The 72089-nt window shown below is 39.8% G+C and overlaps 2 protein-coding genes across 2 annotated transcripts in view; both read right to left on the bottom strand.

Moving 5' to 3' along the window:
• Positions 1-9270, bottom strand: part of LOC136715799 (coiled-coil domain-containing protein 63-like) — a 19205-nt gene extending 9935 nt beyond the window's left edge. Inside the window, exons 1-9 of the mRNA XM_066693181.1 lie at positions 9039-9270; positions 8424-8489; positions 6822-6921; positions 5639-5828; positions 3892-3993; positions 2825-2938; positions 2578-2645; positions 2129-2316; positions 775-969 (exon numbers count right to left, since the gene is read on the bottom strand). Coding sequence (XP_066549278.1) covers positions 775-969; positions 2129-2316; positions 2578-2645; positions 2825-2938; positions 3892-3993; positions 5639-5828; positions 6822-6921; positions 8424-8489; positions 9039-9084 — 1069 coding nt within the window. The 5' untranslated portion in view covers positions 9085-9270. The remainder of the gene's footprint in view (positions 1-774; positions 970-2128; positions 2317-2577; positions 2646-2824; positions 2939-3891; positions 3994-5638; positions 5829-6821; positions 6922-8423; positions 8490-9038) is intronic.
• Positions 9271-16467: 7197 nt separating this feature from the next.
• On the bottom strand, positions 16468-46140 carry cfap46 (cilia and flagella associated protein 46). The gene is made up of 52 exons (XM_066693243.1): positions 45946-46140; positions 45775-45847; positions 45579-45688; positions 43983-44114; positions 43547-43611; positions 42810-42974; positions 41997-42120; positions 41507-41601; positions 41186-41344; positions 40633-40732; positions 40167-40265; positions 39701-39891; positions 39380-39608; positions 38900-39020; positions 38476-38602; positions 37995-38119; positions 37499-37647; positions 35714-35847; positions 35286-35498; positions 34934-35159; positions 34591-34731; positions 34014-34121; positions 33500-33681; positions 32567-32698; positions 32249-32414; positions 32027-32105; positions 31786-31933; positions 31493-31676; positions 29881-30034; positions 29463-29558; positions 29106-29329; positions 28816-28935; positions 28512-28682; positions 28187-28335; positions 27895-27993; positions 26927-27002; positions 26569-26721; positions 26185-26385; positions 25965-26071; positions 25419-25601; positions 25197-25332; positions 23173-23370; positions 22833-23021; positions 20282-20407; positions 19651-19830; positions 18982-19152; positions 18754-18851; positions 17945-18021; positions 17693-17856; positions 17363-17439; positions 17093-17184; positions 16468-16894 (listed from the first exon to the last, which is right to left on the bottom strand). The coding sequence occupies exons 2-52, from the start codon at positions 45821-45823 to the stop codon at positions 16698-16700; spliced, it is 7191 nt and encodes a 2396-aa protein (XP_066549340.1). The 5' UTR covers positions 45824-45847; positions 45946-46140; the 3' UTR covers positions 16468-16697.
• Between the last annotated feature and the right edge of the window lie 25949 nt (positions 46141-72089).

The following is a 72089-nucleotide window of genomic DNA, read 5'->3' as shown; positions in this document are numbered from 1 at the left end:
TTGAGTATATTATTGGAGTATGTCAAATGTAATAAAAACACACATTATATAAGTGGCATCCTGTCAAATGCAGATTAGCGTCTTGCCAAGTGTCCGTATTGCTGTATGTTTTGGAGGCGAATTCTCTGCTGGCTGTGATATTGATGGCTTTCATTCGTCTTCCCCCCACTTAGTAAAATAGTGAATACATGATAACATAAATAAATGGTGACTCTATAACATACCGGAGACAGTTTCTGTCTGAGTCTGTCTGAGGAATGTAGAGAGAATGTAGTCTCTTAAAATGATTTAATAGATTTGTTAAGTAATATGTGTTTTCAATTACCAGCATTTAGTTCTTGGTTATATAAATGTTTTATTTAATATGTTGATTGCTTAAACCAACCAGACAGCACTTGACTTTATTGAGGAGGAAAATACTGTGGTTTTATGACACTATGTTTCTTACAGCGGTTCCGAAATGTCAGGGCTTTCAATAACGGCCATTTTGGGTTGAGTAAAGGGTATTGTTTTTCATCTTAATATTATTCATCTCTCCTTTTTCCTGTTATTTAACTCAAACCAGGTTTGGCCAATTTCCGTTTCTAACGTTGATCATGACAATCTACCTATCTGTCCTATTTATCTATTGATCTATCGAACTAGCCATCTATCTATCAGCCTCTCCTTCTCCATCTCTCAATATATCTATCTACAAACATACACCTATAGGGTTTTAATATAATAATTAAACGCCACCAAAGCCCCAGATCTCTATACTTTTTGCCGCAGTACCTGTTTCCCAAAGACGTCTCCTGTCATCCTCCGCGCTCCCTTCATCCCTCTTGTTGTCCACTCTGCCCCTTCTTGGCCGGCTCATCCCTTTCTTCTTATTCTCCTTTTCAATGATTTCATTGATTTTCTCAACGGCATCTTCATATCTGTTGAGTGTCACCTTGTGTTCAATCCTGCGTTCATTCTCCTTGGCCTCTGTTATGAATCGGTACAGGCAAGGGCGTCACGTCGGTCCACAAACAAACACAAGAAAATACAATCAATTAATACATACATTACTAAATCAGGGAGCTTTAAAGGGGGCAAAATGTCTGAGAATGGGAACATTTAAGAACAACAAATCGCCAAATATCAATGACCGCTGCAAAAAAGTCAAGGGGCAGCTGGTGAGAGGGACTATTGTGTTGTTTCAGATGCCTCCCGTCAGTACCAGTGAATGCTTGCTAAATTAAATGCAATAGGCAGGTACCGAATATCAGCTCTGCTTCAATAGAACAAAACAAAACAAAACCAAAAAGGTTTTAAGGTTTTTTTAAGGTTTAAACCCCCAAGGTTTTAAGGAGATCTCCGAGCACGTCTCGCAAGTTTAGTCTGAAATAGCCCACGCTGAAAGCTGATTATCCAGACCTTTCTGAGCCCCAGGACAAAACGTTACTTCAGAGAAAGCTATTTTTTCATATCTGGGGGTAATAATAATGTGTTTCCCTTTAATCTGAGTCGAAATGATTTCTCTTACAGAGGTTAAAACAACAGGTGGGCACTTTATTAAAAAAGAGAAAAGGAGAAGTGACAGGCTAAAGGGCAACAATGTAAATAAATCTGTAAAAGTGTGTGTATTCGGGGAGAGATACAGGGATGTAGGAATACGTACTTAAATGTACTCTTGTGAAGTGGAACATCTAATCTTACAAACCCCAAATAAAAGAAAGATTGCCAGATATTAGGCTACCTTACTGGAATACATCAAATTATTTTAGATGGACATCTTTTCAACCCACCAGAGGTTTTAGGTAGACTCTACGCGACAGCTTACAGCTTTTACAGCTCTAACACACAGCCACTGATCAAGTATATCCCAGTGGGAAGCATTGACAAGAGACCAGACGGACTCCAGCATCGAGATCGCACACAAATCAACACTACCATGAGGGCGAGTATTTGAGTAAGGGCTTTTCAAGTGACTGGGGTGCATGTGTTTTGTTTTGTATCCACTGTAGACTTTCGAGTTGAGTGCATTGTTGACATGCTTCCAACGCCTTTGTGATTGTGTCTGCAAGTATCACTGGACATAAACACTTCAGCAACTGGGATACAGCTTATAACTGAGCAGAAGGAAACGTGTCAGTTCACCTACCGAGTTTCTCCTTGGCGTTGAGAAACTCTTGGTCCGGTTCCCTTTCTTTGCGCTTCTCCTGCAGGAAGCGTTTGACCTTGCGGGCGTGGTTGAGCTCTCTCCGGATCTCCCTCATCTCTGCGTTGTACTGCTCCACATCTTTCTCTTGTTGGTCTCGAACGCGTATGATTTTTGCCTGGGCCTCTTCTCTGTGAAAACAAACAAGGGTTGTAGCTAATTAAAATGCAGACACATTTGGATTAAAATAGGTTATCCAGGTCTCTCTAACTCACCAATCATTGGAAACCTTGAACACGTGGACATTGTGACTAATTAAGCAATTAAAAATCTGGATAAGTCAAAAACCTGTAGGTCCCGTGGACCTGCAGGACCAGGGTTGGACACCTTTGAACTAGAAGATCCAAAGAAGGAGTGATGTTTTTAAGCAGGAGGGAGAAATCCTAAAATACCTTGTGTGGTAGAATTCGTTTGCCTCGTTAAGAACTTCTCCTGATTTTATTCGGTTTTCCTGGACTTTCTGTAGAAGTACAGAGGAATGTCAATGTTAGCAGATTAAATGTGCCTCTATTAGTTTTCATTTCATTTATCAAGTACGAACCGGTAAACACTTGATTTATTATGACATTCTTTAAACTTATTACTCACCTATTGTCAACGAATAACCAAAAATAGAACACAGTGGCTTTGCACACTCACCACATAAAGCTTATTGTACAGCTGCTGAAACTTCCCTTTCTCCCCCCGCATGGTTTGGATTTCTTCACGGAGGCTGGAATTGCTGGATAATAAAGAACCGAACTTACCGTTTGCCTGGAGGATTCAAAACAAGAAGAAAATCAAGAAGGCTTAATAGAACAGAATCAAATATTATACGGCAGGAGGGTACATCCGAAGACACTCATCATCCGTTATTCCTGGTGACAAACAAACAAACAAACAACAAAAACAGCATGGCGAAAATGTAATTGACTTTTACTCATTCTGAGAATCCCCTGTTGTCAGGAGTCACGGTGTTAAAGAGGTGAGAACAATATTCATTTTCTTTCTCTGCCAATAAGTCGTCTTATCAAAAAGAATCAGTTGTGTTGCGAATGATTTCAGGAACCCTGTCGCACGTCTCATCTTCAACAGGGGAAATTGTTGGTAGTATTCATAACACAGAAAATAAGATGCATCCAAAAACAGAGATATAAAGATATAATGTATCAAAAGCGATGCATGTAAAAGCAAGAGACACAGAAGGCAGTCGTGGTTGGGTCTATATTAATAGGCCAGGCCTCGGGGATGACCTTGGTTGACTGTGCAGCCTGTCACATGTTGGGTTAAATCACAGGACACTAATTGCTCAGGAAAATCAAGTGTCATGAAAGACGATGAATTGACCGTGTGAATATTAAATTCTCCCCACATGAACAGCTTTGTCATGCTTTATGGAGAGGGATGAAGCCAATGAATCTCTGTGAAAAGTTGCCAGGTTCATATTCCAGTTTTTCTCAGTTCCTTAAGTGATTCAGGTTGCGGTTCCCTTTTGCCCACATAGGGAATGATGTCCGGAAATAAATAAAAATAATCTTATAATTAAAGTAATAACCCGAAGTTGATTAAACAGAAATCGACCTCTTTCCAATTTGGCGAGATTAACATGAGCGAGTAAAATCAACCGATCAATCAATAAATACAATCACGGGACGCTTAATTCTTCAGGAGGATCTCGACAGCAGAAAATAAAGAAATAAACATAATAAAGAAAAATACGACTCAACCTGTGCTAGCTGGTCTGTTAGCCGACGGACTTTCCTGCTGGGATCTTCTTTCAAGGCATTGGCTTTTCTTTCTTTCTCTAGCTTTCTCTGAACTTCTTTAATCTGTAGTGAAGCAGAGAACATTTTAACGAGCAAAAAACAAGTATCTAAATGTCAATCAATAGTTTAAGTAAATTATTATCAAGATCAACATCTCATCCTGTGCAGCATTACACTCTTGAGAAAGTCATACCCATGCAAAGCAGGGTATTGTAGAAGAGTTCCAGAGAAAGTGCTTTTTATTATTTTTATGTATTATTAACAACTTTGGAGCCATAAAGGTAAAACACATTCCATAAAACATCACAAAACATTCTCTGCGCCTCCATTTAAGTAAATATTGAATTTCCCGTTAACCATAATTTGACTGCAAACATAACCGTGCAGACATAATCAAATAAAATACAGAGAAGGGATGCCAGACTGCGTGGCGACACGGAGCGGTACCTGAAGAAAAAGATCAATACTCTCACTTTTCTTATTTTTCTACCTCCGTTGAATTTGTCTAAAAGGATCAATAAGAAGTGAAGGGGGAAGTTTCCAAAAAAGTGATTTTGTTTTCGCGCTTTTAGCTCGAGAGCATGATTTATTATGAGCTGCTTTTCAATTAGGGTGTGAAATAAATAATGTGGGAGGGTGGGGAGGAGGGGAAAAAGGTTTCCGCCATTTGAGTCTTTAAAGATCAAGAAAATCCTCCTGCTGCCAGCAGTGGAATACTAATATTATTGTTCATGATGGTGGCATGCAAATCTGTTTATAAAGAACATCTTTATGTGCAACTACACACCCCGCCCTTACAGTTATGGATTATTTATTATTCAATATAACACATTGATGTTTTAGCACCAATTATATGGACTTATATGAACACACATTTTCATTACTTCTGTGTGTGTGTATTGATTTTGCTCAGACGCTTTGGATGCATCACCGGTGTAATTAAACAGTCTCAGCAGCCTCTTCCTCTTGTGTCGCATTCACAGCTGCCTTCAAGGGGCAAAAATATCACCTGTCCGAAACTTAGAATAGGCGACGCGGTCTGGGAGTCGGAAAATTTAAATTCATGAATCAAAGAGAACGAAATGTGTTCACGTGCCAGTGGAGAGGAAAACCGCTTGAGAGGGAGGAGGGATATGCTGGGATCAGCTGAGGGTTAAAGTCCGCTGTGGGGGTAGTCAGGTAGAAATAAAACCAAGCACTCATAGAAACACACAAGTGGACATAAGCATTCGATCAGGGCTGGAGCCGGTGCTTGAAAGGGGCTGGTACAAACATTTGGGTACAAACATTATAAACATGTGGGTACCGCCGCTTCTCAGTTTGAGCAGACTTATCAGGCCCTTACAAGCAATTACACCTGCGCACAAGACCTGCCAGGGGGTTTCAGAGCCCGAGCAGGAGCGGACAACCTGAGGCCGTGGGGTCTGGAGCAAGCAGGGGCGACGCAGGCTTTCGTTTCCTGTTACGTGTATTTTTTGCGGTTTTGCAGATTCGATTATTTGTCTGTTAGGAGTGAACTGCACAGACAATGCACTCTGTCACACACTGGGCATCTATACACCACATTTCAAAGTCCATCTGTTCTTGTGAAGCTCAGTGCCTCTTATAGCTACAGGCCCTGTGGCAGACTGGACGTATTTCAATCTCAGGACATAGCTTTTGTCCATGTCATACTTTGGTCTCCCTGCACAGGCAAAGTGACACATACCTCTCTTTCAAGGGTGGAAAGTGTTTTGTTTTCATCTGCAATTTGCTCGTCGATGTCTTCGCTCTTCTCGACCAGAGATTTCAACGCAACTGTCATCTTGTGATCCTGGGACTCCTTGCCACGGCTCCCGGCCCCCTGGAGCCTGATCGAGATCTCGTCCCTTTCGGCGTCAAGCTGCCGAATCAGATCTCTGTAAATTATATGAGAGCATTTAACATTACATGAGAAAAGCACCACGTCCATCTATAATAACCTCAGGTCTGAGATTGCTAACAGTGCTGTTTTTGAGATACACTCAAACAATAATTATCAATCAGAGGGAATGCGCACTTCAAAAGTTATCATTTTACTATTTTAAGTATTTAGGAAGTTGTTTCTGGCTGTAGATAAATGACCTTGTTAGGAAAAAATGCAGTGAGCACAAATGGCTGATATGCAAATGTATTTCTTTACTGTTATCATCCATCAAAGACAGGGCATCATAAAGTGAGTAAACTAAATATGAAATTCAATGGCTAAAAAGTGGCCTATGAATGAATGGATGGGCAGACAGACCGGCCTCAAATTATGCAGGGGAAACACTTGCGTCGTTTGAAGTGAAAGAGAAAACGGCATAAATGTATCTGTCAGAATTATGCTTTAAGTTAGTCACACAGGCAGTCAAGCACCTTGAATCACATAACCCTGTACATGAGGACAAGTTCTATTCTGCCACTGAAAGAAAGTTTGGTTGTGGTTTTCGTGGGCAGGAGGATGTTGGGGTGACACACATCACTTGAAGTTAAGTAATATTTTCTTGGGATTGAATAGGTTGGGGAGGACTATATGACAGGGTTATATAAGGCGTCTAGGCAAGGGGTGAGGGATAGGGGTCCAAGATAATTGATCTGAGGACGAGGGCAGCACCTATGACACCACAGCCCTCTTGGCTGAGATGTGGGTCTGTCTGTGGTCCTCCAGTGACACCTCTTATTAGTTTAATTGGCCGAGGAAAATCAGGGCAGAGCACTGGATCAGAAAACACCCTGTCACCCCCCACTGTCCCGTGACTTACAGCTGTGAAGTGATTATTTTAAATGGGCATGAGAGGGCAGGGAGAAACGTCTACTGGGGGGAACCAACACAAAGCAACAACAAAGCCTGCAGTGATATTGTGAATTAAAAGAGAGAGTTTAAAATATACCTTTGCTTTCGGACCGTGTCCTGAGACTCTTTCTCCTCGGCCTTCCTTTGTCCCTCGAGTTTGTGATAGGTGCGTTGGAGTGAAATTAAATCATTTTCCCCTGAATTTAAGGGAAATTAAAATATTTTCTTAGAGTAATTGACATAGTTATTCATAAGTTATTAAAATACAGGTACTACTTACAATGGAAGCTTACCAAGTCAAGAAACTTAACAGAAAAGGAAAACTGTCATATAACAACAACTATAACATTCGTATTACTACTACTATGAAGAAAAACAGCAACAAAACATAGACATTGAGTTCATTATTCTGTATTAAAACAGTACTAATCAATAAAACATGTTTTATGCAATGGGATATTTTAGCAAAGCTTAATATGGATATCACAAAATGTGTGGCAGTTTAAAAATATTACAATAATTAATATATCATAGGGCATCTATTATGATATTACAACGACATCAGAAGGAGCTCAAAATGTGATGGAGACGGAACAGATAAAGACTTTCATTTCAAAGTATCCTCTCTCCCAAGGGAAGTGCAAGGATGTACAGATAACAAACCTGAATACATTATTGACAAGTTATTTATAGCTGAGGGGTTGTATTGCATCACCTCCAAGATATATGCAGTGTAAATCATGAATGTATTATATATAAAGCATATCAATTACAGATTTCATATTTACTAAATAGGGAACATCTACACTTGGAACAGAGACTTCTGCGAATTTCCTGTCTAGCTAAAGTGTTTTTTAGTTTGGAGAGAGACAAAGGGACAGTCAGTCAGGGCTGCTCTACAAACTGTCAGGGAGTCACACATATGTAGCTTAAAAAGAATAGAAAATTATTGTCTCACATAGCATAGATGTATCCGAATTAACGGCCTGAAAAAAATGAAAAAGATGTCCATACTAGACCATACTGAGATGTGGCAGAGGACTTTATTTCACGATAAGGAAGGGAGTCAACGACCCGCCGCCTGACGAACTTCACACAAACACGCAGATGTCCTGATAGCAAAGGACTTTTTATTTTTCCTCCTCTGAAGTTCCCAGCTCCTCGGGCTTCTATACACTTTTACACATTATTCTCAAGGGTCCGTGCCTTGAATCTGCACACTGGAAGCATATTGATCGAGCTGTTTGTTTGTGGGTTAATTAACTACTTAATTAGTGGTTTCATTTTGTAAACACGGCTTTACAATATTATGTATATTGGCTAAAGAAAAAATGTTGACACAAATGATGTCTATTCTACAACAATAATACTGCTACTTGTACTACTACCACTTTGTTTCTTTTTAAGATATTGTTCATGAGAGGGATATTTATTTCCAGTAAATGCCCTTAAATTCCTTTATTGATGCTAAGGCACAATAATAAGGGATCAATCCAGTAGTTCAGATGGATTTTACTACAGTGGTCTTTTGGTTACCAGTCAATCGGAGGCGACTCAGTCCATTTATAGATCACACGGTGTTGTTCTACTGAGTTAAGTCTTCTTGCGACTCCAACACAATTACTTGCAATTCTTATTCTGATTATTATGACATTTATTTCTGGGAAGAATGAAAAACCAAATAGCCCAACATTTGTACCTTCATTGTCGCTGTCAGCATCATTGTTACTGTATCTGTTTCCAGTTGAAGGTTTTCCAGAAAAGCCTTCAATAAAAAATAAAGAATAACAAAACACACACACACTTATATATTTTGAGACCATTATATAACATGAATTGACTCGCATGCTGTTCACTCAATTAATTCCCCACAATATATACTATGACTCCTGGGCTGATTCTTGCTAAGCCATAAGCCAAGCCTCAGCAGGGAGTTGTTTACCAGTCAGAAAACACTGATTAAAAGTCATCTTTATTTAATATTCTCATTCGTCTCCACATTCACATCCCGAATTCTGACGTTTGTGGTGCTATATAAAGAGATTTTGCAGGATCATTTTAATTTAAAAATCACGCGTGCGTTCTTCTCGCAGTGCTGATATTTGAGATGCTGTTTTAATTTCCTCAGAGAGTTTTTCTGCAGTGCACTTCTGGAGTACAGTAAGCACACCCGAAGACAGAACAGCATACGTGTACGTTGTAATTCTCAATAAACAGACAAGCTCAAATTCCAGGAGATATGCTAACACAAATCATGACACAAATCACTGTACACATCCCCCTCCCGGCAGGACAACGTGTCGGAGAAACCTACCTGCTTCTGTCTTTGATGAAATTGTTTTTTTGTTAGGCTTCACCATTTTCCCTCGATACAAGGTCCAAATTTGGGGATTGCCGAGTATTGACAATCAAATACACATATTTGAAATACACTCTTTTAAATTCCCTATTCTATCTCTTTGTCCAAACTTCTGTCAGAACTAATGACACCAGAGAATCTGCACATAGAGAGCACATAACCCTGAGAGCAGAGAAAGACACATGAATTAAACAAAACTGGTTTCTATGCAATAAAAGAACCATAACTTATCTGCAAAGGTACACAAGCTTCACAACAAATCTGGAATGCTTGGTTACAAGATAACACCCATGAACTGGAGTATGTTTGATCACTATTGTGATACAGTGAACAACACAGCTGAGACATAGTGCTCACAGAAACCGACAAACACACAGGACATAAAGGTCGATGTTAAAGTTTAAGACAGGCAGGCTGTCATAATAAAATACATAAGAAAAGTATAGACATCGATTATGTCCAGTTATCAACACAAGTGAGTGATCGTCTCTATGTACGAGTTGAATAATATGTTGAAAATAATGCCAAAATGGGAATGTCTTGTATAAATGCCTTTTATTTGAAAATTTCCAAACTAAAAATAGCCTAGCTACCTAAGGGTTAAAATACTAGTGTAAAAAATATTGGTGAAAACATGCCCTTGACAGAGGCAATTCTTATCCGCAGATCCTGTCACGAAGCCAACTCTTCGCCCCTGTGTGTCGACTCCACCAAAGCAGGTGAATACATATTAAACAACAACACAAAAAGCCTTGACTACACAGTACAGCGCGGCTTCTCTCGCGCAGGATGACAGTGACAAGTGTCAGGCCGTAATTCGTGATTTATTAACCATGCTCCCCAGAGCCGTTCTCAAATAAAGTCCAAGTCAACATCGTCTTCACTGACTTTGAAGTTCTTCATTAAATTATTTTTGTATTTACTTTATCAGGGTACTATATTATTTGGGAGCAGTTTAGCCCAGGCCTGTTTTCCTTCCCTTGGGTCTGTAGGTCTTGGCAGAGTAAGTTGCTTACAAGTATCAGGGCACAATTACAGGGATTGGTCACATTGGATTCATTTTCCAGAGAGAACAATATATCCATGTTGATGTTTGCAAAGCATTTATCCCTAACATAACCAAGATAATAATAATAACCAAGACTAGATGAAAATGTCCGTTGTGTCCATTTAAAATAGTTTAACTCAATGTGTGCAGCTTTTTATTTAGTTCTTTTTGCAAAATCAGTGTGAAAACATCACACAGTATGGATACCAACCGTAGTTTAATCTGTAAATTGTACATGTGTTTCTTCTGTAATCTCCAGGCTTTTTGGGAATACATTAGTCACAGAAGTTCCACCTGGTGGTACAGTAATTGAATTTGCTCGTTATTGACATTAAAGAAGTAGTGCAGTGTTTCTCAACCCTAGTCCCTGCTGGCCATTATCAATACACAAGTAAAACACTTTACAAACCAATTAATAACAATGTCTTTTCACCTGAGTTAGACTAATGAACACAGACAAAAATTGGAAATTAGGAGAAGTGTATTTATTTTTAAAATGGAAACCAATGGAGATTTTAAATAGTGAACTCAGAGGACACGAGAATTAGAGAGAAGCTTTTGTGGTTCACAGTAATTCAGTAATTATAGACTAATTATGGCCGGTAGATTATTATAATTTAATTACCGGACGTGTTATGAAGTTACTCCAAAACAAGTATTTTCAGTCAAGAACAATGCTATAAAACCCTGTTCCTGATCCAATTTGCCCACAGATGTCCCACAGTCATCCTGGTTCCAGCGCCAACTGGATTAAATAGGTTGTTTGTACAAAATGTTAAAGAATTAAAAAATTAATTTATCAGAGTGCTGGATTAACAACAGAATAGCGCAATGGAATGGTACTGTGTATTAGAGCGACAGATTCGAACAATCTTTAGTTCCATTTGCACCAAATTAGGAAGTCCATGAATAACAGTTGTAAGCTGAAGGTGAAATTGCAATATGGATAGATATTTCTATGCAAGTGGATTTTTAATTAATCTGCGATTTGGCATTTTGTAAGTAGAGTATTTTTTTTCTTTCGTGTCTATATTTTGTATTTTGTCTCATTTGATAAGGCTTTTCAATGCATCAGTATTGCTAGCGGTCTTTAAATTAATCAATTAATAAAAATATCATAGCAAAGCAGCGGTTTTCCCACTGCTATTTAAATGTATTTGCTGCCTGGCTTCACATATGTTACAGCTAACACTTGGATCGAATTCTGTATTTTGTTTTTGGGAGACAGCAAGCTCTAATGGTAATCTAAAGGATTACAGTTGTTTGACAAAAGAAACATATGCATGTCCTCATTCATGTTTAAATTGAATTGAATGCATATCTTTTATCTGTTATTGCATTAGTTCCATGCTATGATATGGTATCTAATTTCTTTCGGTGTAATTGATTTGCTAATTCTACCATTTCTACAACATATTTCTTCAACAAGCCATAATGATTAAATGAAGGTTGACATTAACAAAAGGATCATCTGCTCAGAGTGGTTCAGTTTCTTACATACCCCGATATCTGTGCAGACGTTTTAGATGAGACATATAGAAAGTGTTTGCAGAGGCTGCTCTGAAGTAATTGGTTATTTTTATATGTGAATTATATATTATATATACTCAAAGGCAAGCCAGCAATTTTCGAATGCTGTTTCTGGAAAGCAAATGTCTGAGTTCGGCTGCCAACCAAAGAAGGGATGGAGCCAGAACTGAGCACCATGCAGCCCCACACAGACACCATCCAGGGACAGGGGGAGCTGCTGAGCCGCAAGCCAAGTCCCCCCCAAAAACAAATAACCAAAAGAAAAAAAAAGTACCAAATGTACCTTGATCTACCAGAAAAAAAGTTTAAGTAAATATCCTAAAAATTAGCAAATAAGGGAATTTCCCTAAAGGAGACAAATCACCTCAATTCCAGATAATCGTGTTGCTTCACTGCACGCTTTAACCTTTCCTTGCGTCTCAAAGCCCTGACTGTGTAATTGTTTGGTTTCTAATTCCCAACTCCTCAACTTCACCGGTGAATTAATTTTATGGGTGACACAGATATAGACCGGCAGTTAAAAAACATTAATTGTCATGTGATTGAACCCCAAAATGCTATTTTATCATAAATACTACGTTACTATGTATGTCAATGTGGTTTATACTTTCAATTTCAGGTGTTTAACATCATCATCACATTTTCAATTTTATATTTACATTTATATTTCGGAAGTTTTTTCCTGACTTTGTGACCACGTGTCTTTATGCTGCGTTCCCAAACGGGGTCACGACCCCAGGCTTGGGAACCACTGAACCTAGAAACTAGAACTAGAAACCTAGAAGCTTTTAAAAATGCAACGAGTGAGGGACCCGCGGCCCCTCAATGCGCTGAACCGCCGTGTCCAGTCTTGTGGACAATTCCTAATTAGCATTTTCAGACAGAAGAGCTAAAACAAAGACAACAAAGTGGGTCTTTCCTACACAGAAAATGTGTAAATGTGACATTTGAAGACAGTTAATATGCCTTAAAATAAAAGTCCATTTGAAAATAGTCCAAAGTGACCCATAATGCTAATAAAGTAAACTTGACATTTTAAGAAGACCAAACGGCTGGGAGACATGTTCACGTGCGGCCGGGCAAATTTACGTGTGCTGTAAACTTCAACATTAACTTTACAACCAACTTGTCGTGTATGTTGAGGGCAAAGCCTGACAACAGAGCACATACATGTTCATAAGTGCATGTGAGACGATGGGGTTTATATTTGCATTTAAGTATTTTTCTTAGCAGACACCCTTTTCCAGGGAAAGGAAGCAGAGTAGAAGAAAGTACGTTCAAATGACCACTGTGCTCCCTGTGTGATGCTCAACATGAGCAGCGTTCAGGCAGTGAGACGGGAAAGCCTTCGGACATTTTTACTTATTGATCATGGATACTTAGTGTGATGGAGAACTCCCGACTGATCTTTCAAAAACATGTAACACATGTAACAGAAGTACTGATTTCAAATACATTTCTAATTTAATGATGCGGTTTAGTGTACAATCCATTGCTGGTAGATCACAAACAGATGTGTCACACGGCCCTAAATATCTGAAACGGACCCAAGAAAGTCTTCCCACTGGAGTGAAAACTGCCGCTTGTATGTTTCCACTATGTTTTTCATTTTATCCACTGTTATTACAGAGACAGCAAAGGAGGGATTTACAGATAGCTGGGTTAGCTTTTCTCAAAAACCTAGTAGGTCTCAAGAGGATCAGAAAATATCCCATGGCAGTAAATGCTCATTATATGTGATGGAGTTCAGTATATTGTCAATAATGTACTGGCATGTTTTAGTGCACTGGATTTGACTGACTATGTTTATATTGTGCTAGATAAAATTTAAACTTTTTTTCCCCTCTAACAAGCTGTGACTAATCATTGTTCTTAGAAGTAAATGTTAACCCCTTACTTAAATTGTCTGCACAGGTAAGCTACCCTTTAAAATACAGAAACTTCAAGAGAGAGAGTTTGAAATAACGCCAGGACAAAGATATAGCACAGCCATTTCGCAGTGGGATACGTTTCAGAAAGAGCATAAATCACAAAGAAAAACAGGCTGTCCTGAAACTCATACGATCTGCGCCCGAAACATGTCCCAGAAAATCACATTTATTTAATAATGTAAATTACATTTTGCAATTGCAAATACATCAGGCCCCAAGTGCAATGTGTGCCTTTTTAAACATGCAAAACAGGCTTCAAATTAACATAAAAATCTAAAATAAAATGTAATAGTTTTGTGTTTTAGTTTTATTCACTTATTGACACAAATTTGATTGCTTTCTAGGGCACGAGCTAGGTAACAAACACTCCTCAAAATGCTATCGATCATGAAATATCGTTTCAAATCAGTTTAGAGGCCAAACCAGTGTTTTGTGATTTGAGGTCAGGTTCAAATCGTGCAGCGCCTTGTATGAATAACCTTCTGATGAGGTTTAATAATGACAATAACAACATAATGTAGGCAAGTTATATATACACTGTATATATTTGAGAGAGAAGTTACCACCATTTAAACTCAGACAAGAGCTGGGAGTCCAGGGGCTGTTCCCCTAAAAGACGCCCGTCTCTATGACTGATGAGGAAGCCGCCCGCAACGATGTTAACAAAGCATGGTATCAGGGCAGCATCGTAGATTTCGTTTGACCGGAGGACAGCTGCTATTCAATCCGGTTTACTTGCAAAGCACGCTGTTCCTACCCTTAGAGGTACACAAGAATATAGAGCATACACGGACTTCACCGGATAACCCTGGAGCCTGTAAGGTAAATACACACACAGACAAGAACTTTATCTTCTACTATTAATACTTTAATCACTTACCAACTTCTCCTGCTTCATTGGAAGGGTCTGCAAGGTCTGAATCACTACATGACAGCAACATTGTGTAACAATTTGCTCATCTGCAATTGAAAACTAGGCATTTGGTCATTTTACACCAAGGCCCAGACCAAACCAAAATGTTGACACACCCGCAAATCATTACATTACAGACTCGTACCATACAGGGTAATATGACAATTTGGGCTACAATTTTATTTGGTCTCGGGCTGAAGTTTGTGTTAACTGTACAAAGATTTCTACAGTACTAAAAGACACATTTACTTTGCAACAGTTGAGAAATTATCCAGAATACATAGTTCGTTTTAATGAAAGTACAGTACAGTGAATGTAAACCCAACTTTGTTTCGATTTATAAGTCCAGTTTTAACGATGAAAGAAGAGAGCGGGGACGTCACATGATGTATGGTATTGATTTACATTCTAATATAATCGATAGCTATGATTTAATCTAATTACAAGGTCACAAATGATAAGCGGTCAATGCGATGACAGACAGCTTGTGGCAGTAAACAGAAATATTGCGTGTATCTCGCAGTCACAGATTAATTGCTCAACTCATCACTTTGATGCGTCGACTTTGATCTCCTGTTCCTCCTGCTCCGTTTGTACCTTTGGTCTCCATTTTGCCGTCACTTTCAAGCACAACAAACGCACCTCGACGTTTATACTTTTAATTTAGTGTTTGTATACTGCAGGGCAAGGCAATGACACCGAAACACGTTCGGATCCGGAAATCTATCATATATAAACAGTTTACATACAAGACAGTCTAAGAAAAAAATGAAATTACAAATGATAAAGTTTCAAGGTTACCCTATATTGAGATATAGACTAAGTTGCTCATCTAATATTTACAAACACTGGGAGAGTTGTAAACAACAGGAAAATGCTTTACTCCCTATAGTGTGTATTTAAATACCATGAGCAGTGCACGTGTGTAATTGAATGCTAATATTTTTAGATGCATTATTGTATTTTCAAAGCATGTAGCATGTATAATCAATCCAGCGCATGTTTCATGTAAAGTAAGGCATGGAATAATAAATTGTCCCCTTCTAATATGGCCGTGGCTCTAGATCTTCCTGACAGAATGGTAAACTGGAGATGTCAGAATTATGATAATGCAGGTCTCAGGTGAAGAAAGGGAATCTAATTTTTCCATATAACGCGAGTCTTCGCCCGAAATTTCCTAGACAATTTCAGTTTATTAAATTTAAGCCGTAATAAGTCCACAATGACTCCTGAAATAATCAAATGAACAGTGCTAAATCGATTAATTTCATACCCATTTGCAGTTTAGCAAGATGACTCGATCTTCTAAATAGAGGTAACATTTAAATATATATAAGAGGTTACTACACATGCATATGATCATTATTAGATTGATGTAGGTAGTTGAATGTAGCTTTGAGTAGAAAAGCTGTGATGTGATTGGCTACTTTAAACATAATTAATTCATGAAATGAGTAGTATCCAGCAGATTGCGTTGGATTTAATTAATCAGAATTTATATAAAGTGTCCATTCTCTCTCTCTCTCTCTCTCTATCTCCAGGACCTCCTCAGCTGAACGGGCACCCTGAGGTTTGTCCAGCAGAGGGAGCCATCGGATTTGGATTGAGTGTGTATCGATCCTCAATCTAAGGCCACAACCTCAGCCACCGAACTTTTCCACAACTATGAAGGGCAGGCAAGCATTAAATAATCATACAGACTGAATCCTTACCACACATGGGATATTCATATAAAATTAACTTGAGTGAAAGTTAAGATTTACAGTTATCAGTACAAGAAAACTGTAAAGCTTATTAATAAGGAGTAAAAAGGGCATTTTTACTCTCACTTGAGGGGATTAGTAAATGAGCCATGCTAGGTGCTGTGGCTCTGAAATTCGGACAGGTCAGTCTAGGGCACAGCAACAGGAGCGGTTTTATAATTATAGTCTTGAAAATGAGGCAACACTTAAATGTAAACACTTGTGGCATCAACAAAGCATTTTATTTAGGATCTATTTTGACAGTGCAAGTAAGGGAACAGTTATAATTTGGATACATTCAAATGTGTCTTGTATTCGTATATTTAAGTCTTAAATCCAGAAAAAGGTTAGCGGTTACACATGAAGACTATAGCATTTACCCCTTTCACATCCTCAGTGCGGCACCGACCTGTGGGACAGTGTCGCACCTCAGCGCAGTCAACCAACCTATCATTTTACTCTTCTCAGTGCGCTGTCTTTACCGCCCTCCTCTCTCTGCAGGCGCTTATGCAGAAGCTGCAGAGAGGGATCCCTGGACACCGAACTGACGCCCTCGTCCCGAAGGACCCTCAGTGCCTCCAGAGGAAACTCCATGAGCCACGCGTCCGCCAGCAGGAACACACCCTCCCCCGGGTCAGCGGGCGCACCTGGGTAAACATGACGTGGTGACGGGAGATGATCAGAAGAAATGGTGATTGAATAGTCCTGCCACTTTTCTGATTGGATTTAGGGACTCTAATTGGGACATTTCCTTTCTGTTCCTTAGCCCCCCAAGTGCAGTTATGGTTGTGTGCTTCAGGGCATTGTCCTGCTCAAGAAAAGGAAGGTATTGAATGGAAATGCACCTGGCAAGCCTTTATCTGCTGCCGGTTTCTCCTCCCTGTCCTTGTCTTTGGCCTTCCCTGACTCTGCGATGGAGACGGGTGGAGTGTGAAGCCTGACAGGGACAGATAACATGTTAATACTGACTGTTTACCCGGCGGACACACTGTAACACACGTCACTGCACATCAGACGTGTCACAGATACCAGCGCAGGCCAGCGGCTCGATCAAAGGATGCCAACGTTGGGAAGTGTTGGACGATTTTGCCCACATTGGCCCCACCTGTGCCTACCTGACGCACGAGAAGTCAAACTGGGATATAATGGGGCGTAGGTAGTCATCCAAGCCTGCAACGATGTCCTGGATGTCCTGTTTTGGACACAGAAGAAAATAAAATAAAAAGTCAAGACATCAACATGGCCTCGTCTGTGTGACAGCAGCGGGCATGGAGGAAGGCTGGTGTCCACAGGTCACACCATGCAGAAGATACCGGGAGGAGATTCAAAGAGGAGGCCGCATGAAACTAAAATTGTCCACAAACGCAAGTCTGGGGACGTAGACGTAGAGCGCTGCTGTGGTTCATATAACCCATGTGCACAATGTCACAACTTGGGCGACTCACAGATCGAGCTCCGCCTGGTGCCGCGTTTCTGTGCGGTGCGTCGCCTCCGTCCTCGAGAACAATATCCTCCATCTCTGGTTTGCGGGAGCGAGCGCAGGTGAGGAGTCTGCTGAGTATCTCCGGGTCCACTGCTGCTCTGGCAACTTTAGTACAGACCAGTGAGCCTGTCAAGAGAGACAGAATCCCTAAATTACACAAGATGTCTGCAACAGAGGTCTCCCATCATGAATATGAAGAAAAGTAAGACCGTACCAGTTTGTTGAATCCCCTTTCCCTTCTGCATTTCGGCTGTTTTCGTTTTTTCAATCAATGCTCCGTATAGAACAGACCTGTGGCACAAATACGTTCATTATGATGGTGATGATCACAACAGACAAGAACCGAGCCAGTATTACAGCAGTGTTGCTCGTCTGATCGGTCCCCTGGTGGCACAGATGTGTTCAGCGGGGTCCTGTGTGGAAGTGGAGTTAATACCATGGGTGATGACTAAAGCTTGGAAATCATGAACCACGCAATACATACAGTAACACTCGTCTGATTTTGAGGAGTTTACATTTTTACGCCAGGGCTTTGTGCTTTCAGACACATCAGCAAGAACGCACTTTAACCTTCATACAGACAAAAATGTCCACTATAATTACACTATGGGAGGAATAGAACTAGATGAAGTAACGCATGAGAAAGACCTAGGAGTCTATGTGGACTCCTCACTTTCTCCATCCAAACAATGTGGGGAAGCAATAAAAAAGGCAAACAGAGTGTTAGGGTATATTGTCAAAAGTGTAGAATTGAGAACAAGGGCAGTGATGTTCAGACTGTACAATGCACTAGTTAGAGCTCATCTGGATACTGTGGACAGTTCTGGGCTCCACACTTCAAGAAAGATATCGCTGCTCTAGAGGCAGTTCAGAGGAGAGCAACCAGACTTATTCCAGGTCTGAAGGGAATGTCTTTGGATCACTTAGTTATTAATGGACACCAAACGAGCGCGATGGGGCGAATGGCCTCCTCTGGTTTGGACACTTTCTTATGTTCTTATAGCTGTGAGAAAGGTCAAATACCCGTCTCTTGAATGCTGAAGAATAATGATCTTCATGTTCACAGGAAACTCATGCAAAATGTTCAGGTGCTGAGGGTTAATCTTCGTGTCCACGTATGCCTGCAACAATAAGAAACAAAAGTCATAAAAACGACATTGCTGTTTATGAATGAATCCAGAGATGTTATAGTCGGTGTATCTACTTTAAAAAACAATGAGTTATCTCAATCAAAGCACATTCATGAGATACCTGTGAGATCCCAGTGAGAGTCTCCTCCACCACCCTCATCCGGCTGCTGGGCGCAGCACTCGCGTGTCGCAGGTTGTGCTGCAGGTTGAGCAGCGCGGAGAGCTGGGAGCTGCTGGGGTCGGGGTTGTCGGCTCTTAAGACATCACCCATCGCCAGCGCACAGCGGCAGCTCTGACATATCGAGAAACCAGTTAACACTGAGAATAATCATCATACATATCCTTTCAGCAACTCTCTGAACTGTCCCTCTCGCACCGGTTTATTAGTGCGACACTTATTCTAGAATGCGAATAAATCACTCATTTATTTCACTCTATTGATCAGACATTTTCTTTTAAGTCACTATATATATGTTTCTAAACAGAGACACTTATTTTTTTTCAAGTATAAATACACTTTCTAGTTAGGTCAATATAATAGTTTTAATAAGCTTTTTAAGATGTATTAAAAACAAAAAAGGTTACATTCTATCAAAAGTACATCCCAAAACTTTAGTCTATATATAATAGTCATGTTTCTACTCCAATTACTTATATTTAGTCTATAATTTATGTTTTGACCTATACATCAACAGAAAAGACATCTCAACAAAGACGTATTGATCAGAAACGTTTGGGGAAAGCAGAATGTGTGTGGTCTAGTTTCCTGCCTGAAAATCAGCCATATTACCTGGTACAGGGCCAGGAATTGACCTGCAGAAGCCGGTTCAAACTGTCCGAGACATTTGAGCATAAGGAGGCTGGCCTCTTCCAAGACGGCAGTGAAGTCGTGGTTCAGTGATAAACCGATGGCTTGTGCCAGGGCCTCACTGGCTTGAGCCAAGAACTGCTGCGCCACCATCCGCCTAGCCTGAAAAACAACAGATTCATCCTGTTTAACTCCCAGTGTCATGTATGAAATGTAATCAAATATGACCACATCCAGCAGCCACACAATCTCGCTGTGTTCAAACCCCCTTCGCCCGTATGTCATCTGCCAATGTCATCCTGCGCCTATGGCTGCACTGGCATAACAACGTGCCGCTCATCTCTCTCTCAGTCTCGCCTCTGCCTTGTGTAGGACTGTATTGATTGTGGCACCTGGCCTGTCGGTCCTTTGACACCTGATATTTACACAAACACAGTGTCAGAATCTGTCCTCTCAAATCTCACATGGACCGTCTTTATGAAGTACTGAAAATCTATTGGGTTGTTGTAAATGCCATATGATATTTATTGCAATATTTGCCAATCAGCCAATCAGAGCCAAAACAAACACCTCTGGGCTACACTGCACATGAATGCAAATAAGAAGAAACTACCTGAAGTTTAGCCGCTTTGGTCGAGTATTTCTTCTCCTGATGCGTGTCAAACTGCCGCTGTCTGTGTCGTGGTTGTCCTTCCTCCGTCCCGTCTGAACCCTCTTTCACAGCTGGGTTTGTCTCCTCCTGTCAAAAGGATTCCAGCATTACATCTCTAGAGAAGCAACATGCCGGAAACGAGAAAATGATATTCAGGACCAAAGAATCTCACAATACGATTTGATACGATTTCGATTCTTGGGTTCAGGATTCATTTCATCACGATTCTCGATTCGAATTAGACTCACTTCAATGCAGTAAACCGCTGAATCGATCAAAGCATCCAAAAGTTGTATGCGAGAAAAAAAAAAGCATTATTCAAATTATTCTTATTTATCGTTGTATTTTCTCTTTGCAAAAATAAAAAGGGAACAATTCAAAGCAAGATAAAGCACAGAGGAGAACTAAAGAGTATTTCAAACAGGACAAAAAATATATATATAATCAGAAAACATACACAGGCAACAGAAAATATAAAGAAAGTCCTTAAAGCGTTGGAGCACAGGCGGTGCACAAACTCGATAACACAAACCCGTTTTTTACAGTCAGTTTAACTCACTCATCCGAGGGTAGGAGAGGAGCACTTTTTGTCCCCTTCTCGAATCCTTTCTGCACTCCCATCTCACCCCCACACGTCATCCCGCTCTCTCACTCCTCCCTCACCTCCTTTCATCTGCCAGGTGCACCGAACACAATCAATAACATCACGTTTCAAAACAATGTTTAATGTACTGAGCCAATAAGAAACCCTTATTCGAATTATGATTGACAGGCTCCTCTACATGACCCCCTAGAAAATAAACTGCACTCAAGTCCCTAAAAAAATATAATCAAACATAAAAAGAAACTTAATGAAGAAGGAGAAAAAAAAACGAAATCTAAACACCGCTTGTGACGGGGGAAAGTGAAACCTGGAAGCTTCTTAACAATCGATTGGAATTTGCCATGGATTCATAATCGTAGACAGAATCGCAATTCTTACATTAATCGATTTTTTTCCCACCCCTTAAAGGACACGATGGGATATAGCATTACACATTTCAAATTGCCATCCCGTTTTGTGTGGTTTGAATATATTTCTGTCAGATCCGAAGATCATTACTCTTTTTTTTTTTTAATGAATCATTTTAAAACTTGTAAACTTGTGACCTAATAAATTGTATTTGTTGTCAAGGTAAACATCGATATTTCATAAAAGCTACCAAATACTTAATGCCACTGTAAAATAAAGATACCTGATTGGCATTTTTTTTTTTTTTTAATCTTTATATGACAATCTGCATCTGTTTCACAGCTTATATGAGGAGTTAGGGGAATCATTAAGAATTCATTAGTGATTTCCTGTTATTCTTGAAATATTCTGGAAGGGACTCACACTTGTCATGATAAATTAAATTCTAACTATTTTAACTATATCCAAGTATGTTATTCATGTTTAAATTTCCTTAGGTACTCATTACATCCAACTTACCCGGCATGTACTGTAACTTACCTTATTCAAAACAGACTTCAGTTTGAGCATTTAAGTTTTGAATAAAATATTAAGTAAAAATATGTATGTATGATTTTATAATTTCACAAATATTGTGTAGGTCCCCCTTTTGCTGCCAAAACAGCCCTGACCCGTCGAGGCATGGACTCCACTAGACCTCTAAGGTGTGCTATGGTATCTGGCACCAAGACGTTGGCAGCAGATCCTTTAAGTCCTGTAAGTTGCGAGGTGGGGCCTCCATGGATCGGACTTGTTTGTCCAGCACATCCCACAGATGCTCGATTGGATTGAGATCTGGGGAATTTGGAGGCCAAGTCAACACCTTGAACTCGTGATTCATCAGACCAGGCCCCCTTCTTCCATTGCTCCGTGGTCCAGTTCTGATGCTCACGTGCCCATTGTAGACGCTTTCGGCAGTGGACAGGGGTCAGCATGGGCACCCTGACTGGTCTGCGGCTACGCAGCCCCATACGCAACAAACTGCGACGCGCTGTGTGTTCTGACACCTTTCTATCAGAACCAGCATTCACTTTTTCAGCAATTTGAGCTACAGTAGCTCGTCTGTTGGATCGGACCACACGGGTCAGCCTTCGCTCCCCACGTGCATCAGTGAGCCTTGGCCGCCCATGACCCTGTCGCCGGTTCACCGCTTTTCCTTCCTTGGACCACTTTTGATAGGTAATGACCACTGCAGACCGGGAACAACCCACAAGAGCTGCAGTTTTGGAGATGCTCTGACCCAGTCGTCTAGCCATCACAATGTGGCCCTTGCCAAAGTCGCTCAGATCCTTACGCTGCCCATTTTTCCTGCTTCTAACACATCAACTTTGAGGACAAAATGTTGACTTGCTGCCAAATATATCCCACCCACTGACAGGTGCCATGATAATGAGATTATCAGTGTTATTCACTTCACCTGTCAGTGGACATAATGTTATGGCTGATCGGTGTATAATTTACAGTGTATTATTGTATTATATTATTAAACACATAAATAAAGTCTGAATCAAGAGACATTACCATGCAGTGAGCGTCCCACTGAGCCGAGTGATGAAGGGGGTCCGCCTGAGCAGCCAGCAATCGCAGACACTTCCCCAGCAGACACAAGGTCTTCGCCCTCCTTTCCACAGACACGAAATGCAGGCCATGCACAGTTTCTAGCTGGGTCAGAGCCACTTGTCCTAAGGTCTTGCCAGTAGTGATCCATTCCTGGGGAGAGAGAGAGAAAAAAGGCAATCTGATACAAACGGTCACCTATAGAACAGGGTTTTCTGTGATGGTTAGCATTCTCTTGTCCACACAAACTGAAGCGGAGGTTATAGAGGAATAAGCAGCCCGAAACTCAGTGGAAAAGCACTACCTGCTGCACGGACGCCGGGTCGGGGGTGCCGCGCACAAACTCTTCCTCGGCTTTCTGCAGTGACCCCTTCCTCTCTTCCTCTGAGGCCCGCGTCTTCTCTTCCTCACACACACACTCGAGCAGGTCTAAGGCCAGGTCCACTAGGGCCAGTCTCAGGTCGGCCAGCTTCCTCATCGCTGGCAAGCTCAGCCTTGAGGTCTGAAGAAGAGATTTGGGAGTTATTTCTACGACCAATCAGAGTTCCTTCTTACTATCATGAACATTATCATTCACTCCCTTTATACATGTAAACCCAGCCGTTAAGGATGGGGGAAAAAAACAACAAAGGAAGATATAAACACTAATAATGTCTACAATGGCTCTCTTGTCTTGCTGAAGTTGGTGTTACCGCACAAGCTATACCATGATACACAATCTTGTGGCCACTTGTATGAAACATCTGTGACGGCGGGAACATTACATTACAGAGGCCAACCCAGAGATATTTACCTCCTCTGATATTTACCGCTATTTACACCAAAACTATGAGTTGAGTGAAATGTAACAATTTGTATAATTTAGCTCCATTAAATGTGTGATATATGTACATACCTAAATATTTGAGTGTCTTTAAATGATATAAAATATTTATTTCGGTATTTTCACATTCTCTAATGGAAATTAATAACTAAGTGATCAAGGATCCTATCCAGTCTGTTTTTGAATGTTCCCAAATTGTCTCTTCAGCCACATCGCTGGGGAGTTTGTTCAGATTGTGACGCCTCTCTGTGTGAAGAAGTGTCTCCTGTTTTCTGTCTTGAATGCCTTGAAGCCCAATTTCCATTTGTGTCCCCGGGTGCGTGTGTCCCTGCTGATCTGGAAAAGCTCCTCTGGTTTGATGTGGTCGATGCCTTTCATGATTTTGAAGACTTGGATCAAGTCCCCACGTAGTCTCCTCTGTTCCAGGGTGAAAAGGTTCAGGTCCTCAGTCTCTCAGTAGGACTTTCCCTTCAGACCTGGAATAAGTCTGGTTGCTCTCCTCTGAACTGCCTCTAGAGCAGCGATATCTTTCTTGAAGTGTGGAGCCCAGAACTGTCCACAGTATCCAGATGAGCTCTAACTAGTGCATTGTACAGTCTGAACATCACTGCCCTTGTTCTCAATTCTACACTTTTGACAATATACCCTAGCATTGTGTTTGCCTCTGTAGAGTATATTGATTTATTTAAAACCTGTCAGCATTATATATAAATGAAGGGAGTATATTATACACATTAAATAAAACTGCCTTCCAGTCAATAACGTATCATCAGGTAAAATTAATTAAATAGTAACTAGAGAGCCTTGGCAATGCAGTGTTTATGACCATCAAGACTTAACTTCCATAAGTGGATTTGAAGTAAACAGTTATTTATTTATCTCAATAATACAAAAGGGGACATCTGTGCGTCTCATGTTTTTGGAAACAAATCTTTATGTGATTTGCATATTTATCGACTGAATCATATTAAACTTACTTAGTTCCAAGATTTAAAAAGTTTTAAATGTGATTTGTCGAGTTTCTAATTAATTTAATACTTTCAGTCGGAGGTAGACGATTGATTCATAGGTATCCCTCAGAGAACTGCTCAGTTCGGGTATGGGCATTTGTGCTTTTATTATCTTAATGATATTCTCATAATCCAAGTTTAAACCACATACCAGTAACTTTATAAGCATTGTTACTACAGTACTCAGCCGTGTTTAAGATTCATATTTCCAAATCCGAAGCACCATCAATCCACACAAGTTCCTTTAGACCTGGGCCGAGATTTAATACACACTCGGGGCTGCCACATGAGGGCAGAAAACAAGTGTCTTGAAAGAAAGGACACTAAAAATAGTAATTATATTTGAGCAAAACTCTAATTACAGCCATTTAACTTTTTAAATGTTAATATTTAGCCAATCAGATATATATCACAGGTCCCTACTTCAAGGATTGGTCCAAATTTTAGTGCCTACTTGACATTCAGATCATGAGCGACAGAACAAGAAAAACGTACCTCTTGAGGATGCAGCAGGCCGACCACACCGAAGATGGCTTCCTCCTGCAGGGTGACGGCCCGGAGCATTGAGGAATAGGCTTCTAGCAGATGGTGATGTTTGTCGTCTTCATCGTCTGTGTGTTCTGCAAGCATCCTTCAAAATAAAGAGAGTGAAAATCAAACGCGTGCAAATGAGGTCATAAACATCGCATTCCCGACAGAATAACGGAGAGATTTTACCGTAATGCCTTCGCTTGCTCCACAACTGCATCCACTGCTTGTTCTCCCTGTCCAAGTTGACAAAACTCTTCCTCTGATCGCCTCAATATATCACAGCTCCCCATCAGCCTCTGGACCGCCTCCGGGTCTGTGGTGGTGCCGACATGACCGCGACGCAGCGCCTGGATCTGTAGAGTTGCTCGTCTGAAAAAGGTGATGCGTATTATGCCAAGCAGGCCCATGCAGATCAAAGGTACAGTATTTGTCATGAAGAGCCGAATGCAAAAGTATATTTTAATAGTACTTGAAAGTGCTTGTGGTGTATTCATCCACAAGGTGGTGCCCATGTATAATAAAAACAATAATATACATCTATTCTAGGGAAAATTCACTTAGAAATATCACATAATGCTACAGTAAGCTCATAGGAATCATTGTATACATCACATCCTACCCCACAACTCCCATGCGGAAAAAAGCAGTTAATTCATAGTCCAGCACAGTCCCCATTCTGTATAATTTAAACACAATGATGAATTTCAGTATTTATGCTCAGAAGCAGCGCACCTGGCCTCCAGAGACGCGACCAGGGACTGGAGAACAGGCGCTCGGTTTGGTCTCTCCTCACAGGCCGACCTCAACACGGAGGCTGCTCGTTCTAAAATCATACACGCCTGTTAATGATACAAAGAGAGACGTATGAGAAGATTATACTGTCATTTGTATCGTAGCAAAGCAATTATTTCAATTCAAGGCCAATGCTGCCATTCACGGCGTTTATATTGACCAGCGTTTCTCGATCAGCGCCGCCCCCGCGTAGCGTGGCCTCCACCAGGCCCACGGTGACACAGAACCAGAATCGCTCGTCCCCTCCGATCTCCTGGGCCTTGACAAACAGAGCCGTGGCCTGACTGTGGTTCCTCTCGTAGTTAGCCAGAACCGCCAGGAGATACAGACACCGCGCTTCGGCTGCCTTGTCACAAAGTCCCTGCGTGTGACAGAACAGCACAAACGAGCCGTTAGCAAGCATAAGACAAGAGTCAACTATTCACCTTTGTGAACATGAAGCTTATGGAGTGTAAATTTGGATTCACTGGCGGTGCAACTGCTTTAATGGTTTTCAAAACACAACCTGGTTACTAGTCAACAAAAGTAAGACATTTCCTCTCACCCTGGCAGCCATATGAGCCTCCGACAGTAGGAGTCTGGCCGGCTGGTACAAACCCATATCGAGCAACACCTCTGCCTTGTCAATCCACATCTCATGAACACATAACCCGCTCGTTTTCTTTCTAGAGAGGGAGGCGCCAGCAGCATTGTTCCCCTGAGAGAGACCGAAAAAAAGAAATAGAAAGAAAGTATTGTTTCCAGTGATCTTCGAGATGGTGGCTGGAAAAAAAACCTTTAAACTTCAAGATCGTGCACAACCTGACGCAAACAGAATCTGAATTCAGCTCGCAGGCGCTTTTAGGGGGGAGATATAATTCATACCATTAGAATACAAGAAAAAAATAAGAGCGCAGACTTACTGGTGTTGTACTGTTTGTATCGCGATTCATCTCGGCTCCTTCCTTCTCCTTGCGCAGAACAATAGCTTCTCGACACCTGAAGGTAAATTATACTTGATGTGTTTAAGAAATATTCCCCAACTCGCTAGGCAGCTGCTTTGAAAGTGCCTACAGAAAGAGCCGTGCCTTTTCAAGATAAAGACTCAGCGGCAGTAACTGATGGGATGCCAAGCTCTTCTACTGACTGATGAAGACAGTCTGAGAGGCAGACGAAGCTCAGGAAGTTGATGTTGCTTCGCTTCAATCAGATTTGGAAACTGGGATAATGTATATTCATCTACAGCTTTAGGTAACCCAGACATATTTGTGATGTTATAAAGTATTTAGGAGGTAGTAGGAAAGTAGGAAGAAAGCTGAAGTAAGTCCTTAAATTATGAGATACTGATTAACATTTGAATTCTTTATTCTGTCTTTTGAGAATTGCTCCAGTTATGTGTCAACTGTAAAATACATGTACTACAAATCATATTACTCTTTTAATTGGGTTAAATACAATTTTTAAATGGTACAGTATAATTCACAGATAACACACCCTATTTTCTGTGGAAAACAAAAAAGCATCAGTTGCCAGTAAAAAGGCAACTGACAAAAGACTGGAAAAAAATATATATATTTGCCATCGATTTTTTGGGACACCTTTTGTCAAACAGATTTGGGGGGGGGGAAATCATTCCATCATTATGGAAGAATCACCTGTATTAAATTCTGTTTCAGTGTCTCTAGGGACAGAAGGCTGCATATGTCTTCACACATTATAAAAAAGGAACAGAATTGTCTTAAATGTTTATTTTAAATCCATGTCTTTGTGCGCTCCCTTATTTCTTCATCAAGATTCTAGAACATAAAGATTATAAAGATTCTTAATTTGCTTTCTTTTTGCTTTTACTGTAAAACAACCAAGATATAAAAAAGGCCACAGCTAAACATACTTAATCTGTTCCTCCTCATATACGAACACCGCTCCGACAGCCTTCTCGTGGTACTCTGCAGACACGCTCAGACCGAGCTGGGAAGAGTTTCTTGCAATCCTAAAAGAATGGGGGGGAACAATTGAGCGATTTCACAAGAAGTATTAGCATATTGACCTTCCTCTGTCAGTTAATTAGTTCATTGGCAATGGGGACAAAAGGAAATATTCTTTGGGCTCATAATGCTCCAGAGGTTGCAGCCTTGTCCACTTGATGTCAGAAACAGCACATCTGGAAGAACGTCAGCCCTCACCTCAGGTGGTAGAGGTCAGACAGACTCTTGCAGCCCAGCACCACGTGGGCAATCACTTCGGCGAGTTGTAGAGCCGGCAGAGTCAAGTGAGTTAAGGACAGCGCCTGGAGCTCAGTCACCAATTGATCCAAGAAGAACAAGCTCCGAGTCTATTCAATTGGAAAAAATGAAGATCGATTGGGGTGCTGGAACTATTTAATCGATAGACTCATCATTTTTGCTTCTCGAGGTATCCCTTCTTGCATTGGAGGCTCAGAATACGATATCACAGGCGCATGCCGTTAAAGACTCAACAACAGACACGGCTTGCGTTGCGGTCACTCACCGGATGCGTAATGCTCTGCTCGTTCACTGAGTCAAGGCCGGCATCTTGCCTGAACGCTTGTCGAACCTCTTCGGGGCAGTCGTAGCCGGCCCACTCTTCTGGGCTGCCGGGAAAGCTGTCCGGTGTACCCTTTCGCTTCGGTTTCTCCCGACCAGGCGGAGGAAGAGCTGCCTATTGTTAAAATGTATATATAGATCATATGTATAGTCATAAAAACAAACCACAGCTTCACAATATCTCTATGTAAAACCCTAATGGGCCACTTAACTGTCAGAACAAGACTCCCGTGTGTATCTAGCCATACCTCCTTGGATTTCCTCCCTCTCTCTTTCTTCGGGGTGGGAACCGGCGTCGGAGGAGCAGCAGGCCCAGACGCATTCTTCAGCAGCTCCTTAATGACGGGCCCAGCGGCTGCTAAAGATACCTGTTGGGGATGTAGACCGCCGAAGCTGAAGAGAGCTCATTATGCACACACATACGGTTTACACACGGGCTGTCAATAAATACATACATACATATATAAACACACAGAGAAGCGCCAAACTGAATTATTCCCATTCTGCTCCTCTCACTGTCGGAAAGAGAACTCGTTACCTGCCAGATCCGCAGCACATAATGATACGCCATGAGGCAGTGCTCTTGGCGCTGAGGGGAGGCCCGGTCTGCGATGGCAGCCATCAGCGTGTGGGCTCTGAACAGGGCCTCGAGCTGCTTCACGTTCTTCACATCGGCAAGGGACAGGCTGGGACTCGCAGACGTCACTCCGATCTCCGACTGCTGCTGCACTGGGATTAGGTTGTCCCTCTCAGCTGGCTCTTCTGCAACGAGTTAATAAAACTGTTTTCTGAGCTACTTGGCGTTGAAAATGAGATCAGTGGGGGTGACCTTGACACAGAAAAATGAAAACGCTTTGAGGAGAGAGAGGACAACCAACAGGAAGATCGATAGTACCTGTTTTAGGGGTCTTTGGTTCCTCAACGGTCTCAGACGATACTTTTTCTGGCGATTGTTTGGTCTTCGATCTACTTTTCGGCCTTCCCTTCACATCTAAGAAAGAAAAAGTTAAACTAGATCTGATCATCCCAGTACAGCCAGCATTATTGAAAGTATTTTATTTATTCCAATGCCAGATTTGCATTTTTCTGGAAAGTACTGTAAAACTTTAAAGGTGCAGAAAAATATGCATTTCAACACAATTAGACAGTTGTTCTTTTGCAAGGGGAAAAACAGACATAAAAAGAAATAAGACCATTTCAGACGGCAAACAAACAAACATAAGAATTGCTTGTATACTGACTCAAGAGGAGAGGATTAGCAAAGGAAATCGACAGTTACATATGGCCAAGCTGTAAACCGTTCCCTGTGTTACCATCTGTTTTCTTCTCCTCAAATTTCATGTGCAGCAGAATATCAATCGCCCATTCAATCTGGTGAAGTGCATCTGTGATGGGGAACTGATTACAGTATAGCCACTGCCCAAATTCAAGCAGGCAATCAACCTTCTGCCAGGCGCTTTCTGGCTTCTGGAAAACATAATCAATACAATGTCAGTAAAAAGGGCAAAATAGCAATTATGCCCGTAAACTCTCTGAGCGTCATGAATACCTTGAGGCAGTGAAAGAGATCAAGGGGAAAATATAAAGTACAGGTAACGTACTGTACAGACACACTTGCGTCAGTGGGGAGTCACGCGATGAGACGAGAGACAGTTTGAAGAGGCACACAAGAATACTAATCGCCATGTTGTAAGTCATGATCACATTAATATCTGACTAATCCTTATTCATCTGTATTATTAAGACAATGATTAATTTTACAAATGACTTAAATCGTTACAAAACATTGAGTAGTGTGAGTTACTGGACCTTGAATCATACTGGACTTCTTGAGAGAGAGGGAGAGGGAGAGAGGGGGAGAGGGGGAGAGGGGGAGGGAGAGGCAAATCTCTTAAATGACAGATGACACACTGACAAGACACATTAATCAGTCATACAACAAAACAAAGCTGAGTGAATAATGATTGTTAGTCATGTCAGATTAATTAAATTCATATTGAGTGAAATTCAATCTCCGGGACAAAAAAAAAATCCCCCCCCAAAAACAAATAAATAAAAAATCTGCTCGTGCACATTAGCGTTGTGATCTGACAGATTTTATACTCAGCTGGGAATTAAAATGATTGTAAATAGTTGAGCACAAGCCTGGAGAGAGAGAGGGAGAGAGAGAGAGAGAGAGGAAAAAGATAGCTTATGAATTATGAGTTGCCCGAGACCTGTTTTATTTTCTTTATTTTAAAAACGATCAATAATTCAGATTGGAGAAAACGGATAACAGTCTGGATAATGGTTATTTCCTGATTTTTATTTCAAAGATTTGTATTTCTCTTTACGATCTGAGGGAGGAAACAGAAAACTTGAGAAAACATATGATCGAAGAAGATCTGAAGAACTATCTGCCCATTAGTCTACTCACCATTGCATACAAAATATTTAATATAATAATATAATATAATAATTTAATATATACGACAGTAACACAACCAAGAGAACAACCAGGACTGGTAATAGACACTTACAGGGCCTGTATCTCTTTAAGTGATTCTAACTATACCCATAACATTTATGCGTAACATTACTACATTTTCTGGCCCTATAGGTATTCTACCCACGTCCCGAATATATATTAAGTCAGACCATGCAGTCGCAGTTCTGTGGGGTCTAGTACGACTTCCTCGGGAGGATTAGAAAAGAGAAAAGAGAAGGGGGAAGAAAGTATAGAAGAAAGAAGCCTGCTGTATGCACAGGGAGTGTTGCTGAGCTGCATTTCTTTTCATGTTTTAGTCTTTAAAATGAGCGGCACCACACGAAAGAAACTGTCGAGGATGTGACTGGAGACGCAACACAAAGCAGACCTTGGGGTAGCGATTAAGGGTTGTCCTCCGAAGCCTTTAACGCTGATGAACAAGTTAATGACAGAATTACCTGCAAGGATAGGATGGCGTTCTGGTAGCAGGCGAGCTGCCCGACAGTTTCTTTACAACACAGAGCGACGCGCTTCCACAGGCAGGACACATAGTCCTCGCTTTCATCTCTGAACTTCTGGATGTCCATGAGAAAGCTCTGGCCCAGCCTAGCCTTCACCACCACGCGATGCTTGAAAATTAGGCTAGTGGATAGAATAACAAATATATATATAAGTGCGTTAAGTTTGATTTACTATGCTACGTAGTTTATTCAAAAAGCTAACGAGACACGAAAATGGAAATGAAACTCACAGTCTGTGCTTCGTTCTTGGCATTTCTCCGATCGCTTGATCCAGAACTCGAAGGCCCGATTCCCAGTCTTCTCGATCGGCGTGGATGTGAAATAACAGTCCGTACAGAGCGGCTCTGAGAGTGAGATCCTCCTCTGGATTCCCCACACCTACACGACAACAGCAATGCATTATTCAATGACACCCAACCAAGAAATAGTTCGTAATCAATCATTATTTATGCATTTCTTAAGTTCACATACTTGTAGCCAAAGGTCCACATGAGATTGCAACTGACGAAGTTGCAAATGTGTTGGGTTCGGCAATCGGTTTGTCTCCATCCTAAAGAATGTGACAACAAATATGAATTAATACGATGAAAAGAAAAGGAACACAATAAAAGTATGCAAAATAAAACATTATAAATGATGTCAAGAGATAAACAGGAGGAAGACTTTGCAGTGTAACTCTGTATTTGGCTTTACCGTTTTCTCTTGACAGCTCGTCCGAGCGATGGCGTTCAGTATCTTCTCAACGGCACGTCTCAGCTGCTGCCTCTCAGATGCTGCTGGTAGGAGAGACGAACAGGCGTTCCAGAAGTGACGGGCTGCGCTCATACAGAGTGAATGGTTTCCAGCCTTTTCTGCAAAACTAAACAAGCAGTGAACCATTAATAACTGCACAGTGAAGGCAGACATACAACTAGCATCAAAATGTATTCAGATATTTCAAAATCCTATCAGTATCACATAAACTTTTATTACTCATTTGTGCTAAACATATTGAGATGAAAAGGCACTTACTAGACAGCAAGTTCAAAAGCTTTCAGGGCTTCTTGACGCGTATGCGGCCGCCCTGACGCTCTCTGCATCACACTCTGCCCCTGAATGCAAGCTACACTGCTCAGCATCTCCTGGACTGATTTAGAGGTGTACCTTTAAAAGGAAAGAACATGACTGGATCCTGAGCAAGACACCATCATTTTTGGGGAACAGATGCACATTACATTAAACACGGATCTTTCCAAGTGTAATATTCATAATGAGCAGCAGATGTCGTATTTTTTCTACACTGATTTCCTTCATGATATTAGAATGGAAAAGAGCAACGATGCATCTTGTTTTAAATACGCAGAAGCAGTTCATTTATCACTGTCACTGCTGTACATTGAAATATGACTATACGTATACATAAAAGTAAATAAAATTAAGGAAAGATTTGAAAGACTTCTTGGAATTGGTCTTTGAATACAGTTCTTGTCCTTGTGGAGTAACTGGATTAGAACTCAGGTGCCCAGACTGAAAATCCATGCACTGCTTGTAAGTCACACAGCATCATCACGATTTAAACACCTCTAATTCCTTGTACTAAAGAGTCTAGATCGGGATACTCTACCCTCATAACCCGCCGCCTGAACTATTATCGCAAAAGCATGAATGAGCAATCGCACGGCGAGTTTCTCTAATGTTTTTTTTAGGAAACTGCCAGCAGATTCTTGTTCATCTGATGTTCATGTGTATGAATCACATGCAACTGCACAGTATGACACAACCCACGCCTAATAACCGCACTGCTGACGGGTGAGTACAGGAGCTGCGCTGTTAATGTATAGGTGGTAGGAAAACACAGCAGGTTGTAGCAGTTCAGTAAGTGTTACTCACACCTGAATCCTCCTTTTTAGTTCACGGCAGGATTCTGCAGAACAACTGAAATACGATGCACTTTCTGAAACTTACAGTTCTTGTTTACTAGAAATCACTTTTCTTCCAGCTGCCGTTTCTAGCTGCAATGCCCTCTGGGAGCACGCCATCACTAATTCATGGTCGCCGCTCACACGGGCGAAGTGCGCGAGCTGCAGCCAAGTCTCGAGCTCGACCGCGGCATCTGTCCAGTTGCAGTCAGAGGTCATTTTTGCCAACTGGAAAGTAAAAGAGGAATATCTCGTTCGCTTCTGTGATGTTCTTTGGTGTTACGATGAGGATACAAACACTTTGGCTTTGGGGGGGAAACAGTCGATATGAAATACTTTCTGAATATGGCAAACCTTGCATTTCCTCAACTCAAACAAATCAAAACATCTAATTTCAAGTTCCAATTCCTAATTTGTTACATAACATGTTGTGTGTGTCTAATTTGTTTAATGCTTATGACAGTAAACAATATAATTGTATTCTGAAATCTGCTCCAGAAACCCCCAGATCAAATACATATCATAAAGACACAATCTGTATGATTGTATGAGGCACTCACCACAGAGAGACTGGGAGCGGAGAACTCCATTAATCTTGAGTTATTGCACGAGTGCATCTCCAGTCCGACGAGCACTCTTGTCATTGCGCTCTGGGTATCACTCTTACTCTGCAAGCACATATTAATTGTTAGGGCTCAACCTGGGTTACACATTCTTTTCAGACACCTTTAATCATTAAGACATCATTTAATTTTTCCTGTGTGCCCTACGGAGAAAACAAATAAATAAATATACGGTCGATCTCTAGTTAGCTATTTTAATGTTTGAGAATGCGGCATCTGTTCTTCGTCTTATTATTTTATCTATTAGTGTTGCATATTAGGCAGTGAGTCCATAATGAAGGCCTTCATCATAAAATTTTCATGATTATACTTTTTTGTTCTCTCGGTCTTGATTCATTTCCACTTGTGGGAGAAATGTACGCTTATTAGATCTGGGACTCATGGTCCTTCTTTCAGACCACAAACAGCAATTCTATGTAATTTTAAAACTGATTGAATATAAATGTATACAAACAACAACAGTGATTTATCGATTACAATTGAATAGCTGGCAATTTAAAAGCCAAGCATTCACCTCATCGTCCAGGTCAAGCTTCGGCTGCTGGAGAAGCTGCTTAATCCGGACCCACGTTGCGATGACCTGTTTCCGTACGGCGACAGGCACTGTGTCGGCCGATGCAGAGCCGTTGGTGAGCTGCAGCGCAAACTCACACACCTACAGTCGCACAAGAAAGTCACTGCTGATTCAAGTGCAGAGGGAATGCCAGGGGACCATTTTGGGAACTTAAAGAGCTGAGCGCAGACCTGAAACCCAGCTGACTGGCTCTCACCAGGTCAGGCAGCTGGCCCAGCCTTGATTAGTTAAAGAGGAGGCTGGTCTCTGACCTACCACGGCCCTGTACTACTTCCATCCTCACCTCCAGAGCTCTCTTCACATCTGACATGCCACTGGGATCCACCACAAAGCTCTGCCTGCTGCCCGTCTTCTCCACTCCTCTCCCGGCCCCCTTCCTGCCCCTGTCAGCCGCCGGGGTCTTCTCTCGCTGCAGCTTGTCGTCGTCACTCTTAGCCGAGCCAGGAATCCAGGGGAGGGTCAGGCCTTGAGCCAGGGCATTGCACAGCATTACAAAGAGCACCGTTTCCCTGCCGGTGGAGAGACACACGAACACAAAAGCTCAAAAAGTGCATTGGTCTTGGAAGCCTGCCTGAAGTCTTATCCCTGACATGGACGATGCACAAAAGACCAAAAACCACCTGCTGCCAACTCACCCCGAGTGTCCAGTCTGTTTGAGAAAATCGATTAATTTCTGAAAGGCCTCCACAAGCTCCCTCTGTCCCCCAGCCTTTATGAGGTGGTGGTTGTAGTTCCAGACGTACACGGCTGTGTTACAGACGATCCAGGCTTCGTGTAGCTCAGCGCCCAGCTCCGCCGCACGCAGAAAGTTGTGTGTCGCGTAAACGGACAAGCCCTGTATCCAGTCTCTGAAATGCAATGTTGGGAGGCTGTGAACTGTGCATTTCTCCAGCACACGGGAGGCACAGATTGTAGATTTTACACATTATTCCTTTGCAATACGTATCTAGATTCCAAATCAATCTGATTCACTATTTGATGGGACTCGCTATTCCTGAACATCGATTTAGCACCCACATGGTTTGTATTGATGAACAAAATGCCAAGGCTGTTAAAGGATTACCTGTAGATTAGCCATTCTGGATTCTTTTCTGGATCTTTTGCAACGAAACCTGCAGGACGTTTGCTTCTGTCCTCTCGTGGACTTGGCTTGCCATTAAGCTGTACGCCCTCTGACCTTAACTTGAGTACAGTTGCCTAACAGCCATTGAAATGTAAAAGGAAACATGAAACGAGAGATATAGTCATTCTGCTAATGAGGTTTTACAGAGGCAAGATTATAATGTCTTAACGTGAAAACAATAAGAATGCATCCTTAATTATTATAGAAAAAGCATGACGAATAAGCAGGACTGCGCAGTAATGATGGAACATGCAGTTCTTGTAAATCTTTCTCTATTCCATTTCAAAGTTATCACTTCTGATCTTTGTTATTTTTGAATGCAGTTTCTATTCATGTATAGTGTGTAAGTTGTCGCCCTGGATAAAGGCGTCTGCTAAGAAATAAAGTAAATTGACATTTCCTGAGACTCTAACAGACCACTTTTCGGCCACAGTCCACCCACTTCGAACCCACAGACAGGAAGCTCTTCGAGACTTTTACTTTGGATGTAGGCAGGAGATCTCCTGGGTACGGGCCACTGTGAACACTTTCCTATTGCAGTTCAAGGGAAGCCCCAGGAGACTAAAGGCCACTAGGGGGACTAGTTTCAACACGAGAGTGGGAACCAGCCCTGATGATCGTTTACAAAGGCTGCATAATTTGTACAGACATCTATTGGTCCCATCAGATTGAGCGCAATCAACATGAGACAAAATGGACGCCCGGTGACATGCAAAACAGACTTCAATTATTCAACGTCAATTATTAACCTGTCACTTCTGTTCAAAATATGCAGGATTTTTTAGCATACATTTGTGCTGATCTAAGTAAACCCACGGCCCAGAACTCCTCAACAGAAAGGACACAGCGGAAGTGAGCAGTAATCCTGGAGATTAGACTACACACACATGAAGGCAGAGACGGATACAATATACAGGGAGAACTATATTAGTCTGTCATCCATACAAACCTGTGTTCTTACTATGCCTATATATTGTTAGCACTGTGTTTAACAAGTTGATACATTTCATATGACTGCTTAATAGCCACCTGATTTAACTCTTCTGAAGATCTGACTTGCATAATTGACCCAGTGTATGCGCTCTGGTCCTCAGCGACACATTGCAGTACTACAGTCACTTCAACACATTCTACATTTGTGGTGTGAACCATTACTATCCATTCTAATAGGAGGCTGCGGCTCTTTTAAGGATCATAGAGAGAATAAGTCTGGTCTCTTTGGGGAGGGGGGTACATTCAGGCACAGAAAACCCAACAGTGCAGACTTCTGACAAAAAATATGTTCTCCCTGGGAAGCACTGCAGCTTAAATTCACATTGAGAGAAACACAGAAATACTCATTTTGAAATGTACCTTGCAATATAAGCAATAGCTGTTGATGCTCCTACTTTAGTTTCACATTTTTATGAAAACAGAATTAGACCGTCCTCTAAGACATCTCTCTCTCCCCCGTGCTTACAGTGTTGCTGCATATTAAAAAGACATCTATCGTTATGCATGTTCTTTTACTGCACCTACACATACTACAGAATGATCGATGACACCCTCATTTTAACACCTGAGCGAGAATTTTAGTTTTGAGCCATGGTACACTGACACAGTATTAGAAAATCATTTTTAAAATCCCGTTGACTTTGCACAAAATTAAGCTTTACTGCCAAGTTTGCGGGAGCCGTGCCATAACTCTGCTAATTGTCCCATTCCAGCGAACACACGCGAATGTACCTCTGCGTTTATGAACCGTATTTCCGCCAGCAGTCTCATCAGATCCCTCTCAGGTGTGTGAAATTGCTTTCTTGTTTTTATCGATTCGGTGGCCAGACTTCCATCAGTTTGATTTCCTTCCGCAGTACTTTCTTCATCTTTCAAATCATCTGAAGACATAAACACGTGCGCTTGCGTTAGTGGCCTCAACAAGCAGAGCATATACAGCTGGCTGATACCAGTTGATAGTGTATAAAGGACAGAACATCAACTGGGCCGTTTTATATCATTTAAATTTCATGAAATCTGCTATTTCAATTGTTATTAACTTTAAGCATCTATAGTAAATTTCCGCCATGAATAGCTTCTGAAAGTATATCTGAACAATTTGAAAATTAAGTCTAACTGAAGTACGAACTCTTCAGGGTTTTTTCCACAGCTGTGGCTCAACAAAAAGTAGTTCTACACTGCATTCGACTCTTGGGTACCTCCGTTTCGGACTATTATCAATACTTACTCTCAATTCTTGAAGCTTTCCATCGACCATCATCATACAGGAGACAGAACCGAGACGCTGCCCGACACACATCCCAGATCTCCTGCTTCCTGGCCAGCTTAGCCAAAGCAGCCCAGAGCCGCATCCTACGACAACAACAGCAGTGTCAACTTCCGAGTAACGCATCTTTTCAACGATTGTCAACAGTAAAGGGCATTTACCCCCAAAAAAATTCATTTTTATCCCTGTAATTAAAAATGTATGTTGCCTTTAGCATTTGTTTTTGATGTATCAGTGCATTCTTTAATAAAATATAGGCCTCTTATCCTTCAAGACTCAAAGCCTTAGTAAAGCAAAGACAAACAAAAACGCTGCTGATGAAATTGATCGTAAGAGCGTCACTTCTAGCAAACGTGCTGTGGGTATCTGCTCCACACAAGAAAAAAAAAAATATTTTTTTATTTATCATCTGTTTATTTAGTGTAAACCAACATCTACAAACCTCTCCTTGTCATTTTGATCAGCCAGCCGTTTCAGGTGTCCCTCTGCCTTCTGCACAGAGACGGTATGATGCTGAGCTTTAGCACAAAGTTGGCTGATTTGACCGTTTCTTCCGCTGGCTTTTGCAACTGCAGATCGGAAATTAAAAGACATATAAGCATCTGCCAGAGTTATCTATGAACATGACGAGACCGTGCCAGAGCAGAGGGAGATCCGAGCCCAGGGAGACGAACGCAGCCCTGGCATACCGAGTGGTTCAATCCCACCACTCCCTCGCGTAGACGCCGCAGTCAAAGGCGTCACTCAGATGTCGGTGCCGGAATCGAGTCTGGCACAAATTAAGTACCTTGCTTTAAAAACGTCACAATTAAAGATCCCTGAATTTCTCACAGCGCAGGCGTGGGTTTATAGGCAGTTGTTATTACCCTTGGCTTCGTTGTCTCCGTCGAGGACAACTTGAAACGCGTCCGGTGCTAAAGCGATTCCGGCATTGACCAACAGGGCGCGCTTTTTCCTCACGTCGTCATTCAGGTTCGCTTTCTTTGCCTACAGTTTGGGATGAAGTTAGAAACAAACATTACAATTTCAGATTCGATCTCTGGAGCTCAGACACTACTTGGGATGCTGTATGCGTTTCATTCTGGTAAGGAAAGGTTTTTACAGACTACAGGCAATAAAAGCTCAGGATATTCATTTGTATTACACTGCACCAAATACGATGAATATGTCAGTATTGTATCACTCACATTGTATGACAAAGATACTTAAACATGAAATGGATTTTCTAGGCCACCGGGATGAGAGGGTCATAAAATGAAAAATGAAAATTAAACGGGATTAGAGATTCTCATCAGCTCCGAGAGATTACAGAGCTAGCTTCTCTACTGCGGGGATCTATAGCCAACCTGCTCTATCATGAGAGCCGCTCGGTCCTCCGTCCTTTCAGGGGTCTCGTACAGCGCCGTGCGCAGCTGCAGGAGACGGAGGGCAGTCTGGAGGCGATCCCGGTATATCCCTTTCTCGTCCAGACGTAGTGCTTTGCAGACATGATCCAGAGCCGCCTCTATGTGGTCTCCGTCTTCTTCTATGATGCTGATCTCAGCATGGACTTGACACCGCAGCTGAAACAACAGGCTACAAGACGACACAGGGGTTCATTTCTACTCAGCGACGCTCCGTCACCACTTTTCAGAGCCATGCGGTTAAAACGCCTGGATTTAGGTCACCTGCTTGTCTCTTCCAGGGCATCGGCCACCCGGAGGAGCTGATTTCTGATCTTCTTTCTCAGGTTGTGCTGAAGAAGGGGCAGACACAGACCCCACTGCGAGGCACAGACCACCTGGATGGCTTTCACGTCTCCCTCCCTCATCGCGTTCTGCAGGGTTTGGTCCAACTTCCTGATCATTTTTAGGTGTGCCTGTCAAACAAGACATGAGAAGACGGCAAAACTGCAGACTTGTTTTTGATACCAAGACTCAAAGAGTTTTGACCTCAGATAGACGCAATCAAACTCCAGTAAATCGGCCCGAAATCCCCGGCAAATGACTTGATGGAATGAAATCTTACTCCTAAGTCTGTGTATAGAGACTTATTGAATCCGACTCTGAGAAGTGAAATGTGTGCTAATTAATTACGTGTGCTTAAGATTTCTTGGTCTGTGCCGAGTTGTGATTTTCATGTTCACGCGTTTACCTCCACTGCACTTTTGGAATATTCTTCAATCTTCCCTCCTTGCTTTTTCAGCTCCAGTTCGCAGCTCAGGCACTCTATGGCCGCGAGACTCCCAAAATCCTGAAATAATGAGTGACAACAGTTCAATACCATCTCTCGAACACTGCAGTCAAAGATGTCACCAAGTATTAAATAATAAAATAGGGAGAAAATGTGATCTCCACAATGAATAACAGGACAGGACACAGAGATGTGTTAAATTTGAAAAGTAATGATGCTATGAGTTACCTGTCCCTTAATTGTATGTCTGGAATAATAAAATAATGTTTTGGTTTTATATTTAAAAACAAATCAAAACAGAAGCAAATGGTTGTTGTTATCATGTATTTACACTGATGTTAGATAGACAGGTTAGATAGACAGAGAAATTGATTAAATAGATAAGAAAAACAGATAGTTAGATATGTGTTTACAAGTTGGCCCTTACTGTAACCCCAGCACGCTTTAGTTCTAGCAAACTCTCCGCAGCGACGTGTGGGCTGTCCATCTCCAGTGACAGATGAGCTAATTCTAGTAGCAACGAAACCCTGTCAAAAAACACAACACAAAGGTATCTGTTTACTGCAATTAGCGGTGGAGCAAAACAAACGATGGCAATCCCCATATCACTGATACAATGCACCACAACACATCCAGAATCATAAATCATCTTCAGATGTCATCAACAAACGAAAGATATTGAACCAGTGAAGTGAGTATTCAGACTGGAATAAAGCTATCTTAATTAAAACTTTATTACAGTTAACAAGATTCCCATGTTCGTCCGTCCGTCGCTGGAATACAGATGTTATCATCAAAGAGCTGCAAGACTGACTTTGCTCTGTACTGTAGCTCTGTAGGGCTACAGGGCTACAAGATAAACTCACTGGATAGGAGATACAATATTCTCTGAAGTTGTAATATGTTGTGGTGGGATTTTGCACGAAAGAGCTTGCTATACTGCCGTTTAAATGCCCAGTATTATGTTAATACAGGTTTACCTTTCCATCACAGGAATCTGGGGAGCCCCCTCTGTTGGCCAGGAGGTTGACCCCTGGGTCGGACTGGTTGGGCGGTCCAGATCGGACTGCGTCAGAAGGAGTAAGATGGTTTTGAGCTGTGCGGCGCTGTCTTTAATGGGTTCAGCGGTCTCCAGTTGACTGGAAGGAGAATAAATAAGGATGTTAGTATTTAACGTCACACAGCACAATGATTTAAAGGGCGGACAAAAGTCATATTGAAAGGCAACAGTTCCAGGGATCATACTCCACTGTGATCTGATAGAAGACACACGTGAATAGAAGTATTTTAAAATGACTTACGATTTTAATCTCTGCATCTTAAAAATCACATCTAAAATAAGATTAGTTTTGGCTTTTTTGGCTGCTTTGACCAGTTCCGTTAGTTTGTGGCGCACCTGCAAAAAAAAACACCAAAATATATGACTGATAACTAGTGCACACTGGCATTTGAACTACATCTAATAACAACATCTGTTATTTCTGGGCATTTCAGTTCAGACTCAGGACATGGAGCTTGTTAGTTCTGTGTTTAATTTAAATTCACAAGTTTATATCTTATTCATGCACTACTCCGACTGAAATCAAACTGAATTAGTGCTCATAAGAACCTTAACTTAAGGATGAATGTCAAATACGTATGTCTTTATAGGCAGTAAAGTGTTTCAACTACTTTTCTCGACAATTTCGACCTGTTCATTGAAGTCCAACTGTCGATTTAACTATTTTGCTTCAGATGTGTGTGTTTGTGCGTTTACATATTTAAGGAATAAATGGGTAATGATTTGGTTACCTGCAAAGAAAATATCTTTGGGTAGAGATGAGGAACATTGGACTCAATAAATTCTGATGTGATCTTGGCAAAAGTTGCTGCTTCTTTTGTTTTCCCTGCATCTAAAAGGCATTCTACCAGTTCCCTGCAACAAGAAAACTGGGATTTTCATCTGGTTCAAGAAAATGAGAGCATTTCTTGGCAAAACTATAGTAACCCATTGTATTGCATTGATATGTTTACCCATTTTAAGGCCAAACAACAGCCTGAACCCCAACCCTAGCCAGACTCCTACAAACCTTCAGGCAATTTAAATAAAGCAGCAGAAAAACAACCCTAATCTTTGAAATCTGAAGTTTACCCTAACGCTAGCCCAGACCAAAATATAACCGTCATTTTAACACCTAACTTCATTTAAATGCTAAATTTACTGAAAATAATACTCTGAAAACAACCTAACTTTAACCATAAGACCATTAACACATTCCTCTGTAGCCCTCGTTAAAATCGGTTCATTTCATACAGCTATACCAGTATTCCTTGATTAACGAGCTTCATTTGTATGCACAATATCACAACATTACTCACAGCAATCTTCTCTGAACAACCTGAATGTAACCATGAACCCGCCTACAGCTAAGCAGATTCCAGATGGAAATTTAAGAATGGATGTTCGGGTGATATTTGTCACACGCCAGATCAAATAAAAGCCAAGCAGAAAAGCTGGGGGACACAATCTTGTAGTACCACATTTCTTGTTTACTTGTGTGATTTGCATAACCACAGGATCACATATATAATCAAGCATTAATAATTGAAAGCATGGAAACTCACGACATTAGCTGTGCCCTCCAGCTCAAGTCTGACTCCCCAATTTCCTCCAGAGTGCTGACAACCTGAGTTAAGGAGGGTATTAGAAACTGTCGAGAGCCAGGTCTGAGGAAGGGTCTGATCATTTGCCAGTAAAGCACAGTGGCGTTGAAAATCAAAAAGTGATACCTATACATATATATAAAAAAAGAGATGTCAAAAGAGGTCAGGTCAGTTCTTTCCAGTGTGACAAGTGATTCACAGACTACTATATTATAGAACAAACATATAAAGTAAAAAACAAGAAGGTTTTATCGTCACCCTAAATCGTTAATTTCAACAGACTGGGACCACATGGAAGTTATCGATCAATTAAGCAATTAACTTGTTCAATTAAGGGAATTCTGGTTATTGAGGGCTGAAAAGGGCAGTTTATTTTCTTTATACCAGATCTCTACATAACTTAATAGATATATTTAATTGGTTAATTTCAGTACTTTCTAGGCAGTTAATGCGACTCTTTCTAAATCCCACAGTGTTATTTTGTTTCTGCTTCTCCCCCCCAAAGATCTCAAATACATTTCCTTTCAGATTATATTTAATGATTCCATTCCATTACAGCAGGAAGTAGAACCGTGCACATATCGGATAAATTATTCATAATTTCTGTCAGATCAAAACAACGTAACCATCATTTACTTTCTTGTCGCAAAAGATACGAAATGTGAAACTGAAATTGTATTTTTGCTATGGAAACCTACCTGGGCTGTTCTTTTGAGATTTCAATAGCTTTCAGAAAATACATCACTGCCTTTTCAAGTTCTTCCTGAAATGAGAAACAATTGTGGAAATGTAACAATTAACAATATAAACTAAAATTCCTTGAAAAGCAGAGTTATACATACTGTATATATAGATTCAAGTCAACCACAATAAAAATGCTATTTAATTTAATAGGACATACTCCTTAATTTAAACAAATGGCAAACATTAACCTTAGAGGTAAAAGCTACTGACACCACAGGACATAGGGGTATTCAATTTGAATGTTTATTAATATGTAATCGTTGTAATAAACCCTCTAAATATATCCCAACAAAGATATGAGCAGAACCAACCCATCTTTTTTTAATTACAGCCTAGCAGCTTGAATTGCGCAGAAAGACAAACTGAAAAGACCAAGAATTGAATTCCTACCAAGTTTTCAGCAGTTTGAGGAGCTTTCAGCTGGCCTTGGCACAGATACGCTCTGCCAAGAAATTGATTGGATGGAGGTTTTTCTTTCAAGTACATCGTCAGACAGTCTGTACTGATCTCCCTGTGTCCTGACTGGCAACACACAAACACATGCTTTGAGTAAGACTCCTCACATCAAATGTGCTCTAACAATAGTAATGCAAAATAAAAATAAAAACACTAATCTCTGGAAGCATTTCCTACTACATAATGCCCGGCAAATTAAAGAGGTTTGAGTGGAAATGTGAAGAAACCACTCGATGCTCTCTGCAGTCTCGTACTTTCTCATGTAGTGATTTATTATACCACCCAGTAAGCTGTGGGGTTGTCTGGGTATATGAGAGTAAAGTTAATTTTATGTAAAAGCTGTGTGCAGTGGTCCTTGAGCAGAGACCTGCAGAGTTTTGATCGGCATCATGCAATCGAAATCTGTTGGAAATATACTTCTGTTTTTCTTGTCTCCCTTTTATTTAATTTAGTTGTTTGGCAATCTGCAAGTTAATTAGTCTTAGATTATTATTTGTCATGCCTGCCCTCAAAATAATTAGATAATTAGCCTCCCTGAAGGCATATGCATATATATATATATATATATATATATATATATATAGAAGTAAAAGCAGACGTTTCACTGAGAAGAATGATCTATTCTGGTCCTAGAGGGCACAGACAATGCTCCATATTTAATTTGTGGCAGATATGAAGAGTTTTAAGACTCAATATCACATTAAGCATGGCAAAGGCATATAATGGCTTTCAATCCACAATCCGACATCCATTTGGCACACGGAGTAAAAGTTAATCTTTGACATTGTAGAACTTGTTCACAGCTCTGTTACAGACAGCATCTTGTGCAAGACCCTTTTAGCAGTAATCACATTCAGCATTGACTTTTCTTTGTAGAGATCTCTACCATGGACCACCTGCTGACCCAACATCTGTCTCATTATACACACTAGATGCTGTCTTTTGGCAAGCCCTGTGCCCAGTGTCATCTGTGTGGGAACGGCACAGCTGGGAGTGATCCACCCACTCATCCCAACGGTTGTAAACATGCTGGACTCCTAATCAGAGCCCAGAAGACCCTTTCACCCATGATTAGTTTCCCAAAATGTCAAATACATGATCTTTGTATTTTGTAAACTACACTATACATTGATAAACTTGTTTAACTAAAGCGCGGTACATATGTGGTAGTCATTTAAATTCCAGATCAGGCTTAATTAGCACAGATTTTAATGAGCATGTTGACAGAGTCCCTGACACAGAAACAGGTGCCAGACTCTGATCTCTTTATTTTAAGCATTTGATTAGTCTAAACTTGGCAGCCATCATTATTCCTCCTGAGAATGGGACAGACACATTTAAGAGCCTGATATAAAAGTGTATGTGCATGAACCTTTGTATATTGTTGTCACCTGTTGCATGCATTTCAAATGTATAATCCTGTGCAAGGGTTTGTGAAACAATGCAAGAAAATAAGTCTCCAAAATAAATCACATGACGTCATATTAAATCACACATATTGATAGATATGAATGTATGTGGCACATGTACCTGCAATGCATGTTCTGCACAAATAACATATAACTCGGGACTGAAGCTGGTGCCCCGCCCGGCTCGGCCTGCTTTCATCAGCTCATACGCCGTCTTCAAAGCCTCGGAGTCTGCAAACACACAAGACATGCATATCCGTGTAAAACAAGCAAGCAAGCAAGCAAACAAACAAACAAACAAACATCTAACCGCAAACCTCTCTCGGATCCGGCCTTGCTGAGAAACTGGCGAATGCGCAGGTCCATGTTGTTTAAGACGGGCAGCGCTTTCTGTAACAGTAAAACCAATTAACAGTGATTATTAAAATAATCTGTATACTAGCATAAATAACCGTCTAACGTAAAGTACAAATAAATGCCGTACGTACAACAATGCCCCCACTTAACCGTTTTAATTCACCAGACAGCTTTCATAGCAATCGCCTCGGTCCAGATTCCGGCCACGACCAACTGACTTCACACGGTACAATATGTGTAATAGTTTATTTGCATTTTATTTGCGATTAAGTTGTTGTAAACTTTGTTTTCTCCTCAGCGTGGCTTGTGTTGGCCGCTGTATCTCAGCAACGGGACACTCTAGACACGGGACTACGGGGCGCGAAGTGGGACAAACCTTGCGCGCTGTGTCAACAATGAGAAGCCTTGCCTAGATGTGTCAAGGAGTTGATTTGTAATAAAAGGAAAAGCATATTAATTATTTTTAATTTATGAATGGATTACTTTAAATATATTATTTCCTTTCCATTCACGCAGTTATTGGTTGTTTTCAGTTGCCAAATCTGGTCCTGCAGGAATGCCATCAAAGTGATTTTTACATTACCTGTCTTTTGTGGTCATAATGAAATGCTCCAAAGTTCCTAGACTTCGATGTTCAAAGGGGTTGTCCATCCCATCTAATTATGAAACAAATCCAGTGTTTTGTTTACTAAAATATTATTCTTAGATGTAAGCATGCACTCCCAGACAACCATGGCTTCATTTTGTCCTGCACAGCATCCCACGGGACATATATAAAAGGCCTGAAAATGTTTAGGTCTAAAACTCATGCAGACCCTTGTGTAGTTGTCTTTTCTGCAGACTCACAGATTTTTCCTGTGAAATGAATTCTGCAGAATCATCCTTTTGGCATTCCAACCAGAGCTGAGATGAGTTTTTATTTCAGGTGTACTAATGATTTGTGTATAAGAGTGTGGGTTGATTATAAATATATCATCAGCAGCATCCTTCATCAATCCATTGCTGGTTAAAGGTGTTTCCACTTGCGCAGCATCTCTTTTACAGGCTAAGGGTTTGATTTCAATTATCTATCTTTTATGTGGTCGCCGTCTAGGACTTTTTTCATTTCTTGGGATCCATTCGTCTTCTTTGCAATGTTTCCAATCCATTGCCATTTCAACAGCTCACTCTTTCAATGATGTCACACACTTTTGTTTAGTCTGAGATCCATTTATTTGTTTTCCTATCTCTTCTTGTTACTCTTACTCTTTTCTTGCTTTTTGTGTTGTTTCAAGTGTCTGTATATTTTTTTATGTTTAGTGGCCATAGGGGACCACTGCTGAGATGCACTGATCAAATACTTTTGTTTTTAAACAAATGGGTTAGATTTTCTTCCAATAGCATGCAATTTTTTACAAATGTACTCCATCGCATTGTCACTCTTTTGATTTCATCCATAAGATCTCCATCTGTGTTGATTTGCTGTCCAGGGTAGAGATATATTTTGACTTCTTCAAGTATTGTCAGATCTACTTCAGTTTGCTTGGTTTTCAAGAAACTGTTGAACATGACTCAAATTCATTTTTAGTCTAGTTTCCTACTTGCACCTGAGAGTCTTCAGGTGTTTTTGCAAAGATGACTTCATCTGCAAATTGTAAATTGTTCAGGTAAGCTCCATTTATCTTGATTCCCTTCTTCTCCTAGTCCCAAGTCTTGAACACTTCAGGAGTTGCTCTGAAGATATTTGGAGAAATTGTGTCTTATTGACGTCCTCCTATTCAGATGCTGACATTGTCAGTGTCTTGGTGGAGTCTGATTGTTGATGTGACATTGTTGTAGATGTACTGAATTTGTTTTATGTATTTTTCCTCAATGTTTTGATCTTAGACCCCTGATGACTGAGTTAATATATATATTATCAAATGTTTTTTTTGTAGTCGATAAAGCCCAGGCACATGGGAAGCTCATATATATATATATATATATATATATATATATATACATATATATATATATATATATATATATATATATATATATATACATATATACATATATATATATATACATATATATATATATATATATATATATATATATATATATATACATATATATATATATACATATATATATATATATACATATATATATACACTATAAATGTTTAAGCTCCTTAATATTTTTCAAGACATCCCCTCTGGCTAAATATTATATCCCTCGTATCTGTAAATATAGGTTTTAATACTATTAATTATAAACTGTAAGATTTTATTAGAATCAGAATGATTTTGAGCATTCCTCAACATCCTGCAGAACTCTTGGGTGTTCAGTAAATACATCAGGTGCTGTCACTGGAGGAGTTCAGATTAACAGAAGCTTGAGTTCTCTGCAATAGTCAGCTCATGACTAGAGGCAATATACATTTTTTACACGGCACAGTCAATATTCCTCTATTTACATTACATCTAACACATAGTCAGCCAAACTGTCAGATTCATTTGGTGCAGTTCAATAATTGCATTTCTATGGCTGGTACTCAATCCATAAATGGCTGGAAGCATTCAAATGATTTAACTTCCCAATGGTCCTCATTCAATTATTTTAAATCCAGTGTATTTTGTGGGCAAATGAATGAAATATGTATGCTGGATCTCTGAGGAAAATTAACCTTGCAAGCCTCTGTGATATGAGAAGGGAGTACAGCAATCAGGATTCTTGCCAGTTTTGTATTTTGTCGATCACAAGTCTATTTATTGAGCATTGTTTTGATTAAACTTTGTACTTTGAGACTTTATCTCCTCTTAACACGGGCTAACATTCCTACTTATTATATTTATTGTTTAAATGCAATTATAGATAATTTCACAAATGTATAATTCTGACTGTATTTTGTATAGTTAAAAGCCTTCGATCCAGTGATTCCCCTCTCAGTCTGAATTATAAAATGCGGCTTTATACTCTGTGATCCGGTGTTTAGGGACTTCCTCTCATTCTCATTCAGACATGAACACTGACAGTCTCGCTGGGGATGGTGAAACAGACTTGAGGCACTTGTCTGATTTAGTGATTTAGTTTCATTTTGTCTAATGGGTTTGAAGGTGGAACATTGTAATAAAACGATAATTGCTATATTTAAACACAAAGGACTTAGGTAAGAGTTTTGGTCTGCGTCTAACTCTAACCCTATCCCCATTAACCAGATCTTAAATCCTGCCGCGTTCACTGTGGGTGGATGTTTCTCTTGTGTGGGTGTCTGTGAATATTTTGGTTTATTTGTGTGTATTTTCTCCTTCCTTCCTTACTTAGTTAAAAGTATTTCACCCTACGAAACTGACAGCACATCAACAAATTGCTTTTATTTGATTTATGCGACCATGGAAAGCTTACATCTATTATACAACTGCAGCAAACCATACTGTTAACTGTTACTGTTAAAATAATTTTAACTGTTCAACTCTTATTTAAACTGTTACAATATACAGTTAGATATTATTTTAATATATTTCCTGACTGTAGCAGCTGTTCTTGTGTATGGGTATAAACCTTGCCAGCAATAGTTGGCACAAGGGCAAAGCTGAGATAAAGCTTTTAAGTCCAGGGACATCTGATAGTAAAACCATAATTCTTGGAAAAATTAAGGATGGGTTTGTTTAGCTTGATATTCTGTGCATTATGTTTAATCTAAACCAAACCCACTTTCCAAATTTAAAAATGATACAGTAGAATAGCAACAGAAACAAAGTGACAGAGTTTCTCTCTCAGCTTCACTTCTCTCAGCGGTACCCAGGCTTTCATGAATAGTTATTCATTCATTACTCTGTATTCTAGCGGTTTAATGACCCGAGTCTGTTGTAATTCAATGACAAACACGTTCAGAGTTAATATGCATTTGTGAGGCTCCAATTCAAATCCAGTGCTATGCAATTTCACACTAGCAAGACTTTCCCTGAACAATTAAAGCTGCTGCTCATCTGGCGCACATGTACCAAATTGATTTTGATAGCTAATTTCTCACACTGTGTGACTTGGGATAATGCAGTCTATGAATTAAAGAAGTTCCTCATATACTTGAAAAAGAAGAGTGTATGTCTATTCTGCATTGCACCGTTCTCCTTGTTTCGCCGTGAAACTACATAAACCGATCATTTATGGTTACTTAATTGTGCATTTTAAATATATGCGCGCGACCCTGGCTTCCTGCAGATGAAAACAGATGTGAAAAGTTTCCTTAACGATGCAATCATGAACAAACTATAGCTCAGGTGAAAAAGTTCTCACCAAGAGCGATGGTGGTTATGGGTACCGAAGTCCAGGTTAATATTTTAAAGGTGGTGTGTATAATATCAACCAGTGCTCTCAGGAGAACAAGGCCGAGTTGTAGGAGTGTCTAGTCCTGTCATTCAAATATGCTCTAATGGCCAATGATTTTACTGTCATTAAATGTCATTTGCTTTAAAAATAAAAACGCAGAGAAGCTCTCGGGTGTTAGGAGGCCATGCCTGATCTGATACTCTGTTACAGCTGATGTTTTAGTTGATATTAGCGTTGCGATAATCTTAGCCCTGGAATGGTAGGTTTATTATGTGTCGTGTGTGGCCTTGAGCACATCGAGGCGAACAGCGAGTGAAGCGAGGGATCATTATTGGCATCTGTGGCTCTCAGTCTCTGACCTGGTAAATGAATGACAAACCTGGAGTAACACATGAACGAGGACTATTTCATCACACTGTATCTGTGTCCATTAGTCCTTATTAAAAGAAACTCTGGACATTTCCATCAAAAGACACATCTGAGAATATCGAGAAGATAAAATGAACCGGACTAAACCTTGACTTGGCTTTAAGACTTACCAATATCAATATTCTCCTCCATTTGAGGCCTTCATTAAGGTCACTTGCAAACAGCATCAGATCATAGATTTCTTTTCTCGAGGGTTTTTCTTCCCACACTTTTCAAGTACGATGTCATTCCCTGCTCACAGAAATGATGTCCATCTCAGAAGCCTGGGAGGAAACTTTTCTCGGGGAAGATATAAAAATCAAACCTAATGCACTCGTATATCTCTAAGATGATACAACTAATCCCAAATCTCATTATTTAAGCTTTGCTAGAAGCTATGACAGAAAATGTTTGCTTTTTTTTCCACGTTCTAAAAATAAACCACATTGCTGTGTCATCTGAAATGTTCCTACTTCTTTTCAGTATCTCAATGTAATATCTGTATAACCAAAAAAAGGATACATAAGTAATTTAGTTAAAAGTATTTTAAGTTTATACATTTGCTTGTCCTATAACCATGCAAACAGTTTGTTGAATGCCTATATTGTTTGTGTCAGTATGAAAAATCTATATTCCACATGGATCCCTGGATCTTCCTTGAATATATTTATGAACTGCACCTATCAAACAATGTGCTGCGAAAGAAAATTAAATGATAAAGTCAACTCGGTAAAATCTGAATTCAATCTTTAAAATTATGAACTGTCATGAAATGTTTCTGTATTGCAGATAATTACAAAAATGTATTTAAAATCCTGATTTTTAAAAAAGAATGGAGAATACAAGGAGACTTTTTGAGGAAGGACCAAATCCATTCTCTGTCCTTCTTATGATCTTATATAATCTGTGATTACATCTGTGACAGTGGAAATAAAAATAGTTATACACTATAGGTTTTGGAATATTTTCTCACGCTTGTTGTGGGGAGAAACTAGGAAATCTTCCATTACATGAGACCTACCGAATGAATTCCCTCTTACTGACAGCTATGTAATACCTAGGTGAGAAATAACTTTAACCTCAGGTTTCCACTAGATAAATTATTCCCCAACCTCATTTAAAGTTGCTAGCTATCTTTCCTGTGCAGCATCCTCCAGGAGAAACAATCAATAAAGTTATCTCGGAGATAGACATATAGTTCACCTGCTTTTCACAAAGTTTGCAAAGATAATATAAGTCGGTATGAAGAAAGAAAATGGATGATTTAATGATACTGCTGCTAAGGACATTTTTACATAAAATAAATAAATAATCTGCCAATGAACTGCGTCTGTGTGTCTTAGTGTTGCCCTGCAGGTCAAACTAGTTTTAGTACACCCCATTATAGAGAGGACACAATTTTTAGATTTTAGTAATCTATTAATCCTTTCACATGCATTCGGCTTTATTAGGACTTAAGACAGGAAATGCACAGACGGGTGACAAATTAAAGGAAAAATCAGAATAAACGAGTGGAGGAACATAACAAATGCAGATGCCTCCAAAGAGGTTTGCTGCATGATACAATTAAGCAATTAACATCCTATCATGCTCTGTGACATGTATACAAATGCTGAGCAGGCAGTTGACCTCGATTTTGGATCAAGATGGTGAGAGGAAAGGATCTAAGTGACTGTGAAAGAGGGGTCATTATTGGGGCACGAATGGCAGGAGCTTCAGTCACAAAGACGCTCAACTGGCTCGTGTTCTGGACAAGTGGGTGAGGGCATGTGTGGGACATGAGAATGGGACAGGCCTGACTGCTGGACCCCTACAGTGAGGGGGTCCGGAGGCTCTGTTATGCTGTGGGGGGCATTTTCCTGGCATGGTTTGGGTTCACTTGTCCCCTTAGAGGGAAGGGTCACTGCAAATCATGACACAGTTACTCTGAGTGATCACCTTTATCCTATGATGACACATTTCTATCCTGATGGGAGTGTCTTTTCCAGGATGACAATGCCCCCATCCACAGAGCATGAGGGCTCACTGAATGGTGTGATGAGTATGAAAATGATGTGAATCACATGCTATGGCCTTCGCAGTCACCAGATCTCAACCCAATTGAACACCTATGGGAGATTCTGGACCGACGTGTTAGACAGCGCTCTCCACCACCATCATCAAAACCCCAAATGAGGGAATATCTTTTGGAAGAATGGTGTCCAGAGACTCGTAGAATCTGTGGGAAGAGCATTTGAAGCTGTTCTGGGGCTCCTGGTGCCCAACACCTTACTGAGACGCTGCATGTTGGTTTTTCCTTTAATTAGTCACCCGTCTGTATGTGTTCTGTATGAGCACAGTCTTTTGCCACAAAACACATTCAAAATAAATACTATCACATGCACCCCTCAGGAAACAGCGAATTACTAAAAATAGCTGTTATTTGTCTTAGTAGCTCCAACTTAAGAACCTACAGATCATTAAGGTGGGAGAAATCAAGACAATATACCTCTCCTATACATTAACAACAAAAATACAAAAATCTTTCTTTAAGAGGATTTGTAAATGCAGGTATTCACTAGCTTTACTGACACTTTTTCAACAATTGGTTTGTAAGGCGAATCAAAACAAATTCTAGCACAATCCCACACAGAGTGCTTTGCTGTTTCAGAATTCAACCCAGAATAATAACACCATTGATGAAAGAGTCTCAAAGACAAATAGGATGTCTCTCTGTCCTTATTTATCTCTCACTATCTCTCTCGCTCTCTGTTTATACAGTTGTAGTTGGAAGTATATTAACATCGTTTATTTGAAACAAGATATTCAGCGATCCACCGAGTTTGTGTGTGTATAAGTCTTCAGAGAAAATATTGTAACTTTTTGTATTTGAACAAGCTATCAAATGAGACCTGAATGTATCAAAGTATACATGATTAGAAAGAAAAAGCAATGGTTAAACAAATATTACAGTATTTATAAGTGCCCTTATAAGTTATCAATTGTTTCTTTTACACATCCCAGGTGATTACACATTTATCATAAACTGCTGTGTACTTCAAGCTCTGCCTGTGTAGTAAGGTCAATCATTTCCAAACTATCTCCTTTCATCTCTCTCTTCTTGATATCACCCAATCCGTGCGAATATACTTTGCTTCAAGTCACTCTGGTAAATTAGAAACCTTTTCACAGGAGGGAGCTGTGCAGTTAATTGAAAGCTTGTTCCAACAACCTCCAGACTATAATGTGTTTAAGACATTTCTCAGACGAATAATATCGGAATTTGCTCATGCAGAACTGGTGGGATTTCTTCAGACTTCAAAATGAGGCAACAGAGATATTTAACCTTCAATTTCTGCTGAGTGTATTCTGTTTGTAAAAAATATATATATAAAATATAAGACCATAAGAACTATTATTGCTTCCCCACATTGTTTGGATGGAGAGAGCGAGGAGTCCACGTAGACTCCTAGGTCTTTCTCATGCGTTACTTCATCTAGATCTGTACCTCCCATAGTGTAATTATAGTGGACATTTTTATGCACTTGTCCACATTGAATTTCATCTGCCAGGTGTCGGCCCACAACTGAATAAAGTCACTTTGAATAACCTGTACTGCTGAGATTGTATCTGGCAGAACAATCACACAATGCTTGTGTCCTGCTTTGGTGCAGATATTAGAGTAACGTTCTTTTTCATATAATTTAAATCAATAAATACAAGGAAAGCAACGGACAAAAGAAAGGAATCAGACATTTATTTGTAATACTTTGTAGTCATCAAATCTTGTAACCTTTCTTAAGCATCGTAAACATGAAATAACACTGCACTCATATTATTGCCTTCCCTTAAATTAACAGTTTGACCTCCACATGCTGAGACAAGTATTTCATCCCTGCATGATATCTGGAATGTAAATGTACTGCATGTAAAATGGTTTAATACATTCAAATACATAAATATATCTGGATAAAATAAAGGTCATACTAAACAGGTTTCATACGAAAATAATAACAACGTACCTTGGTTTATATACTATATTATGTACTATATTCTCCTCTGTAGGCTTTTGCATATTCGATGTTAGTGTCATTTGTTTGGTTTTCATGCATTGTAATATATCAGACTTCACCAGCAGGTTTGGGAATTGTATTGTATTGTATTATATTGTATTAGCCCCTAGTCATGAACTTTATTCACTGGTGAAACATCCTCGATCCACATATGAAAAGAAGGCTTTGAAGAACGACTATGTGGCGTACAGTGATAGACTGTGAAATCATTGCTTCTGGTTAGTCTGCTCAGAATATATATATATATTTTCTTTTTCTTCTTTTTTTTTAATTCCACATTTGAGTTTATTAATGATCATTGTTGTGAATGTTTTATCAGTTATAGTAAGGCGTTACTCAATACCTACTTATAGATATAGATAATGATTCAGATTTTAAATGCAGAAACAAACAGATCAGTACAAAAAAAAATTCATAAGTAAATATAAACAAAATAGTGTAATACAGTCCTCAGTCTAATACTAAAGATGCCAAAATGAAGCTTTCTGAGACAATATATTACCGCTATTAAACATCCTCACCTGTCAAATAAAAACAAATCAATATTCATTCTTCAGCACAGACTGGTGCGTCTAAAGGAACATTAATGGTTTTACAATGTTTATTTATATATTTATCAATTGATTGTTTCAGTTTTCAGTTATTATGATTGCTTTCTATAACATATTTAATTCATAATGTATCACCTTTTACATGTATATTGATAATTATCTAATTATCTGGTGATGTAACCCCTCTGTGACATCATGCAAACCTCCCTCATCGGGAGAGCTTGGAGTAGCAGGTTTATCGCTCTGCTGCGGCGGAGCTGTGCTGGGCTGTTGCAGTCCCCTAGCAGGGAGATACTACATTTTATCGGTAGACTTTTAGAGAATACAATCTGTACTCCGGGACTGACTCTGCAGACTTTCTTCTTGATTGCCATGCATTTTTAAGAAGCTCAGCACACGAGTGGGCGGCCAGAAGAAACCTTCTCTTTAAAAATTTAACCCATTGTCTGCAACTGTCTCGATATCAATATGTTTCTCTGCAATGGGCTAAATTACATCCCGGTTCAAAGGTGTTCTGCTGCTCGTTATTCCAGGAGAGGGATGGCAGTCAAGCACCTCAGTATCCCGGTAGATTGAAGTTAGTTTTCAGAGCTGCCTCTGGGAAAGCAATACACTTTTGTGTTGTTTGGCAGGTCTAAGTGAGGAGGCAGGATTCCTACTGCTTGGTGATATTGATATTCACCATCATTCTTGTATTCTGAAGCAGTTATCATGCCAAGTTACAGAGAAATCGAAATAGTCTTATAGTCTTGTATAAAAACTGAAGCAAATTTAAACAATACGTGGTTAAACAATGATCAGGCAACCTTAAAATGAAAGTAAAGTGGGCCAGAAAAATGTATTGACTGACAGATTAAATTCTATTCTTATGCAATTAAAATGTGATAATACTTGGCTGATGCTCTCATTGCATCTTCGAGTTGTGCCCTTTCAGACACAAACGTCTCAGTGCATTTAAAAACAAACACATTTTTATTTTGTAACTTGTAAATAGGAATAAAGAGCAGGATTAAAGAGTCAATAAGGAGTTGTTTTGTGAATCACAGCTCAGGAGCACAACCAAGACACCGGATGAGATGAAAGATGAGGCCCAGATTGAAAAGAGAGTCCATAAAGATGATGGGAAGACAGACAGATGACTTACAGATTTTTCATAATTCTTATTGGGTTGGGGGAGAAGAACAAGGAATTGAACTAAAATATTTGCATATATACTGTTTACCTGCTGACATGAAGGGTACGAGAGATTATAAATATAAGGTGTTCTTCAGAGAATATGGAAAACAGCTGGAGCCCGAGATGACATTAAGGAATGGCAAGATGAGAAATTAATTTTGAGATAAAAAGTGAAAAGACACAGAAAGCTGTTTTGAAAATTAATTACAACGCTAAAAAGCATGACAAAACATGGAGATCAGAAACCTTCTAATTAGGAGTCCTTTGCTGGCAAAACTAATCCCATTAACAGGGAGTTTCTCAAGGGCATTTTATAGTCGGTTACAATAAGGGATGTGAGTTTTTGACAATGTTTCTGACTCTCACTGAAAATGCATGGTTAGATAAACTTAACTCCAGGCCAATATAAACTTTATCGCAGTGGCTGAGGGAAGGATGTGACAGCCGCAGTCAAATCAGAATTAGGATTTCCTCTGGGATTATACTCATGTATTACTCACACATAATGTAAGGTGTTTATATTTAAGGATCTATACAAAATAATCACTATTAAAAATTTTACCCGATCAGCATATGGAAATGTCTCCTTACATATTTCTGTTTTCTTGAATTAAACAATTGATAGTGAGTATAAAACCAAGTGAAAGTGGAAATGTAATCACAGGCTCAAGTAAATCACAAATAGTATTATGTTCAGCTCTGTGTAAACTCAGTGGCTTCATATTAAATATATTCATAATTTTGCATTGATTGTTTTTTTTATTCTCAAAGGCATATTGTGCTTTGGTCTTCGGGGTTCTGATGGGGGTGGGGAGGAGAAGGTTGGGGGTGGGACACAAATATCAGATTTATCGCTTTAGAAACACAATTCACAGCGCATAAATAATACATCAAACCCTGAAAGAAATCAACTTTTATTGCGCTCTTAGAACCCCTGTTGAGACTCATTTGAGCATCTCCAGAATAGATATTCCACATCTGACTATCATCAAGGTTATATACATTTATAATTAAGGACCTGCCACTGATCTACTGACTGCTTATAAATAAATATATATACACACACTTACACACGCACACACACACACACATATATATGGGCTCTAAGGGCGGGGCTCAGGACAACAACAAGCACGGTTATGTTACAAAAGTGTGGGTTTATTTGAAAGACAGTATGTCAGTGTTCAAACAAAATAGACATACAAAAACCGCAATGCAAACCATCGCTCCTCTCGTGCCTAAACTCAACATATACCACACAAGTGCCTTTCTAAACATGGAACTAATCAGTAACACAAACACGGCAGCAAACAATCAAGTCCGCATCCGAAGCCGTAGTCAAAGTTCAAATGCCAAGTTCCGTAATTCCAAATCAGTATTGCTGATGAAATATGAAAACAAAAGTACAAAATAAACTGCAATCAAGCCATTTGTGTGTTTCCTTTTGTAAAACTGTACCTGTGGTGTAAGCACTTAATAATATAATATATAATAGTTCCTTTACATAGCTTTACATAATTCTGATTTAAATTCTTCACCCTGTTGCTTGAACATTCACCTAGACAGCCTGTTGCTGATGAGAAGAATATTACCAGATGTGAGTACTGAAAGGCTAAACGGACGGTGAAATATTACTTGCCTGATTTACATGGCCAACCTACACATGGTCAAAGGGGACAGAGAGAGAGTGAATCGTTGCAAAACACTAAACAGATGACCTTGCTGACAATTGAACAATGAACTCTCTCTCTCTCTCTCTCTCTCTCTCTCTCTCTCTCTCTCTCTCTCCCTCTCTCTCCCTCTCTCTCCCTCTCTCTCACATCCCAGCTAAGATACACATCCACTGTCTCCTCTTTTTGTACAGGGCCTCCCTTCTGAGACTTTTAACAACCTGTCACAGGCAGGAAGAGAAGGTCACCGGTCCCCAAAGGGAGGCGGCCGCATCACACTATTTACACAGCGGGGAAAACGCCTAATTGTTACATACAGATGCAATGCAATGATTCATGTCCTCCCACGCCTTGACCTTCCTGACATAAGACTGTCATATCTGTGTGCTATCATTATTATTATTATTATTATTATTATTATTATTATTATTATTATTAGGTCATTTACATACACACAGCATTAAAAGTTGTGTCTAACGTGTTTTGATTCGGTAGAAAGACAGATAGGGAACAGATTTCTGCTTTGCGCTTCACAGAGAGGTCAAGGTTTTGATTAATGTCATAGTAGTTGTCCTTCACGTCCAAGACAACACAGAGCAACACCGTGTTCAGTCTGCGAGTAAACGTGTCACAGTATTGGCCCTCCTGTAACGTGTGAGCCGCTTGAGCTTCCTCGTCTGTCGCTCCCTGATCCGCCATTGGATTACCGCTGAGGCGGTCATGTAATGATGCGGATAAACCGTGGTTGCTAGCTTTCAGACTTGGGGACATTGTATCTCATATGTGGCAGATGTATTGCAAAATATTTGAAATCTTGAGGCTTTACAAGCTGGCAGAAACCAATTTGCTGATCCAGTACAATTGCATTGCAACTTAATCCTCTTGCTGGAAAAACTGGAGTGCGGTTAAGCGCGTGACATGTGATGGGCTTACGTTCACGGTCTCTCGATGAGTCATTGTTTCAAGGCATGGAATCCAATTTGCAGAAAGACCCATAAACAAGATCATTTGGGCTGTCTGTAAACTTTACAAATGGAGTAAATGATAGTGAGTATGTCGGACAGATCACTCCAGACACGTTACAGTCCACCATGTATAACAATGTAGAGGTAAGCTGTACGTTTTCGTAGCCCTCTCACCCGGCAGAAAACCTCGGCACCTTTGCGTTTCTCACATCAGGGTAATATGTTCGCTCTAATGGTGAGATTTTATTTTTCCAGACCTTTCTCAGAATGAAATGCAATTAAAATCACTGACACGACATACACTCACCTAATAGATTATTAGGAACACCATACTAATACTGTGTTTGACCCCCTTTCGCCTTCAGAACTGCCTTAATTCTACGTGGCATTGATTCAACAAGGTGCTGAAAGCATTCTTTAGAAATGCTAGCCCATATTGATAGGATAGCATCTTGCAGTTGATGGAGATTTGTGGGATGCACATCCAGGGCACGAAGCTCCCGTTCCACCACATCCCAAAGATGCTCTATTGGGTTGAGATCTGGTGACTGTGGGGGCCAGTTTAGTACAGTGAACTCATTGTCATGTTCAAGAAACCAATTTGAAATGATTCGACCTTTGTGACATGGTGCTATGTTATCCTGCTGGAAGTAGCCATCAGAGGATGGGTACATGGTGGTCATAAAGGGATGGACATGGTCAGAAACAATGCTCAGGTAGGCCGTGGCATTTAAACGATGCCCAATTGGCACTAAGGGGCCTAAAGTGTGCCAAGAAAACATCCCCCACACTATTACACCACCACCACCAGCCTGCACAGTGGTAACAAGGCATGATGGATCCATGTTCTCATTCTGTTTACGCCAAATTCTGACTCTACCATCTGAATGTCTCAACAGAAATCGAGACTCATCAGACCAGGCAACATTTTTCCAGTCTTCAACTGTCCAATTTTGGTGAGCTTGTGCAAATTGTAGCCTCTTTTTCCTATTTGTAGTGGAGATGAGTGGTACCCGGTGGGGTCTTCTGCTGTTGTAGCCCATCCGCCTCAAGGTTGTACGTGTTGTGGCTTCACAAATGCTTTGCTGCATACCTCGGTTGTAACGAGTGCTTATTTCAGTCAAAGTTGCTCTTCTATCAGCTTGAATCAGTCGGCCCATTCTCCTCTGACCTCTAGCATCAACAAGGCATTTTCGCCCACAGGACTGCCGCATACTGGATGTTTTTCCCTTTTCACACCATTCTTTGTAAACCCTAGAAATGGTTGTGCATGAAAATCCCAGTAACTGAGCAGATTGTGAAATACTCAGACCGGCCCGTCTGGCACCAACAACCATGCCAAGCTCAAAATTGCTTAAATCACCTTTCTTTCCCATTCAGACATTCAGTTTGGAGTTCAGTAGATTGTCTTGACCAGGACCACACCCCTAAATGCATTGAAGCAACTGCCATGTGATTGGTTGGTTAGATAACTGCATTAATGAGAAATTGAACAGGTGTTCCTAATAATCCTTTAGGTGAGTGTATAGTTCCAGTTCTGTTGTTTACTTTAATTGGTTGGAAGAAAAGTCTACACTAACATCAAACAGTCCTCACATTTCTGCTCAGCTGAATAACCATCAGATTACCAGACACTGCTGAGGTGTTTATGTCAGGCTTGTGTACATAAAATCACAAGTGTGTATAATAAAAGGAGAAAGAATCTGAAATGTTAGAATATTCAGCTTTTTTGTTATTAATGGTAACTTGTGTTAACTTGTGCTGTATTTCATATACTTAAATATATATATATATATATATATATATATACACTAAACATCTAACAAGATAATAAAGGTTTAAAACAATTTAATTAGTAGACACAGTAGAAAACATCTGCAGACCTCAGTGCAGCTATTCTCAGATTTAATCCCAGAATTAAAAATACAACAATGCTGTTATTCAACTTAGTGTTCACTCACTCGTATTTCATATTCATCTAAATAATAATGTCTCCTACCAACATGGAACCTCTGCATTAAAAAGATGTTGCCGTTTTCGGTCTCAGTTGCTGCGTTTGCCAAGCACGCTTCAGTGGATTAAAGCAGTTCCCAGTTTACAGAGGCCAGGGAGTCTCGGCGAGCAGCAATCCCAGCCTCCCCCTCAAAACACAGTTCAGTTCAGGAGGAATGAAAGCACGACAGACTGCCTTCTGCAGGATTATGCATTTAATCCATGTTTGGAGCTGCCACTTTAAAAGCCGTATTTGAACCATATTTGCAGAGTCACATAGCAATGTAGGAAAATAAAAACAGTGCATGGGATCAACAAAACAACACAAGAATACAAATGTAAACATGTAAGCTTTAGTGACAGAAAAAGTGAGAATTCGATTGAGCAAACGTTAAACATTACAGCAGAATATGATCAATATTAAATAACAATTTGTAGCTTAAAAACAGGTCATTCAGTATGCATAAATAATATTTAACGTAGGCACACAAAAAGAGAGATGTACATATTTATAAATCATAGCAAATAAATATTCCAAAATATGAAAAGTATTGATCATTATAATGCTAGAAGGGGTAATGCAACAAATGAAGGGTTATCTGACACAAATAATGGTATTTTAATTCTGTGGGGTTTCCTGAAATCTAACAGTTTTTAAACACAAGAAAATAAGAGAGTGTCCAATCGAGAGGAGCCCATTCGCCCCATCGTGCTCGTTTGGTGTCCATTAATAATTAAGTGATCCAAGGATCCTATCCCGTCTGTTTGTGAATGTTCCCAAATTGTCTCTTCAGCCACATCGCTGGGGAGTTTGTTCAGATTGTGACGCCTCTCTGTGTGAAGAAGTGTCTCCTGTTTTCTGTCTTGAATGCCTTGAAGCCCAATTTCCATTTGTGTCCCCGGGTGCGTGTGTCCCTGCTGATCTGGAAAAGCTCCTCTGGTTTGATGTGGTCGATGCCTTTCATGATTTTGAAGACTTGGATCAAGTCCCCACGTAGTCTCCTCTGTTCCAGGGTGAAAAGGTTCAGTTCCTCAGTCTCTCAGTAGGACATTCCCTTCAGACCTGGAATAAGTCTGGTTGCTCTCCTCTGAACTGCCTCTAGAGCAGCGATATCTTTCTTGAAGTGTGGAGCACAGAACTGCACACAGTATCCAGATGAGCTGTAACTAGTGCATTGTACAGTCTGAACATCACTGCCCTTGTTCTCAATTCTACACTTTTCACAATATACCCTAGCATTGTGTTTGCCTTTTTTATTGCTTCCCCACATTGTTTGGATGGAGAAAGTGAGGAGTCCACATAGACTCCTAGATCTTTCTCATGCGTTACTTCATCTAGTTCTATTCCTCCCATAGTGTAATTATAGTGGACATTTTTGTTACCTGCAGGTAATACCTTGCACTTGTCCACATTGAATTTCATCTGCCAGGTGATGGTCCTGAATATGAATGTTATCTAAGTTTCTCTGGATAACCTGATCAACACACAGACTTGATTCTGAACAGACACACAAATCCACAGTGTATTGAAGCAAGGAAGGGGTTGGAGATTTCGCATTGAGATATTAATGAGTATTGCATTATTCCCAGTTCTGTCACTTCAAAAAGTTAATTGAATCATACTTTCTTATTTTCAACCCAGATATGTTGAGGTGCTGAAGATCAGAATGTCCATGACTCTTGCAAATACATTTAATGTGTACTTTTTAGAAATGTCAGTAGCTAGCAGCAAACAAAGCCTCGTATTGATGTTGTGCTGATTGTGTGGGTGTATTTGCTATAAAATAATGAGACCGATAACCCTGTTTTTGAACGAGTAATGACCACGATGGCGTCCGTACAAACAACGCAATTAAACCCAAATACTCTGCAGAAATAGCAAACAGGTCCTTCTGGAAACGTTGCCATTTTTAGAATACTTTTAAAAATAATGCAGTTGGATAACTATCAATTATCTGCAAATGTATTACTGAACTGTACATGTATAACAGCAACAACAACAACAACAATATTAATGATAATAATTAGTTAATTAGTCTATTTCCTGCACATACAGGCCAATAATTGTAGCTGCTTTCCATTTGTTAGTTACATTACTTGCAAAGGTACAGACAAACAAAAATGGTAACTCGTGGTTGTGATTCAGTTATTTCTTTCCCAGCAGAAAAGATATGTAAATATGACAGATTATCTCATATTTAAATCAACACAGATTCAGCCAGTCTTATTCATTTCTTCTTATTATTATTATCATGATTGTAAATGGTAGTAAACTTGTCTTGAGAGATGTAAAGCCTAATACAAAGTGATTGCTCATAAATGTAATCAAATATTTACTGTCAGCATGCTGTCTGGGAGGATTTATACAATGGTGACAGCTTATATCTCTTAAACTGGCTATTGGGGTTTGAATGAGTCACAGTTTAAGCAGACTTCAGTACATTCTCACAATTACTTTAGGAGCTTACACAATGTTTCAGTTAAGCGTGACCTTCATGAAAGAGATGCATTTATAATAACCATCATCTTCATCTCAAATTAGGAAACAAAACCTAAGATAAGTGACAGTTTGTCAGGAGCAGAGAACACGTTGTTCCAGAATTTCAATCATGTGACACATTGGTATTTCGGAGTTCCATTGTTCTTCCATTTGTAAAAACAACAATAATAATAAAACACTGTCCCCTGCGACATGCTATTGTGTCCAATTATCAGTCTTATTTTATGCTTTGTACGGGAGTGTTTACAAAAATAAAGGTAGTAGAGCAGTGCTTGAGCTCTACCGAACCCTCAGCGCCTTGCATCACTGACGTCTGCAGACTGCATATGAATGTGCCCTCTGGTTCACTGGCTCTACACTTGTTTGTTGTCCACAAACTATACTGTACCTTGTTTAATTGATAGATTCTCTATGAAAAGAGTAAATAAAGACCTTATATGTGTTCACATGCCTTCAACACATGCCATTATTGCTCAGTTGGTTCTTAATGACCTAAAACTGAAATTGACTCACCATGAAAACGCAGCCCTGCTAATTGACTAATTGAAAGGAATCAGAAAATTACTTCAGGCAGTTGAGCTTCATCGTTCTGCTCATTCTGGGATTGAAGTCTCTAATTGGGGAGAGGTTAGTTACCTGAAAACATGAAAGAAAGACATCGTTCCTGCCCCTGTTACTCTTTTTCGGAAAGAAAAGCAAATTATCCAGCACCTAAATGCTGGGAATACAAAACTGTTTTCTTTGTGTCAATAACGAAATGTGGCATTGACAAGCACATCCATCTATCCTTTTATCTATCTGTGCTTTTATGTTTGCTTGTTTATAATTGTGAAGCTTGTGTCCCTTGTCACCTGGTGTCCTACAGAAGAGGTGTCCATATTTCATGAATTTAAAGAAAAGCCCAGATAAGCTTGATTCTTTCAGTTGCTAATTTGAACCCTTCCACGACAATAAGGGGACCAATACAGCATGTTTCTCTCTAGCAAATTATGTCTCAGACTAATAGAAAACAGATTTATTTAATTCAGCGCTGTGGTGTGCATGAGGAAAGTGCTTCTCTCAGGATGATTCATAATTTCTTATTGGAACAAGCCCACTGTATCTGAACTATTTGAAATATCCTTCCCTTGATACATTGATTGTAGGAGATGTGGGAACCAGTTTGTCACATTGATGCATGCGTCTCCCCTCTCCTGCCATGTTTGGTGTTTACTGGCAGTCAATAAGAGTTTTTAGAGTAAGAACCAATATTGTGATTTGTCAAACATTGAATCCGCCAAGCTGAGCGCTGCTGGCACTTGATGGGGAATAATCGGCAGTGCGGTGGAAAGAAAAGGGACAAGAAGTGATTCGAAAGGGAACAATTTGGATACATTGTGTTCTGCTCCCGAAGGCAACATGTCAGTTACAGATTGTAGTGTCTAATTAGACCAAAGCACTTTGAAGTTAATTGATAAATGTACGATTTTATCTATCAGTCTACATTACTTGCATTAACATCTCAACACAACACAACAATAACAAACACGAGTCGTCACAGCAGCCATTTGTAATTTAAGAGACACTCCCATTGAAAATCATACTTCACGTCTGTCTGTGCCAGGTTGTTCATTGGGAAGCAGTGTGCATGTAACTGCGACAGAGGAACAGATAGGGCTGAAGGAGAGGGATCGGCTCCAGTTGAGGATGCTGCTCAGGAAGATACGGGGAATCGGCGAGGGCTTGATTTCAGGAAACAGACACGTCAAGAAAGCAATCAGTAACTCATCCAGGAGCAGACAAGGTGTGCTTTCTGGCTGATTGGTGATAAAGATTAAACGGTCTCCCTCCAAAGAGTTACCTGTCTCTGTCTCAATCACATTTGACTGAAATCTAAATTGTTTTTTAATGTAGAAAGTCCTGCACTTCCTTGAACACATCTATTATGGTTCCAGTCTTTTTTTTTCTGACAAAGATGACCATTAGTTTTTTTGAAATTCACTTCAAGTCTATTTCCTTATTCTAGAACATGCTCAAAGTGTGCCTCACTTACAGTGGCTCTCAAAAGTATTCACCCCCTCGGACTTTTCCACATTTCATTGTGTTACAACATGAAGTCCGAATGGATTTAATTTTTTGCCACTGATCAACACAGAAAATGTCCATAATGTCAAACTGAAAAATATAATCTAAATTAATTATAAATACAAAACAGATAATCATTGAATGCAAAAGTAATCACCCCCTTTACTCAATATTTGATAGAGGTACATTTGGCAGCAACTACAGCCATATTCCATTTTTAAGCTTTTGAAGAACCTTATTCCAGATTTGCATTGAATGTTCCTTCATCTTCATGTTGTATTTTTGTTAGCAATTGTATTAACCAACTGTGGGACCTCCCAGAGACAGGTGTATTGAACCTGAAATCATGTGACACACCTTAATTGCACAGAGCAGGACTCCATTCAACTAATTACGTGACTTCTAAAGACAATTGGTTTCACCACAGCTCAATCAGGTGTGTCACACCAAGGGGGGTGAATACTAATGAGAGCTAATGAATACTAATGAAACCGAGAAAGCCCATACTTTCCACACAAAAAATGGCCACATTAAAAAAACTACTGACCTTAATTTAAGTTCAGGCAGAATGAATGGGCTCTGCGAACGAGCCATCCAGGGAATGGGTTTAAATGTCAGAAAATAAAAGACCAGAATGAGAGTATGCCCTTTGAACCGTTAGAGCTCACTCCATTCTCATAATCACTCCATATAAGTGCTTTTGAATAGAGTAGGCCCTGCTGTATTCAATTACAACATTTGATAAACTGCTTCAAGCACTTGACCGTAGAAATCAGAGTCCTCGTGTCGGCTCTGCCTTTGCATTGGCAGCAATCCCATTCACGTTCCTCTGTGTAAACTAAACTTGAAATAGCTGCTGGAATCAAGCTTGTTTTGGTTTGTTTTTCTGTCTAAACCCAAAAGATCTGAAGTCAACATCCAGAAATTCTATAATAAAGTTCTTTATAGTCATTAAAATATTGGTCATATAAATGAAATATGACTTTATCTGTCAAATAACGTACATATCTAATGTTTATAGCAATAGAAGAAATATATATTGAGCTCGACTGTAGTATGCCTGCAGTTGCTTTGTCTCTTGGGGAAGATGTTTGTTGGTATTCAGCCCTGCAGACTTTGCCTAATTATGGATAAAAACACAGCTCCAGATAAGTTAAGTGTCGTGAGTGAGTTTACTCAATTTTACCTCACTTTGCAAATCTCAAGAGGTCATTCACTTTCAGATTTTTAAAGATACAGGTAGTAATAAGTCTTTGCTCTAAAAAGGAAAGGGTTTTATTTTGATGTTTCCTTGTTACTTAAGTTTCAGCCCATTCATAATCGCTGTATGATCTGTTTCCTGTCATGATGTTTTCAACCTTGTGGTATTAATTAAAAAGGAAGGATGCCCATTAAAGAGTTTTTTAATTACCAAATGAGAGTTGCTGCTCTGATAAGGTAAAAAGTGACTGACTAATTAAAGCTCAATATCAGAATTATAGACTCACAGTAACTCATATTAATTGGAAGTTTAATAATGTAAAGATGCATACAACTCTAACCAATGTGTGTTTTCATGTAGTTTACATTTTTTACAAAGGTATCTACAGATTTAAATATTGAATTAAAAAAACTGACTAGATTCTCTGTTTACTGACAGTGAAACAATAAAAACAATGTTTAAGGTACATAGTTATATAACATAGTTCAGCCAAACATTTAATCAGGTGGTTTAAAACAATCTATTCTCTTTTATTAAGAAAAGCTTGGCATATGTTTGTTCAGTTCATGGTAGAGTTATAGACACAGTTATAGAGATCCAAACAGAGCAAAATGTCCATACTGAAGAAGGAATATATCTTTCTCTGATTGGCCAGTCTTGCTATATGGTCACTTCTGAAAACCTGTGAATCTGGGGAAGTGCAGAAAGGCTTCATCTATTCCCTGCTGGCTCAAAAAATGAGTCCCAGCACCTGCTTAACAGTTATTGCACAGCGAACGCAGAGCAGGCGCAAGAACTAGTGAGGGATTGTTTTCCAATTGGGAGTTGTCCCTTCTTTGCAAGAGAATTAAAATTACAAAACTACACAGTATTCCCTTTATTTCCCCAGCAATACTCCCTTAAAAAATGAAAAATAAAAGGGATATTTTTCTCCTTTACTGTTGCAAGAGAATATATTATACATTAATATATCATACATTATTTGGTTCTCGTAAGAAGATTTTAGAGTAAAAAGTCTTGGTCAGGCTATAATATGTAGAATTCACAAGGGCCGACATTGCATCTGTGGATCTTAAATGTGCCGTAAATGTGTCAATAATGTAATTTGGTCTGTGGCTGTGGATTTCCATACTCTGTGGAAACCGCATTTCGTTGGCGTTATATAATTGTGCTTATCTGTGACCTTCTTTGTCGCTTTAAAAATAACTCTGCATGCTTGGGGATTTCCTTTCCAAAATTCATAGATGACTAAATCCTAGATAAACATATTTTCCCCTTCAACACTTTCAATTTCCATGTCATGCCCAGGAATAAAATACATTATTTATACTTATCATGTATTTTTTTTTTCATATTTTAATTGTGCTCTATAATCGTTCAGTAGGACTTGCGTTAGATAATAAGATAGAGGACAGGAGGATAAACCTTCACTAACATAGAATTACTCTTAATGAGATGTAGCCTTTTTAAGATTTAAGTTTGCCTTTATGCAAACTCTGCTTAAACATTTATTTATAACCTGGTGTACACAACTTATCTTTAAATGCAATTTACTGTTAATGAGGGACACAGAAAATTCCAGCACAGTTTTTTACAGCCACAGAACTAAGTACCAGAGTTTGTTGTCTCTGTCTTGTTTGTTACATGAATCTGTTTCCTTAAAATGATAAAGCAACTATTGAATGGCTGCTTTAACAGATATGGCATTATTTCAGGAATCCCAGCTATCACCACTCACCACTGTGCTGTGAATGCATTAATGCAGGGGCACAAATGAAATGGTACGCCGAAGAAAAGAGGTTGTGAGAGGGTAATGAAAGAGGACAGCTTCGGCCAAGGAAATATCCTGAGAGAAATGAGCTACACATTCTGTACGGAGAGGGAAATCAGTGTAGGGACAAAGACAGGGCAAATTACATTCTTAGATCAGGCAAGTTATGTAGACATGCAGAAAAGCATCAGGGCATGACCTACAGGAAGCATATTCAAAGTGCAGAAAAGAGTATTATCTTAATCGTTGTGTAACTGCTTTGCATTTAATTGAATGCTGCTTAAAATAAATTAATGGACTTTGAGTAATGCATGGAAAAAGAAATAAAAACATAGACCAGCGTCACACGCCTGGTGGACATACTTAGTTAATTAATTAGATTAATTAATGAAAGAGAAAGGCAAAGTCTACATGTCAGATATTTCAGTTTCTTTAAGAAGTATAAAAATGATCTGAGCCAGATGAAATATTGAACACATTAATAAAACTAATCCTAATTACTGGTAGTAAATGTAATGTTTTATTGGATGTGCTTCTGTGTAATGTCAGACAGAGGAGATATGGACAAATTATGCATTTTAAAATACATATATCTGTGATAAGGGATGAGGAGAAAACACTAAATGTTGTGGACAGAGACCAAAGGAACTTTGAATCTCCTCTGTGTGCTTCACCCCTGTGCCCCTGTTAGTGAAGAAAAAGTGAAAAAATATATTAGAAGCACTCAAACTGATCCCCAGAAAGTTTCCATTTGTATTATTTCTATCCTGCAGGATTCAAAATCAAAGCAGAGGAGCTGATATCTCTGTCTGTATTCCTGTTCCCTTCGATACCCCAGTAATCTGTCGTGTTGTGTACACAAGAGCAGTAATCTGACAATCCACTTTGATTGCCTTTTCCTCTCCTTCTCCGTCGCCAAACAGACACACGGCCCCAGAATTGTTTGTATAACAGCGAGTCATAAACGATAAGGAGTGTGTCCTGCCACAAACAAACCACAGACAAAACATTTACCGTGGTCTGATTACATTTCACTCTTCTGTATGTACAGCTGCTCTCGAACCTTTTGTTGTGTTTCCTTGTGTCCCCTAATTCAATTATTTAAATATGTAAGACACCAAGTCATTTATGTAAATTTTAAAAAGGTCAGATTTCTATTTTTTTATATATCATACCTCAGGAAACCTGTTTTTGAGAGAAAAAATATTATTTCTGACCCAGTTAGCAAATTCAAGTGAGGAGCATAAAATTATTTTTTGTAGAAAAGCAGGTTTCCATCCCAGCTTTGAAAAATCAGTTCTCAGTGTTTGGTGGCTATAAAACGCAGCCGGAGTAAAATCATTTTATATTAAGTCACAGCAAATTTGACGTGAAATAATTCATTTTCACAGCAACCCTGATAATATTGGAAGTGTGTCACAGCTAAGTACAGTTAAAAACATAAGTGTGGGTCCCGAATACAACAAAATAATCACAGAAAAGCAGCGCCTGCAGTCTTGTATTGTTTTTAATTCATTGGTTTTCCTCATTTCAATTTTTGATTTAAAACCTGTCAAAATAAATACATAAACATGGTTTGTTTTTCTAATTGACACTGAAGTGTAATATTAGTGAAATTACATTAGTTTAGTGAGTGTTGTAGTTATAGTTAACCAATAGCAGGGGGTATTCCTTTGTTTTTATGAAGTACTTTGAACAACAGCTATTACGGCCTCTGGCAAATTGTGTTCAATGAGATTGCACAGGGCGAACTACATGGTTGGCAGGACTTTGACGACAGTGACATTATTTCAGGTTCTTACAGACCTGTTAAACCATTTATTTACAACTGAAACAGTCGTCACACTCTTAAATATGAATGCAGATCTAGGACGTTTCTGGACACGTGGGGTGAGAGCTGATTTAAAGATATCCCGTTTTCTTTTTCTGCCAAACCCCAAACCATCAATTTGACAATCCGATAAGAGCCGATTAGAGGGTGTCACAGCACCGTGTTAACAGGCAGGTTTCATTTCTCCAACACGGGCAGCTCGGATATGGCTGCCGTCAACACAGCTCCGCCGAGGGATTTCATGTGTTTGAGGCGAATTCATATTGACACTCACTCATTGTTTTAAAGTGTCAGCATTTCCTGTTTCAGACCCTGATGAGTTTTAAAGCGAGCCAGAGTCAGAGGCAATGGGATTAAAGACAGAGCTGAGGAGCACTGGCCAATTAGTCTGAATACCTGATACTAGACTCCTCATATAGGCAGTCTGTGGTGATCAAAAGCCGGGGGCGAACGCCACGGCGGTTGTCATCTCAAAGCTGCAAGGGCTGCCCAGAGACACCCAGCGCCTCGTCTGACTCAGGAGAGGAAGCCACTTGTGACAGAAAGAAGTGACAGAAGATGATTTGTGACAGCGAGCAGCAAAGTTTGAAACAAACTGCATCCAGCTGGCCCAGAGAAAAGAGGAGCCAAAGGCAACCAAAGAGGGAACAACTCCCAAGGTCAAAGTGGCATATGAGGTCCTACAATATGTTTAGGACAATTTCCCTTTCACAAATCTGATGTAACGGTCAGAGGACTCACAAGCCAGACACAGCAGTCAATTTATATGCACTGTTTATGTAGGCTACATTTTATGTGGTTAGTCAAATATATATGAAGCAGAATGTGAGAAAAACTAGTAAGTTTCATCACTTTCTCCTGAAAAAATTAAAAAGAATGATTTTAATAATGAAATACTATAGAAAAGCGTCTTAATACAGTATTAAAGGATGTAGAATATAATATCTATACTCGTGCCTAGGCTGAAAAAAGGGAATGTTATATATTTTTTAAATGCATTGCATTTCCTTCAACATAGACTGAATATTGTGTAGAACAAAGACAAGACTTGCTGTTTAATTCATTAAGCACAATGCTAGTTTCCTTAAAATGGGTTCTAAACGAGTCCCTGATTTTCAGGGACAAAACACATTGTAATTATAGCTCATTGAACAGTGTGAAAAGTACAACCTTGACTGGAGAGGTTACAGGGAGACCATTCTCCAGAAGAGGTTACCCTGCATTACGAAGGGCGAATCATATTTTAACATCCCTAAATAAATAGCGGAAAATTAAAATGAATATTTGAATAATAATGCAATTGTCTTTCAGGAAATAAAAGCAAGGCTTCCACTTTGTATATTTGTATTTCCCTATGTATGCATAGCTAACCAAAATAAAAAGATTATAAAATGTGTGACGAACCCATTTAATAAATAATTTACAATCCAGCAAATACTATTCCCTTCTCACTTGTTTGTGCAGCAGAGAATATGCAAGACCTAATTTACATAGTCATAAATAAAACCCAGACACTTGCTAGCAGTTAACCATTTAAAATTAACAACAGAAATATATGTGTTTGTGTTTGTGTTTAACCATCCATATTCATTACTAATAATTAACTTTACATGATTATTGATTAATAATGTTCTTGACTATATATTCTAATAGCATTTTAACTAATTCTGAGGTAACTCCCAGTTAATTAATGAACATATGTTGCAGGTGAGACTCACACGTGATCTATATGTGGGAAAACCAGGGACTGCACAGACAAAAACAGTTTATTTGTGCAAATGGAAAGTTCACCCTGCCACAC

Source organism: Amia ocellicauda, chromosome 20 (assembly GCF_036373705.1).
Source record: "Amia ocellicauda isolate fAmiCal2 chromosome 20, fAmiCal2.hap1, whole genome shotgun sequence".
In the NCBI taxonomy this organism is placed as follows: domain Eukaryota; kingdom Metazoa; phylum Chordata; class Actinopteri; order Amiiformes; family Amiidae; genus Amia; species Amia ocellicauda.
This window is presented reverse-complemented; position numbering and strand designations above follow the sequence as displayed.

Bases quoted from the DNA above. Each gene is read 5' to 3' on its own strand.
- cfap46 (XM_066693243.1), bottom strand. From the start codon at position 45,823: ATGGACCTGCGCATTCGCCAGTTTCTCAGCAAGGCCGGATCCGAGAGA. The intron at 39,609-39,700 runs GTGACCTAAATC...GTCGTCTTGTAG, and splicing joins GCCCTGGAAGAGACAAGCAG to CCTGTTGTTTCAGCTGCGGT. The intron at 32,699-33,499 runs GTAAGTTTCAGA...TTCCTTTTAAAG, and splicing joins ATTTCTAGTAAACAAGAACT to GTACACCTCTAAATCAGTCC.